At 39.0% G+C, this 60,948-nt stretch overlaps 1 protein-coding gene across 1 annotated transcript; it reads left to right on the top strand.

Moving 5' to 3' along the window:
* The first annotated feature begins 2,009 nt into the window (after positions 1–2,009).
* Positions 2,010–58,859, top strand: LOC129713874 (meiosis inhibitor protein 1-like). Its single transcript, XM_055663230.1, has 33 exons — positions 2,010–2,069; positions 2,899–3,084; positions 4,782–4,905; positions 6,285–6,335; positions 8,836–8,909; positions 9,801–9,906; positions 11,325–11,528; positions 13,591–13,707; positions 17,451–17,482; positions 19,042–19,156; positions 20,610–20,726; positions 21,065–21,164; positions 23,438–23,572; positions 24,295–24,400; positions 25,362–25,453; positions 27,845–27,986; positions 29,974–30,085; positions 30,267–30,327; positions 30,503–30,597; positions 33,569–33,746; positions 36,153–36,300; positions 37,145–37,396; positions 38,847–39,015; positions 39,978–40,082; positions 42,662–42,772; positions 44,685–44,848; positions 46,030–46,108; positions 46,837–47,015; positions 48,061–48,142; positions 49,535–49,641; positions 52,916–53,047; positions 55,795–55,913; positions 58,264–58,859. Exons 2-33 carry the CDS (start codon positions 2,923–2,925, stop codon positions 58,319–58,321), a joined length of 3,828 nt encoding a protein of 1,275 aa, XP_055519205.1. The 5' UTR covers positions 2,010–2,069; positions 2,899–2,922; the 3' UTR covers positions 58,322–58,859.
* Positions 58,860–60,948: the final 2,089 nt, after the last annotated feature.

The following is a 60,948-nucleotide window of genomic DNA, read 5'->3' on the forward strand; positions in this document are numbered from 1 at the left end:
AATAATGGTGATATTAGTTTCCTAAATATTGTGCGGGATACTGTCAGAATAAATGACAAAGTTGAAGACATTTCTGAAAACAAGAGATTGAAGTTGCTGTAATTTTGAGCAAAATAGAGTGCTGAAAACAGAGCAGGTCAGGCAGCATCTGTGCATGCAAATGGACAGATGACGTTTTGGGTCTGGAATCTTCTTCAAGTCTGACACAAAACATTGTTCATTTCCCTCCACACCACCTGCCTGATCTGCTGAGTTCCTCCAGAATTTTGTTTTTCACTCAGGTATTTCTGAAGTATGTTCAAGATAACTTTTGTCAATACATTTCTATCCTAATGAAGCATTGCTGGGCGTGGTTACGTGTTTCACGTTGACTAAGCGTTAGCGGCGGAACGTTTGGGGAAAAATATTAATTGTAGTAACTAATTTAGAGTGGTAATGAAAAAAGCATGGTGTTATTCATATTGGAGGCATGTGATCAATGGTGTGGAGCAGGGATCGGTGCTAAGTCTACAACAATATTAACTATTTGGATGAGAATTCAAAATTGGTAGTATAATGGACAGTGAAGAAGATTATCAAAGATTACAACAGGATCTAGATCAACTGGGAAATTGGGCAAGGATTGGCAAATGGAATTTAACTTAGGCAAGTGTGAAGTTAAACACAGTATAACGTCATATACACAGGAGGATTCTTCATATACACAGAAGGATATACACAAAACAGCAGTGTCCTTGATAATTTCCTTCAGGTCAATGCACTATTTCTGATTCAACAACCCCTGTCCCACTTAGGAAACCTGAACGGAAACCTCTGGTGACTTTGCGCCCCACCCAAGGTTTCCGTGCGGTTCCCAGGGATTGCAGGTGGTTGCCGGAGGTTGCAGGTAGTGGAAGCAGGTAGGGAGACTGACAAAAACCTCCAGGAACCTCACGGAAACCTTGGGTGGGGCGCAAAGTCTCCAGAGGTTTCCGTTCAGGTTTCCTAAGTGGGACAGGGGTTGTTGAAACAGGAATAGTGCTTTGACCCGAAGAAAATTATCAAGGACCCTGCTGTTTACTACTGTATATCCTTCTATGTATATGAAGAATCCTCCTGTGTATACGAAGTTATACTGTGTTTAACTTCACATTTGCCTGAGCTAAATTCCATTTACCAATCCTTGCCCAATTTCCCAAATTTAAAACTGGAAGTGGTGCTGGGAGGATTTAAACCTAAGTGCTTTCCTAAGTGGGACCGGGGCAAAAAAAGATTGTTCCCTTGTTGCAGAGTGGTGCAGGAATATAGAAACATAGAAATTAGGTGCAGGAGTAGGCCATTCGGCCCTTCGAGCCTGCACCGCCATTCAATATGATCATGGCTGATCATCCAACTCAGTATCCTGTACCTGCCTTCTCTCCATACCCCCTGATCCCTTTAGCCACATCTAACTCCCTCTTAAATATAGCCAATGAACTGTGGCCTCAACTACCCTCTGTGGCAGAGAGTTCCAGAGATTCACCACTCTCTGTGTGAAAAAAGTTCTTCTCATCTCGGTTTTAAAGGATTTCCCCCTTATCCTTAAGCTGTGACCCCTTGTCCTGGACTCCCCCAACATCGGGAACAATCTTCCTGCATCTAGCCTGTCCAACCCCTTAAGAGTTTTGTAAGTTTCTATAAGATCCCCTCTCAATCTTCTAAATTCTAGAGAGTATAAACCGAGTCTATCCAGTCTTTACAATATACAATAGTACTTGAGCATTTATTATTAAATATTATCTTGCTGGAATATTAAATGGCATTTTTTTGTTTACCAATGATTTGTAAATGAAGACTTGGGCGCGGCTGGCGTCGTCGTCGTTGCGCGTTCCCGTGGGCGCGTGTCCCCTGCCGCTGCCGGAGACACGCGCTCGGCGCAGGTTGTCCGCTGGCGGGGAAAGAAGGCGCGAAGATCCACTGAGGCCGCCATTTTGCTGCTGCAGCGTGGGTGGCGTCTGCTTTCTCAGCCGTGGGGCTGGGGCTGGATTGGAGATTGCTTGGCCTTTCTGAGGCACGCATTCGACGTGTGTCGGAAGGAACTGCAGATGCCGGTTTGAACCGAAATGCTGGAATTACTCAATTACCCGCCTGAAGTTTGGAGAAGGGTTTCGGCCCGAAACGTTGCCTATTTTTCCTTCGCTCCATAGATGCTGCTGCACCCGCTGAGTTTCTCCAGCATTTTTGTCCACCTGCTGGAATTACTCAGCAGCATCTCTGGAGAGAAGGAATGGGCGACGTTTCGGGTCAAGTCTGCAGAAGGCCCACACCCCAGAGATGCTGCTTCGTCCCACTGAGTTACTCCAGCATTTTGGTCTATCTTCGTACTTTCGACGTGTGCGAACGTGGAAGCTCAGCAGCTGGACAAGCGAGGGTGGTGGGCAAAGATACTAGAGGAGCTCCTCTAGTATATTTGGTGGTGGGTGGGGTGGCAGAGGGCATGAGTTACTGGGTTTTGTTGAGGCCGATTCGGTCAATTATAGAGGGTTGGTGTGAATAATGGATCAGAGATTGAATGACAGCGTTATTTGCGCTATAAAGTGGGTGTGTGAGGAGAGGATTAGGGTACGGATCAGGACCGGGAGAGCTGTAAAACAGATGTGTAAACGGAACTGTAATAACGGAATTGCAGATGCTGATTGATTCATACCAAAGATCGACAGACACCAACTTCTAGAGTAACTCATTGGGTCAGGCAGCATAACTGGAGAAATCGCAAAATGTGGTTATTTATATCCAGGAAAAAATAATTTGGATTGTAAAACATTCATTTGGAATCATGTTAAAATGCGTGTTATCATCTCTAAATCATATTGATGCAGCTGACTATTTAGCAACCCTCTAAATGTTAACCTTGGAATAATTAAATCTTTATGTTTTTAGTTGGGAGGGAAGCCATTGTGCTAAATGGAGGACTTGAGCCCTGGCAATTGTAACGTGGTTTGTGAATGGAGCCATTCCCGCCACGATGGGCATTGGACAGTACAGTTTAGAGACGAAATGCAGGAAAGGGAACAGTTGCTTTGCATTGCCTGCGTGATTGAGATGGTGGAAGAAAACAGTGTATCGGTAAGAAGTGAAAAAGTATATTATAATTAGTGTGTAAAATTAACTGGTCTTTCAATATTGTGCCATTGTTTTTATTGAATCATCAGAAGTTTTTGGTGCAAAACATCACTGTCTATGCTGGCTAAAATAGGATGTTAGCATAATCCCACTTCATAGCTCTTGGTTCATAGCTCAGTAGATTATCACTCTACATGATCATCCTTTTCTATCATGTGTCAGGCACTTGAATGTTTCAATTAGATCATCATTCTCAGTCTGAAGGGTCTGACCCGAAACTTCTATCCAGAGATGCTGCCTGTCCCGCTGAGTACTCCAACATTGTGTGTCTGAGGTGTAAACCAGCATCTGCAGTTCCTTCTTACTCATTTTTATAAATTCCACTGTTATAAGCCAGGTCTGTGTAATCTCTTCTCAAGCGACATCTGCCAAACCAGGAAGCAAATCTGGAAACCTTTACAGTATTTGCTCGATGCCAAGTTTATTATTTCTCCCTATCAGACTATTATTCCAGATACAGCACTTATATAATTGGAGCAAGAAACCTCTGCTCGTCTAGTCAAATCTTTATGTAATAACGGTCAGCGTAGTTTGCCTTCTTAACTGCTCATTGTACCTGTACATTAGCTTTCAATGATTCATGTACAAAGATGCCACAAACGGCTTTCAATTGTTCACCATAAAAAAATACTTTACCTTTCTCTTTTTCTACCACAGGTATGACCTAATTTTACCTATTTATTCCACCTGTCATGTCCTTGCCTATTCACTTGACCTTAGTTACAATCTCACACACAAGAGTTAAGTGTTTAATTATCATATGTACTGATAATGGAACAAAATTCTTACTCTCTGCAGCATAACGGGCATGTGAACACAGTACTCCTAGGACAACAAATAATAAGCATAAAATAAAACAATAACTTAAAAAACCCTATCCTATATGTCTTCTTAGCACCCTATGGCATGCTTTCTTCAGGGATGTGTGTACGTGTTCTTTTAAAACTTTATTTTATTCTGTCATATTTTGTTCATTTCCATACCTTATTTGCCTTCCTAAAATTTATTAACTCATAACTTAATTTCCTGATTGAATTTAATTTGCCTCAAGTATGTGTAGGATAGTGTTGGTGTGCAAGGATCGCTGGTTGGGGTGGACTTGGTGGGCCGAAGGACCTGTTTCCACACTGTATCTCTAAACTAATCTATGTAATGTAAATTCAAAGTAAAACCGCATGTTCCGGTGCAAAGGCTGTTGCTGTGGCTCATGTCGTAGCCCCATGCGACAGCGTTTCTTCTGGTCGCCGCTCCCTCCTCACCAATGGTGTGGCAAAAATTTGGACCAATAGTGGGGAATGAGGAAGTTTTCTGTTGGGACTAACTTCATTTAAATGGAGGTTGAAGATGCCCACCAGGATCCAGCATGTGGGTTTTTATGAAGACGTGTGTAGTGTGTGAATATTTGTACTTTGGAGAATGCTACACACAGACAGAAAGCCATCACAGCCATTACAAGATCTGGGTAATTTAAAGACCTTCCTATTTGCTTTATATAGTTGCATACTAACTTCCTATGATTCATGAATGAGTACATCCATGTTGCTCTCCAAGCCAAAATTAAGTGTTTGCTCTTTTTGTTTAATCAACTGAGTGAAATTTTCTAGTAACTGTTTCCTACTGATGTAAATGTTGCTTTTCAGATTGTTCGCAAAAAATATACGCTTGCTTGCTTCAAGGATGTTCTTGAAAGATTCCCTCACACTGTGGGAGAACTGTTCTCAATGGATGGTCGAGTGTGCATTCACTTTATGACTACTTTGCTGGGTAAGTCTTGTGTGTTCAAAACCAGAGTTCTTGTAATATTTTCTCAATTATATAATGTGAGGAATATTTACTGCAAAGGATTAGAAGTTCCAGGTACCTAAGGATCAGCAAGACCTCTTATTTCAATATAGTATAATTAGATACATTACTCTCCCCCCCCCCCCCCCCCCCCATAATGGTTCTTGCTTTCAACCTCAAAAGCGCATGAAAGAACTATATATGATTTTCGCTGACTGAATAGCAGGCAACAAAAAAAATGTTACTGTAGCTCGGTACACAATACAATAATAAAGTAAACTAAAACTAAGCTAAATTTATTTCGTAAATGCACAACATTTTCTAGAACATTACTTATCATGGTTTCATTCAATGAATATGAATATTTTTTGATTTAGTTCTAATTAAATAAAACTTTGTAATCATGCAAAAAATTGCATTTCACCAAGTGGACCCAGAAATTCCCTGGCAGTTAAAAAAAAGTTCAGCTTGAAATTGGGGGGGGGGGGGGGGGGGGGGGGGGGGGGTTTGCAAATCTATTTTTTGCATGTTTGATCGCCGGTGTCACTGGGGACCTCATTTCACGAAGAACATGCTTTCTGTGAGAATCATTCTTCATCAGTTTGTAGGTGGCTCTTTTGGCCTTCTTGGAGCACTACCAAATCACCCCTATCATATTTCATCCATAGATTCAGTAATAATGCTATCCATCAGGTAATGTTGCATGTGTTTTACTATGTCCTGTTAAGAGCTGGCTATTGAGATCACTTTTGAGGCTAATGTCATAGACTTGCAGTGCCAATTAGAGAACATTGTGCTGAATTTTCAGTTTCAACATCATCTTCAGTCTGTGCCTCAGAAAGGCTGGCAGCATCATTAAAGACCCACATCATCCTGGCCACACACTCATCACCCTGCTACCTTCAGGTAGAAGGTACAGGAGCCTGAAGACTGCAACAACCAGGTTCAGGAATAGCTACTTCCTCACAGTCATCAGGTTATTAAACTTGGCTCGGACAAAACTCTGAACATTAATAACCCATTATATGTTATTTACACTTTATCAGTTTATTTATTCGCGTATGTATATATTTATACAATGGTATATGGACACACTGATCTGTTCTGTAGTAACGCCTACTATGTTCTGTTGTGCTGAAGTAAAACAAGAATTTCAATTGTCCTATCAGGGACACATGACAATAAACTCGCTTGAATCTTGATCCTTGGAATTTGAAGATCTTGCTCTGTTAGTTTTTCAAAGCAGTGTTAAGATAACCCTCGATTGCTGTTTTAGTGTTATTAAGAGGAAGTAAAGGAATGTCTAGTTCAGTATGTTTAAATAGATATGCTTTATATTTTATGCTTCGTGTTAATTGTAGATATGCTGCAATCTGTTGAAGATGATGTCACAATTAATCTGGCGATTGAAGGTAATGTCATTGCTATGAATCATGCTACATTAATATAGTGCCATATGATTCATGCATTTGTGCTACCAGACTTGTTTTCCTGCCTTTTCCCAAACACGAGCATACTTTTGGTTAATTATTTTGAGATTCAACATTTACAAACTCAACCCATGCCAGGGGCTGAACTATATGAGCATGATCTACAAAAAAGTAATGTCCTTCCTTGTATGTGATCAAGATTGATGAAGGCCTACCATATTGTATTTACTAAAATACATACTGTAGATATTGATGTCCCGTCGACGGAATTACATAGACAAGCATGGGAAAATGAATTGGCTCAACGCATAATGAAAGATATATGGGATGAAAGTTTAGAACATATACATCAATGCTCGTTAAATACCAGACACTCTTTAAGACAATTCAAAGTATTACATAGATTGCACTATTTTAAAACAAAATTAAACAGAATTTTTCCAAATATCTCTTCTATCTGTGACAAATGTCAATGATTAGAAGCTAATCTAACTCATTGTAGTTTCAAACACAGGGCAGGCCAAGCAACCCATTTCTTTTTCATTAAGGGCTAACAAATCATTTATTGCAAGTACGTTGCAGACTCACAGTTCAGTTGATTCACAGCTTAGAATGAGAGTCATGGCCTCTCCCTCGCGATCTTGCAGAGTGACTGAGTTATGTCCAGGCATCCAGGGTTTTATAGTCCCTCCCCCCAGAAAGGGGGTTACCTTAATCGCGGTGATTGATAGGCGAGAGGTTCTCAAGGTTGAACTCAGTCAAAGTAGCGAACGTGGTTGTTTCCAACGTGGTATCTTAGCCCACGTGGCTCGAACTAGAGGGGGCCATAGCTTTAAAACATCTGGCGAGGTCTCAGCGAGGCGTAGTTGGGATCCGAATCCGACCTTTGGATCACTCTCGCTCTCTCACTTTCTCTTTCTCACCCTCTCGTCTCTGCATTCCCGGAATAATTTGGCGTTTTGCGGGATGGGCTGCAACGGTGGTTCCTTCCTGTTGGGCGGGGGGGGGAATTCTGGCCCATGGCGGCTCCTGGTCCGTTCCCTCTGCTGGTGCCGCCTGGCCCGCTGAGTTCCTCCAGCACTGTTTTTTCTTTGGAGTTGAAGGTGGACACGGAGCGGCTGGGGTGGCTCAACGGGATGGGTGGCGGATCTGGGGAGTGGGTGGCGTTTCGGGTCGAGACACTTCTGCAGACAATCAAGTACTCTCACCAACGAGAGTTCAGTTCGGTCTGAAGAAGGGTCTTCTCTCCAGTGTCGTTGCCTGTCCCGCTGAGTTACTCCAGCTTTATGTCTAACTTCAATTTCAAGAGTTAAATAAAAAACAGAGTGCTGGAGGAACTCAGCAGGTTAGGCTGCATCTGTGGAGGAAATGGATTAGGAGTTGTTTCGGACCAGGGTTCTTCTTTATTAGGAAGGAACTGCAGATCAAAGATACCTGAGCAGATACTAATATCTTTGCTGCAGATCAGGCATGATCTTCCGATTTTAAAATCGGAATTCCGATTTTAAAATCGGAATTCCGATTTTATTGTTTTCCTATTTGTCAATTTTTTGTGACCGATTATTTGGCGGCCAATCAACCGCTGTCTCTAAGGGGGTTGTGTCCAATCACCGACCAGCTTCCCTTAACATTCCCGTCCAACCATCAAATCGGTCTCCTCCCGTCCAATCAGCCGCTGTCTCCAAGGGCATTGTGTCCAATCACATAATGCGCTGGTCACTTGGCGGTCAATCAGACAGTCTGCGAGGGCCCTTTTGATTTATCACCGATCTGCTTCCCTCACCGAAGCAGACGATGGCTGCAGCCAACAAAGAGAGAGTGAAAGAAATGCAAGAAAGCAGCTATGACATATAATACACAATAAACTATATTATAAATACACAATAAACAAGTCATGCATTCTTGTATTCTTACATGGGTATGACCGCACATAAGCAAAATCCCCTCCCCTCCTTCCCAACTTCAGCCTCAAGAACCTTAGAGTACCCCTAGTTTCTAAAACCCATTTCCATCACTGGATGAACTGTCAGATATTCTGGATTGTTGAATATGACTCTAATTGATATCACAGTCTTTGAATTCACATTATTCAGTCGTCATACAGTGCAGTTGTATAATAAATTTTCTAGTGAACCAGGTAAGGTTCAAGCGATTACTGGAAAAAGGAACCAGGATCCCAGAGAGCTTCAGGCCATGCAGGAATGAGGAGGGGTGACTTCAAAGAGAGTGTGGGAACTAAAGCCCTACCGGTTTGGAGGGATTGTTGGAATTAGTACACCAGTGAGTCAATTGCCAAACCATGAGTTTTAACTGAGGTTAGGGAAAAATAAACGTTATTCTGTTCCTAATTACATTGCTTTTGAAATGCATTTTATTATTCTTGAATTGGCTCACCAAAGTAATTGTTGATGCAGGAATATGAGAACGATTTGTGGGTAGGTTATTTACAGGTCCAACCAACAGAGCTGATGTTTTTTTTCAGTTCTTGTGCTACTCACTGAGGAATTTAAGGCAGATGAGTTTGTATGCTGCGTGCTGGATCAATGCCAAAAACAGGTCAGTTATTCCAAAGATGAGATATATTGCAATATTTTCATAATGGTGATAATTCATCCAGAAATGTATTAAATTAGTAAGCAACATATTCTGTTGAGAAATGTAATTTGTATTTACTTCACTAAGCTTCAGACCATTTAAATGCAAAAAAGGACAGAAAGTAGTGGAAGAACTTAGCATGCCAGGCAGCATCACTGAGAACATAGAAAGGTAATAGGTCGGGTCGAGACCTTTCTTTAGATTGAGATGATATTTTGCGGAATGAGCAGTATTGACTTGGTTTGATTGCTGCAATGAAAGTGCAAATTGCTTTAGCGCACTCAGCTTATTACCGTCATATTCGAAATTTTCATTGCACTGATTGTGCTGGATATTCCAACAGTTTAAAATCTATTCGCCTATATATTTTACAAGAATTGCAGTGGCTTCACAGTCCACAAAAATGCTGCCCTCTTGCCAGAGTTTTTGCTGTTGCTTGTCAGGCAACCAGTCTGCACTCTGCTGCCCTTGTCAACAGCATGCAACTTGCCATCTCAACTCCAAGCTACTTGCAGTTGTTCTTGTATGCCATTTGCAGCCGCTCCCATTGAAATTCAGCAATGTTCACCAAGTCTGCTTACTTTGCATAAAATAACAATCAAAAGAACATCTGGTCGCTCAACTACAGGAAGGATATCATTAAGTTGGAAAGGGTTCAAAATAGATTCTCCATAATGCTACCTAGCCTTGCAAGTTTGAGAATAAAGAGTGAATGTGGAGAGGATGTTTCCATTAGTGGGAGGGTCAAGGACTAGAGATCATAGCCTCAGAATTAAAGGACGTTCCTTTAGAAAGGAGATGAGGAATTTCTTTAGTCGGAGAGTGTTGATATCCTATTTATTCTTTTACCAGTTGTCAGAAAAAAGCAGTATGAGGAAAACTTTACCTGTTTTTACATTGATGGGGAAACTGTTGATCACAATCCCATTCCTTGCAGAGAAGTTGATCCACAAATATCGTGAGTATTTGGAGGAACATAAATATCAAGTTGAGATGTTAGCATGTGGAAAATAACACACTTCCAGCCTACCATATATTGTGCCAGTTCCTAGAGCAGACAGACGACTGGACAGTTTCATTTGTATCAATGTATCATTGTATTTAATGTTTAGCTGGAAAAACAGACTTTCAAAAATGTCTCATCGTTTAGTGTTAATTGGTAAAAAGTTAAGTTTTTTTTAACCAAGATCTATTAAAAAGGTTTGAGATCCTCACAAATAATCTGGAATGGTTAATAACTGAACAAACTTTCACTTACAACACAGTTAGTGACAGACACTAGAGCAAATTTTGAAAGCTGTCTTTTGGAATTCTGATTTTGCATGCACATTAGCATTCAAAACTTGCATATGACTCTCACTTAAATTTGACAGCCGCTTAGGCGTTTCCTGCATTATTTATGCTTTGCTTCATTTCATCTACAGTGTAGCTAAAGATATACCAAATGGAAAACATTACAATTATTTTCCAGTGGTCAAGAAAATCATTTGGGCACCAGTATGTTGTTGCAGTACTGAACACACTGGACCTCCTTTCCTCCCTTTGAGACCTCCAGAATTGGCTGATTAATATTCTCTTAGCAAGGTCGATGCCACTGGTGAAGCAGCTACAACTATATATAAAAATGTCTTTGCTTCTTCATCTAGTATGTAATCTTGTGCCATTCCCTTTACTGTGTTGTGCTTCAGACCATTTCTTGATAATCACATGAAGTGAATCAAATTTATAAAAGACTGGATTCTCTAACATTCAGGATTCTTGGGAAGTCAAAATGGATCATCTATTTCACATTGCTAACTGAAAATATTTGCAGATGCTTCAGCTTTGTTGGCACCTTTTCAGTTGAGCGACAGGTGTCTTCCATGACACATATAGGGACAGTCTGCCAAATAGGCTAATGCAAGAGTCTCCAACTCTCCTTTGCCTGACCTATTCAACATATCCCCGTGTTCCTTACTATTTTCTGGTTTGTAGTCTGCCAGCTATTTGATCTACTACTTTTTCACTGACTTCATGTTCCAATATTTGTCATGAATCTGCTGTGGTAACGTATCAAATGCATTTAGGAAATCCAAATGCATTACATCTACTGTATTCTTTATATGTCCTTTGGTTACATCATTTCCTGCCCTCCCTTCTCAAGATTCCAAAGGGACCAAGAATGGTGAAGCATTTTTAAATATGATTCATCCTTACATGAAAACCCCAAACAATTGCAAATGCCAGGAATCTGAAATTAAAAAGCTTGTAAAGCATAATAGGATTATTTACCTAAAAGTACTTTAAATGTTAAAACCATGTTGAACTAATGAAATGTTATTTCAGTCAGAAACAATCATTTTAAAAAACATTATTGTATTTTTCTTCATATATCAGCAATGCTGCTGGAACATATGAGGCTAGCACTGGTTTACCCTGATGAAGCAGTGAGAGCATCGGTCTGCTATATTTTTTGTGCCATGTACAGTTATCCTCCTGTAGTGGAGAAGCTTTCTATGTACTTCAGTGAGAGACTTTGTAAGCTCATTATTTCAATTATGGAGGCAGCACAGACCAAAGAACTGCAAATAAACACCCTTGGTAAGTTTGAAATATACAATGTTTTATGTGATATTTTAGCTCCACAAAATAGTTTTGTTTATTAGTTTTCATATAACTGTTTTTAGTTGGAAGCTTCTTCTGATCAAAGAGTCATTAAACAAATGCAGCAAAGAAGCAGTGCCATCTGTTTGACCCCCCCTAGGTGGCATACTGGGTTCATCCCATTTGTCTACGTTTGGCCCAAACAGAAAACAAATGCACTCTAAACCTTTTCTATGCAGCTATCTGTGCAAATGGCCTTTAAAAGTCATAAATGTATGAATGTGTACTGTAAAATGTTGTCCTTGTGGTCCCTTAAATCTTTCCCTTTGTCCTCTAGTTTTCGAATCCTCTATCTTGGGGAAAAAGACTATTGTTATCTTTAGTTTCTATATCTCAAAGACTGCATGTAGCAATAGAAGTAGCGGTTAGCACAAAAACAAGAGACGCCTGATAAACCAGTCAATACTTCTCATTGTTTTACCTAGATAGCTGCAATAAATACAGCTATACTCAAATCTTAATAATTTTTATGCCTAGGTTTATTTTGAGATTTTAGTGACCCAACTCAAAATTCAGATTTTTCTGGCAAAATATCAGGCATGTTGATAATGCCAGGTACAAGTGATCCCCAGGTTATAACAAGGTTCTGTTCTTGTGATCAGTTTGTAACCTGAATCATTTGCAAGTTGGAAATGTAACCGTGAACTGAGTTCCCACATGAAAATACCTACAGAAGTGGGTTGTTTTATAGGATTAGATAGTCTGGAGAAAAATGTTAAATCTTTGCTATTCTTAATAATAACGCTGATACCAACAAATTTAGCCCAAACATACCTTGGGCAGCTGAGGTTTTAAATACTATTTTTTTTTAAATACAACTGGTGGCTTGGATGGCATGTCTCTGGATAACATTCACAAAAGGGGAGAAATCAATTCTTCCTGGTTTACAGAATTCCAGCTGGTGCCAAGAACCTGCAGCCCCACAGCAGCCAGCAAACTATCCTGACAATCTCCCAAATGGTCGTTCTTATGTATGGCTGTACGTTAGGAGGATGTGTACTTGGCCACTTGTACATACCTACTATATTCTGTTGTGCTGAAGCAAAGTAAGAATTTCATTGTCCCATCTGGAACGCATGACAATAACCTCTTGAATCTTGAATCTTGGATAAGATACTGCATATAAGATAGTGTGCTATGAGATCCTAATTGGGTGGCACGGTGGCGCAGCATTCGAGTTGCTGCCTGGCAGCGCCAGAGACCCGGGTTCGAACCCAACTATGGGTGTTGTCTGCACGGAGTTCATACGTTCTCCCGTGACCTGCATGGGTTTTCTCTGAGGGATCTTCGGTTTCCTCCCACACTCCAAAGACACAGGTTTGTAGGTTAATTGGCTTGGTATAAATGTAAATTGTCCCTAGTGTGTGTACAATAGTGCTAATGTGCGGGGATCGCTGGTCGGTGAGGACTCGGTGGGATAAAGGGCATGTTTCAGCACTATATCTGGAAACTAAAACTAAACTAAATTGCTGGCTCACAGGAAACTACTGATATAAATTTTTTTTTAAAATGGTGGAAATAGTAGATCAGGCATTATTAGTGGAAAAGCAGAGTTAATTCCCAGTTATTGTTGTCTACCCTTTTAATGCCATTGGGTATCATGGACTGTAGTGGTGAGGTTGAAGATGTCCCTGAAAACTGCAGCTAGTTGGTCTGTGCAGGTTTTAAAAATGCAGCCAGGTATACCATCAATGCAGGATGCTTTCAGAGGGTTCACCCTGAGGAATGATCTTCTGATATTGACCACTGTGCTTGAGTACACAGTATCATCAGAGGATGTGGGGGCTTGTGAAGGTACATTGCTGTTCTCCCTTTCAAAATGAGCGTAGACAGCGTTGAGTTTGTCCGGGAGTTGATGTGTTGCGGCTACTCAGTTTCAAGGTAATCTTGTGTTAATGGTTAAAATCATTGATTTGTCCATAATTTGTTCAAAGTTCATAATTTATTAAAAATCAAAATGAAAATTCCTTCACATTATTTTTTCTACACACTAATATAGGTCTCCTCAAGCACCTTCTGCAGTTTAGACAGTTTGTGACTGTGATGATGAGTTCATATGGAACAGAAGGAGTTAACCCAGAAGATGAAGTAGTTCCGCAGGGTACAGTACCACAAGGTTATTGGATTATTATAGTCTTTTAAAGTGAAATGGTGGGAGGGGGTGAATAACGTGAATGATGGCAGAGCTAAAAGGGCACTTGCTGAGGTAGGCAGACATACGTGACAATGGTGGAAGTTATACTTGATGCATTGCTTGGTAAAATGGAAAGTATGCCTAAATGTTCACAGGTTGTAACCAATGAGTCAGAACAGTCCTTTTTTCACATTTACCTTTAGTTTAATGCTGAAGCAGGAACCCAATTTATCCATTCTGGAAAGGCTGGTTCACTTCAGTCAGCAAATTGGAACTGACATTATGCAGTTTCCATGATTAACATGGTTAATATTTGAAATGCAGTCAATGCATAGAAGGGAAAGTTCTGCACTGTCGGGTTGGTAGCTTCCATTGTACTGCATTCTATAGATTAGTAAATTGCTGTCATGGTGCTTAGGATTCTTTGATTGAAAAGTGCTTGCAGAACATCTCTGGTCAGAAATTTCTCCTTCAACTCCGTTGATGCGAACTGACTAACTGCAAGGCATGTGTCAATGTCTAGTCAAGTATGCGTTCCCATTAAAGCAATGTCGCATTGCTCAGTGGCTCCCTGCTCTCTTTGTGAGAAACAGTTATTAGTCTTGTTTCCCTGTCATTACCACAAATATCAGAAAACCTATTAAAATATTTGTACCGAATCAGAAACATAATTCTACATCAATTATTGATTGTTGATTAAGTTTCTAGCTTTGACTGCACATTTCTGAGCATAATTCTACATCAATTATTTTTGTTCGCTCGTGTGTCAGACAACGTCCTGCCATCACTTTGCCACAGCCAGTGCCACATCTGTGCCTCTGCGGAGATCGTCCGCAGTGCATGCCTCTCCGCGGCAAGTCAGTAGGTGGGCCATTGTCCACGTCTCCACAGTTCCACTTGTCAGAGTTCGAGAGGCCCCACTTCTTCATGTTGAGTCCGCAATGTCCCACTCCAGTGCAGAGGCGGTTTAGGGCTTTCCAGGTGGTATAAGGCAGGTGGTGTCCTGGTGTCATCTGTTTGGTTTTGGTGCCTGGCACGATTGGCTTTAGTTCCATGAAGCTGTTTCAACTCTTCAAGCGTTCCTTGGCATGTTGGTGATTGTGCAAGGGGTGACGGGGGTCTGTGTCCGCATTGAAGCGTTCTTCTGCAGCTGCCCGATGACGTCTTCGAGATGGTTCGTCGATGCCAGCCCGCTCGTAAAGGTGTTCAACCTTTGTCGGCAGCAGACATCCTGTTGTTTTCCTGCAGGCGGTGTTCAATGCAGAGTCCATCTTGTGTGCATGTTTAGAGCAGCTCCAAACAGGGCTTGCATATTCTGCCATTGAGAAACAGAGCACCAGGGCTGCAGTGCGGATTGTTGTTGGATCACTTCCAAATGAGCATTCGCCAATTTTTCTATTACATTGTTCTGGAGTTGACCGTTGCCTTGGTTTTCTCAACATGCTGGCGATATGATAGCGTGCGATTGAGGACCGCACCTGGGTACTTTGGGGCTTTGCAGTGTTCCAACAGGACATCATTCCTTCGCACCTGCAGTTGACGCTTCACATCCCGTTTCCGGAGGTGGAAAGCTGCACTTTGCGTTTTTGTTGGGTTTGGGCGCAGGGAGTTCTGTTGATAGTATGTTGTCATATTCTGCAGAGCAGCCTCTAGTATGGTCTCAATCTGGCTGAAGTCTGAGGATTGCGTTGCGATGCACAAGTCATCAGCATACGGAAAGAACCTAGTTTTCGGGGTGATGGGTTGGTCATTGGTGTATATATTGAACAATTTTGGGGCAAGGACACTGCCCTGTGGTAGACCAATCTTTTGGCGTCTCCAACGGCAGTTCTGACCATTCAGGCATAGGAAGAAGCGGCGGTTCTCCATCATTGTCATGATGAACTGGACAAGAGTCCTGCAGTGTTTGTTGCAGTTTGGCTTTCATGGTACAGTGGTTCACAGTGTCATATGCTATGGAAAAGTCTACAAATACTGCACCTGTGATCAGCTTCCACTCAAAGCCACCTTCAATGTGTTGAGTGAGGTTCAGCAGTGGTCCTGTTTTTGACTTTCCATGGCGGAACCCAGCCTGTTCAGGTATCAAGACATTGTCTACATCCAGCGTGATGCAGATCAGATGCATCCTTCCATCAGTTTGAATGGGTGGCACAGCAAAGTTATAGGCCGGTAGCTGCTGGGAAAATTGGCATCTTGGCCTGGTTTTGGTAAAGCAACAACCTTGGATTTCCGCCAAACTCGTGGGATGGAGTTGGTTGCTACGCAGATGTTAAACATCTGCAGCAGCCATTCTCGTGCTCTGGGACCCAGATTTTGCAGCATCTCAGTTCTGATGTTGTCTAAGCCAGCTGCCTTGTTAGGTTTCATCACATTCGGGGCTTTGTTGAGTTCGTCCATGATGAAAGGTTGGATGTACCATCCGTCGTTTCGGTTGTTGCCATCAACAACCTTTGGGGTGGAGGTTTCTTACCACTACTCTTGCCATTTAACAACAACTGGTGGGCAACCTGGTTAGCAGTCACATTTCCACGTAGTTTACTGCGGGTGGGGTCATTACCGAGACATCTCAGTGTCGCCCATGCCTTCCTGCTGCTGTGTCGTAGGTCTCTTGTTTCTATTAGCTCCTGCCATTATCTGTGTTTGCCTCATTGAGTGCGTCTGTGAGCTGTTTCCCCATCTCAGCTGTTTTGTCTGTGAATGGGTCTTCATCAAAAAGTCCTTCGTACATAGAGAGTAAGTCAGCAGTTTCAGCGTCCACGCCTGCAATGTAGTTAAGCCAGCAGCTCCGCGGAATGGTCTTGCGTGCTGCTGAGTGGATCGCATCAACAAACTGGTTGTAGTTATGTGATGAACTTTCTATATATTACACAAGCTCATCAGTAGCCTTAGCAAAAGCCTCCCAGTCCGCCTTTCTGAAATTGAATCGCCGTTGGAATACGGGAGGGTGTTTTGGGGTCACTGTGGCCGTGATGCGGATCCCAATTGATCGATGTTGAAACCCTGCAATTGGCTGTTCAAGCGTTTTGTGGCAATTAGTGATATTCCTTGTGAAGATCAGGTCAGGATTGTAGCTTTTCTTCCACCTACAGCTGTTGAATGATTTTGGTAGTTTAGCACATGAAATGACGGCGTCAGTCCACCAGTTTCCACCCACAAGCAAGCTGCCTCACCATCTTCATTGTTTTCGTTGTAGCCCCATTGGGTGTGGTGGCAGTTAAAGTCACCAATCCAGATTTGGGGTGCAGCAGTTGATAGATAGATAGATATTACTTTATTAATCCCCTTATTCAGGGGAAATTCAAATGTCCTTGCAGCACACTAATAAAAATACAACATAGCATTCAAGAAGTTTAACATTAAAACATAAAAACACCCCCCCACAGTGGTTCCCACTGTGGGGGAAGGCACAAAGTCCAGTCCCCATCCTCTTGTCCACCCAGAGTCGGGCCTATTGAGGCCTCCACAGTCGCCGTTAAGGGGCCCGATGTTCCCGGCCGTTCTCGCCAGGTGATGGTACTCTGGCGTCGGGACATTCATAATTCATGCAGATGGTAGATTCAGTTGCTTTTGCGGTGGTTTGTATACTGATGTGATGGCCACCGATGTGAAGCTTAATGTGATGGTCTCAATACCATACCTTTAAATCTGAGTGATGTATAATTTTAATTTCACCCAGATTATGTTAATCATTGATAATCATGAATAAAAGAGCACATATTTTTCAGGTGGAAATTCACTGTGGTTACTATTGAAAAAGGTAATGCCCCTTCAGCTTATTTTACGATTTTATTTATATGTCGTATGAATTATTTGAAGGTATTGATCAAAATATAGTTAAGAATCTGTCTTCATAGGCCATTGTTACCAGGCCAGAAATTATCTTGTGGATACAGGGAATTACAGATGCTGCTTTACCAAAAAATAAAAAACACAAAGTGCTGGAGTAATTGAACTGGTCATGCAACATCTGTGGAGTACATGATTAGGTGACGATTCATGTTGCGACCCTTCTTCAGACTCTTTAGAGATGCTACCTGACCTATTGAGTTACTCCAACACTTGGTATCAGAAATGATCTTGTTATTTGATCAAACATTGTCCAGAGTGAAAGTTTCTTCCAATGGTAGGGAGATCAAAACACAATGCAGTAATCTAAATGAGGATTTGCCAAGATTCTAATATTGCAAACCTGGATTGAACTGAATTTCGAGAACGACAAAATGGAATAGTAGTTTTCTTAAATGGTGAAAGATTGTACAATGTTCAGAGATCTTGGTGGCATTTGCACGATATTAAAAGCTCATTTTCAAGCAATTCTCTCCAATACTGATGAAGAAGAGGAATATTTCCTAGTTCACAATTATCTGAGGCCAGGTGATGTGTGTAGAACCCCGAAACAAGAAGTCATTTAGCAATGACACTAAATCTATCTGATGGATACTAAGAGTAAAGGGTGCATTCTGCTGCTGGACATTTAACTAACTATGCAAGTTTGAGATAGCACATTAAATTCCTAAATAGGATTGCAGACTTTAAATAAAATTTACCCAAACTGTTGATGATATTAAAATGAATTTTTCATCATTAACATCTGTAGCAGGAATCCAGTAATCCTGCTGCAGCTATATTTAAACTTCATTTACAGTATGTCAACACCACCAAGAAAACTTACATTTATTTACTGCCGCTTCTTAATTGCAATTGAGGAGGAGATGATGAGCTGACTTCCTGAACTCATGCAGTCAGGTGATAGTCCGAAAATGTTATTGGAAAGGGAGTTCCATGATTTTGACTCAATGACTCGCATGCTTTTGGATGTCTCAACTTTGATCCGATCTTAAAGTTACAGGGTTTAAGAAGGAACTGCAGATGCTGGAGAATCGAAGGTTACACAAAAAAGTTGGAGAAACTCAGCGGGTGCAGCAGCATCTATGGAGCGAAGGAAATAGGCAACGTTTCGGGCCGAAACCCTTCTTCAGACTGATCGGGGGCGGGGATGGGCGGGGACAAGAAAGGAAAAAGGAGGAGGAGCCCGAAGGCTGGGGGATGGGAGGAGACAGCAGGGGGACTGAGGAAGGGGAAGAGACAGCAAGGACTAACAAAATTGGGAGAATTCGATGTTCATGCCCCCAGGATGCAGACTCCCCAAATGGAATATGAGGTGCTGGTTGGAGAATTGCTGGGTGTTAAAGTTACAGCTTCAGTTTAAACAAATTCACTTCTGACTGGTGACTAATATCATTGGTCAGTTGGCACAATTGAAAGTTGTTGGAAGCTAAACCATAATGAATATTACATTTTACTCTTTTCTTGTAGTTGCTGCTCAACAAAGATGAAACACTGCAAATTACAAGTGTACAATGTATGACTTCCATACTTGTCCACTCGCCAGTGCAGTATGCTCCTACACTTGTATATGCAGACATTCCAGGTGATTTTTTATTTACTAATGTTTATTAAAAATGTACAACTTTTTAATAATATATTTTGATGCTGTCTTTGCACGTGGAAGACATAAGACTTGTCTTCGAAGCTTGCCTGCATTTAATTTCAGCAGAATGCCCAAGGAACCTATATCTTGCAGAGTATAAGAAGGGTTTAGAGCATAATAGCGTGGTGTAGTATTGGAAGGTGATAGTTTAATAGCATGGTGTCAAGCCAATCTCCCTCAATGTCAGCAAAACAAAGGAGCTAGCCTGACTTCTGGAAGCACAGTGGAAGTGATGTACACATCCAAATCTATATCAGTGGTGCTGAAGGGGAGGAGGTCAAGAACTTCAAGTTTGTAGGTATAATTATCACCACATTGATGTTATAGCCAAGAAAGCATACCTATGTCTCCTTCCTCAGGATAATGAATTTGGCATGTCTCCAACAACTCACAAATTTCTATAAATTCTCTACAGAAAGCATCTTATCCGGATATAATGCAGCTTGGCACAGTAACTGCTCTGCCAAATACTACAAGAAATTGCAGAGAGTTGTAAATGCCACCTAGTCCAGCATGCAAGACAGCCTTCAGTCCCCATCACCCTCCACTCATCCATCGACTCCACCTATACATCATGCTGCCTTGAGGAAACAGCCAGCATGATAAAGGAGCACTTGTATTCAGTCACTCTCTCTTCTCCCCCTGGGGGAGAATGTACAAATGCTTGAGAGCAGATACCAGCAGATTGAAGAATGGGTTCCTCCTCGTTATCCTCCAGACTCTAGAATAGCCCTCTCAAATGCTAAAGATGAATTCCCAATTTTCCAATCTACCTTTTTGTGGCCTTGCACTTTTTTATATTTGCACTTTCTCTTTCTCTGTGACATTATGTTCTGCACTCTTTTTACCTTCTCTTTTGTATCCAGGCAAATCATAGACTTATATTCATGAATGAAATTATTTGCCAGGACATTAAGTTTTTCATTGTATTTGGTGCACGTGACAATAATGAAATAATATTTATATCAATATTTAGGATACCTGCCCCTCTCACCTGTATTCCTTTTAACTGCCACCAAGAAAATATGGAATTGTAAACTTATGTAACAAAAACGTTCTTTCATAAAGTGCTTGATGTTTGAAGAATCTACTGTAAGGCGCAGACTTGTGTTATAAAATTGGAATCAATGTTAATAGCAGCAGAATTACAATGTTAATAGTAGCAACTGAGAATTACAAGAAGTTGTAGCCAGTTAATTTAGATGAAAGGTCATGGACTGGCATCATAGAATGTAGGGAGCAACATCTTTGATTATCATTCTTCATGTCATCAGATAACAATTGAAGTTCTTGCAGATTACCCTCAAACTCAATTTCCTCTGCATTATAAATCAGTCTTTGTACTGAGATTGCTTGTTGAATGTGAATTTTCTGCCTTTTATTTTCTTCATAGAATTTCTGTTTGAACGACTCTCTAGTACAGATGAGATCTTAGTCTGGTCAATCTACAGTTGTCTTCTTTTGCTAACTGAGGAGAAACTTTTCTTTTCGAAGTGCCACTCCGTTTATGGTAAGTAGAATCCAGGAATGTCATTTTGACTAAGATAACACAGTTGCATTGTCTGAATCAAAATGGTCAGTTTAGCTATTTAGGCTGTGTTAAGCAGGTGAATTTAACTACTTAAAACAAGCACTTAATCACTCCTTATCTAATGAGAGAAGTGAGAAACATTGATATAAATTATAGAATACACATCAATGGATTATAATATTTTGATCTTTATTTCATTTCAGAAGCTAAGGAAAGACATCAGATAATATTTTCAATTATTGTTTAGTGGTGCAATATGGTGTTAGTGATAAATCCTTGATTAAACAGCAGAAATTCACATTTAAAAATATTTACAGGTATAGAATCCTTGGTTCGAAGCTTGAAAGAGACAATGAAGGTGAACAATATTGAAGTACAGAAGCAAGGTCTGCTACTGTTTGGTGAGATTTTAAAAAGGTAAATTGTTTAGACTTGTGATCTACTTTTAATTGCTAGGATAGTTGTACAGTAAAATTCCAATAATTCCATTATTTACAAATTTGGCATTTGCCTCACAAAGCACACATTCCCACACTCCCTTAAAAATCACCAGGTCACATTTCCCATGCTACTGTAAACTTGCCAGTTCACTGAAAACTTTATGACATTATCTGTAACATCTTGGAAAAAAACGAGTAAAAGTGTGTATTAATAGTAATAATATCCAGTAGTGTGGAAATCTATCTGTCTGGCACCACTGAAATTGCCAGAGTACCAGATAAAAATGATGGTGCCATAAGGCTTGGAAACAGGCCCTATATCCTAACTTGGCCATGCTGGCCAAGTTTTATAGCTCAGCTATTCCCATTTGTCTGTCTGACCCATTTTCTCAAATCCTTTCCTATCCGTCACTTTGTCCACCCAACCCCTCCCCTCCCCACCGCTGCCGTCTCCTCCTTTCACCCTGGAGTCACAAAAATCTTTCAAAAGAAAAAAAGCACTAAATGCTGCAGAAATTGTTTCTTCCCATTCTAATTCACAATACCCAAAATGTAAGACACTTCCAATTTTGTACCTTGACACTCATGGAAACGACACATGAATAAAAGATTAGTTGTACCATTTCTTAACAGTTACCATTGAATTGATTTTTCCAAACCTGCTTTTCTTCAGCCTTTTGATTCCCATAAGATTTTGTACATTTAAGCTTTTTTCACATAGGCATCAGTTTGGGTTTCCCAGTGGAAAGTTTGTGACAAAATTGCAGCTGCAAGAAGGGAATCAAATCTAGAGAAACAGTGCAGCTCTGACATTCTAAGAGATGGAAATGTTTCTACATATAGATGTTTGTCTGTTGACAGCTCCATTTCTGAAAGTTGAAGAAGCAGGCTCCTGTTAGAATCACTTTGTATTCTAATCACAGCACGTCATACTTTTAACAGCACAATTTGAAAATCGAATGTCAAGATGATTTTGCAGAGCCTTATTAGCTACACCAAACTTTTTATTGACTCAGCCTCATCGAGGCTGGCAACCATATTTGTACAATGATTATCTAAAGCTTGACTACATCTCAGTAGATGCCGACCTAAGAGGTCTTTCCATGTTATGGAATGTAGGATGAGTCTCGGGCAGCACTGTCTTGAATTCAGCTATTAAACTGTTGATGTACTGGTCTGGTCTTTTCTGCAGCAATATTACTGGATTTAGGATTACCTCTCTCTTCATATGTGCTTTTATCGTTGTAGATCATTAGCTTTGCTGCTTTATCAAAGTCTGCCGAAAGATTTAAATATATTGTGTGTCACCAGCCTTGAGAAATTTCAACCAGCTTTTGTAAAATCTAATTTCTATCCCGTATCTTTAACATTTGTTAATTAGAATTTTCTGGAATCAGTACTAGTGTACTTTATACGTAAATCCAAAACTGCACCTATAACTATGCTAATTACCTCAAAACCCTGGTTATAAATACATTGTAATATTTCTGTCCAAAACCTGATAATTGCCTCTTCATCTATTATAGCTTGGAAAAGTTATTGTTTCAATATACGATACAATAGAACTTTATTTATGCCAGGAGGGATTTATATGACTGCCAACAGTCATAAAACACATAAAACATGAAATTAAAGTGACGAGTGGAAAGTCCAGGATTGGGGATGTGTAAAGATTTGGGGGGGGGGGGGGGGGGGGGGGAGTCAATCTACCCCACAACAGAAGGGGGAGGAGTTGGAAAGGTTGATAGCCACAGGGAAAAGGGATCTCCTGTGGGGTTCTGTGCTGCATCTTGGTGAAACTGGCCTGTTGCTGAAGGTGCTCCTCAGGTTGACCAGTGTGTCATTGAAGGGGTAAGCAGTATTGTCCAAGATGTTCTGCAGTTTGAGGAGCATCCTGACCTCCAAGACCACCTCCAATGTATCAAACTCCATCCCCAGGGCAGAGCCAACCTTCCTGATGAGCTTGTTAGATATGCCCCAGCATCTACTGCATTTTGCTCAGGTCACTTCTTAAGACCAAGCTGGTCTTTTCTAAGTTTGTTGCCTCCAGCGTGGTCTTCAGACTGGAATCATAAATGGATATACTTTAAGATGAAAGTACTATCTTAACAGTTCCTCTTTCAAGAGGAGCATTGACGTTAGAGCAGAATTGTAAATGTGCTGTATTTTACATCTTATACTTCAATGTGTTCACAACGATTTATTTTAAATGTGTAAATACAAATTAAAAGATAAATGTATATTTTACAGACAACCATCAGGAATACAGTTGTTTATGAATGTTGCCATTTGGCATGAAGCTATTGTTGTTTTACAAGAAGCAGTGACCAGTTCCAGTCTTGAAGTTGTGACAGAAGCAGCCAATGCTGTGGCAGCCTTCCTTCGGTGAGTAAAAGCATGTTTGTTATTAGTGATGATCTAATAGCGAGAGGTTTGTTTCAAGTAAAGGAAGACAAGTGGAATTTGTCATCAGGATAGGAATTGTGAATGCAACCTTTTGAACCTGATTTTGGCTGATGTCTTCCTCTTTCCATGCAATCTGCAGCTTCTTCCCCTCTATCAGGCTTCTGTACAGTCCTTCCATAAGACAGGGTGCTATTCTATTCATCTCTACCCCATTATAGACATTGGACTTTATCTCTGGAAATAGTGTGCCTCAATGCTGAAAACTATATTCTGTGCTCTGTATCTATCACTATGCTCTATTATTGTACTGAGCTTGGCATTGATTGCATTTATGTATACATTATAATTTGATTGGATAGGATGCAAAAAAAAGCCTTTCACTGTACCTTGGTACATGTTCCAATAATAAATCTAAACCTAATCTTTAATCCAATTTACCACTTTCCCAATCAATCCGACATTGTGAATGTCAAAAATTTAGCCAAGTGGAAAAATATCTTCATAGTTTAATTGGCTGGAATGATCAAGCAAGTAGGTTAGAGGTGAGCCGAGGAGCAAAATTTACGGGCCCATTTTGATGAACCAGATTCACATTTGATGCTTAGTATTATATTGAATAGTGAATCCATATAGAATGACATGGGTGGAATAAGTGACAAATATGCACCATAGTTTTATTATTATTTTTTTTTAATTCTCAGGAAGGAACATCTGGCAGTACCTGTACAGTACCAGGAATTGCAAAAGCTCATTGAAGCAATGTTAATGCGCTGTGCAGATCTTCCTGACACTATTAGGAGTAAAGAGGTAATGTGAGATTTTTAAATTAATATTTTGCTTACCACAGGTAGTTCTGCTATAATGTGATTGTTGCATTCCTAAGAAACATTGTGTTATAGGGAGGAATGGAAACTGACTTTGTAAATTTGCCATATTCCAATTGGCATACTGGAGTGCCTTCATGTAACATTTCACAATAGAAAGCTATAAATGTTTAATATTCTCCTATTTAGGCTCTTCACGACCAGATCAATTTACATATGAAAAGTTGAGATGCAGTAATATGTATTTTCTTTGTCAGTCAAGCTTTTCAGCTAGTTTTTCCTTAAGAGAGACTGCAAATTACATTTTCTTCAGTTTGCCTAGGCCTGCCAGGTTGCTAACCATTTTAACTCCCCTTCCCATTCCCATGTATTCAGTCATGGGACTTCTCCATTGCCGGAGTGAAGAGTGGATAGATTACAACCTAACGGTATAAACATTAATTTTATATAACAACGCCCTGCACCCCATTCCCCTCTTCCCTACGTCACACCCAGATGTGCAGCCATTTCACCCTCTATCCTGACCATTATTTCCCTTTCCACCACCACCCTTGTCCCCATCCACCTGTATCTCTTCTTCTGGCTTCACAATTCACTCCTTCCGTATCTTACATCCATTTGTCTCCTTTTCATCTCTAGCCTTTGTGCACCCATCTGCAATCAACTCCCCCCCCCCCCCCCCCCCCACCTCTATTCACCTATCACTTGCCAAGCTTTGTCCTGCTTCCATCTCTCTCCCAGCTTCTGCCTGCCCCAGCCCACCATCACCACATTCAGCCTGACGAAGGGTCCCAATCAAAAAACATCACCTACCGTATCCTCCAGAGATGCTGCCCGACCCACTGAGTTACTCAAGCCCTTTATGTAATTTTTACTTTAATGCCGATTGTTATTGTGGTTCCATGTTTCACATTTAATCACCATCTCTTGTTTCCTTATTTCAGAGTCAGTCTATGAGAAAAGAACAAAACAAAAGCTTTTCAAGGCAAGGGCAGTTGCTGTACAGCAATTTAGAAGCATTTCTTAATGCTTGCAGGTACTTCATGTAAACAAAATCAGTTGTGATGAACAAGACCATTTCCATATTATGTTGGGAAATTATCTGACATGATGAGCATTTGATGAATCTTGATTTTTACGTATGAATGATGGTGACAGTTATTATAAAGAGCTATGCAATGACCAGATGACCGACTTACAGTATGTTAGACATCTTGGTATAAAAGCAAGGGCAAAAATAGTCATGTTAAGAACTATGTTTTAGCACAAACTATGTAAATGTCTTTATGTAGTTGTTTTGGCATGGTGTCACATGAATTAATAGGAGAATGGAGGGAGAGAAGGGGAGAGAAATAGTTAAGAATGTGGGAAGAAAATGGGATGAAGAGAAGGAGAGTGAAAAAGGAACAAAGGGAGAAAAGTTTAAAGGGGATAGAGATATGGGGAAGCAAGATTATAGGTGGACTGGAGGGAAAATAAGGAGAGCTGGTGGATGGGAAGGATTGATAGATAGCACTGTGAAGGATATGGGACATGTGGGGTGGTTATGTGTGACATGATCAATGAAATTGCTGCCTGGCACCAAGATCCATATGTTCCAATAATGGCACCTGAAACTGTTAACACACAAAATATTTGCGTTAGATTATATAATTTTTGTTGACATGATAAAAATCCAGCATCCTATCATCAGTGCAAGCACTGCTAAAATTGGGATGTGGGGGCTGCAGGGGAGCTGGGATAAGGAATTGTTGGTGATGCTGATCTGGGGAAAATCTGGAAGTTTTTGAATACAGTAAAACCCTGATCTGCCATCTGATTATATGGAAATCCTGATGGTTTAGCATCTAGCTCACCAAGTACTATTTGCTGCACTCCCTCTCCACTAACTCGGGCCAGGGTTCCCACACTCCCCTTCCTCTCACTGGGAGCCAAATTCCACTGACTGGGGGAATAGTTCCCACATTCGCTTTCCACTGACCAGGCACTGGTTCCCATGCTCTCTTCCATTCACCAGTGCCTTTCAACCTACTTGGTTCATTGGAAATTTATTATCATAGCGGGTAAGATCTTAAAAAAAAATTGGAACTATGCTGTATTGTACATTTACCTGTCATAATACTAATCTTATTTATAAATACAGATTAATCAGCTAATAGTTACCTTGAGAAGATGCTGACTGCTGACATTACTTTCTGTACAAGATTTTATTATATTTACTAGTCGGCCAGTGAATCCATTGGGGTTGGGTCCCCATTAGACGACGCCAGAGATCCCCGATGTGACACGAGTCAAAGTGACGATCTCAAAATGGCGGCGGGTCTGGCAACCCTCCCCCAATTGCGCATAAGAGAGTGTATAAGATGGCGGCGGCCGCGGCCTCTGCAGCGTCTGTCTTTTTTAATTTTGTCCTGTTGAGTATATAGTTTGGTTGTAGCTTATATATTGTTTTTAGCTGTGTATATGCGGGGGGGGGGGGGGGGGACTTTTAAATCTCTACCCTGTACGGGGGACCCGTCCTTTTCCCTGTCGGGTCTCCGTTGTCTTTGGGGCCTAGCACCGTGGAGCGGCCTCCAACCAGAACGACCTGGGTGCTCTAGTCGCGGAGCCTGTGGACTCACCATCGTGGGCTGGCCGGCTTCGGAGCGTGGAGAGCTGTGGTGGCGCGCGGCTGCGACCCGACTGTAGAGCTTCGGAGGCTGCAGCCGCAGGCCCGGTGGAGGGTGACATCGGGAGCTCGCGGTCCCTGGTGGGAGATTGCTTTTCGGAGCTCCCACAACGGCAACTTCTCCCGCCCGAATTGTGGGTTTGAAAACGACCCGAAGCAGGGCCTTACATCGCCCGGCGCAGCTTTAACGGCCACGCGACTTGCCATCGCCCGCCGGGGGCTTTAACATCGGGAGAAGAATGGAAAGCAATGAGGGGAGAGACAATGACTTTGCCTTCCATCACAGTGAGGAGGAGATTCACTGTGATGGATGTTTGTGTAAATTGTGTGTCTTGGTTTTTTTTCTTGTTGTATGACTGCAGAAATCAAATTTAGTTTGAATTTCATTTGAGGTTCAAATGACAATAAACGATATTGTATTGCATGCGCATCTGATGGGTTCCTGCTGTGACGGTCTACATTTGGCAGTCTATTGTCACAACAATGGAAATGGCTACAGACTTGGAATCACAAATGGGAAGAAAAAAGTATAGAGTTACTTTTTGGCAGAGAAACTCCTTCATGCTGAATCATCCATAATAAACAATGGCAAGGAAGACTTTTCAACCTATCCTTGCCTTTCAATTGAGAATTAATCTACCACTGTCCATTTTTCCCAGTTATCTGCTTCCAAGCTTTTCATCTCATTTCCTTTGTTGTGACAATAGACTGCCACTGAAGTTCTGAAAATAACTTCATGCTCAAAGTATTATTTTGTAGGTTAGCAATTGATTGTCAAAAGGATCGCTCATTGCAAGAGAATGCTTTCACATCACCTGGAATTGCAAGTGAGAATGTGCTGGAAAATTTCTCAGAGTTTCTGCTGACAATTTGCGACACTTTGTGCATCCCAATTGTAATGGTAAGAAATATAAACATTTTATTTGTTATAAATAGATTCATTATTTTTAATGCGCTGGATTTCTTGACCAAAGACTTAAAAATTATGAATGGTTATATGAACTCAATACTGAGAAAATATTTCCAGTGGTAGAGGGATGGTGACCAGAAAACACAATATACAAGCCAAAATCAAACTGCTGGAGGAACTCAGTAGGTCAAGCGGCGTCTATGAAGGCAAAATTGACATTTCAAGTTGAGATCCTTCACCTGGACTTAAAGATTAGAGGGATAATACCAGTACAAAGAGATGAGGGGAATGGATTGGGCAAGAGCTGCAATAGAAGAATCCAGGTAAAGGGTTGTATCATACAGAAACAGGCCTTTCGGCCCCTCGTCCATGCAGACTAAGGTACTCCATCTAAGCCAGTCTTATTAGCCTATATTTGGTCCATATCGCTTTAAACCTTTCTTATCCATGTGCTTATTCAATAGAGGCAGTGCATCTCATCTAATGTCACTGCAATAAATGAAAATCTGAAATATATCACTCATCAGTTGTTGCTACCTTGAATGATCTAGAGGATAGGAAGTTCGGGTACTGATTTTTACAGGGTCAGGAATCTGGCAGTTGCACTGCATGTGAAAGGCTTCAGAGCGTTTGAGATCTGAATGTGTGTGCTTGAGCAGATTTCTGGAATCTATGTATCTGGTCTGTATTGGTCCATAAGCATGTCAATTTTGCCTTCAATGCCTGACTTGCAAATGCAGTTTACAACAGCACCCGAAGTAACGCAGAGAAGAAGTTCAAAAGTAGCCATGCATGTCACCTAATGTCACTACAGGAGCTTTCTTATGAGAAAACTGCAGAAGTGTGCGTCGTATGAGTGGCTTCTTAGTCACACATTTAAATGAGTACTTTGTGGAATTTCTATGATTCAGACATTCAGAGACATGGCCTGCAAAGATTGTGACTGAAAGTGCCTGGTTTTATTTAACAAACTACAACTCAAAGCAAAGAACCATGTATTTTCATTTTCTCAAAAAACACATTGATTTTTAATTGCATTGCTTAAAAATATAGCATTGAGTAATTTATTTTTAGCAATGCTTTTTATTATATTGCGGATTTCACCTTGAAAATCCTTCTTGATATCTAGCAATACTAATGATGATGAAAATTGTTTGGTAATCAAGCAGATTTTATGATGCACTTGTTTGTTCTAAAGTGTCCCTTGTACTGAACGGAAAGTGCTGCAGCATCTCAGGAGGTCATGGGTAGGTGACATTTTGGGTCGGAGCCCTTCTGCAGTCTGACCATGACCCCACTATGGTGAGGCCAGGCAGCAGCTTTCAGACACATCCTCATACTCCTCATGCTTTCAAGTCCAGTACCCCCCCCCCCCCCCCCCCCCCCCCCCCCCCTCTATAACTAGGCACAGTTCAGTTTGAAGTTTGTCATGTGAAACAAAAATGCTGAAAATCATTAGAGGGTCACAAGCATCTGTGGCAGCAAGTACATTTTTCATGTTTAAGGTTTTTTTTTTGGTCAATGACTTTTCATCAAAAGTAGAAAAACAATCATTATTCAGGGAAAGAGAGATATAGGGAACAAATGAAATGCTTTTTATTATGGTGGAGACAAATAGATTGAATATCACAAATAGTCACGATGCTGGCTGAGAAATCTTGCCTTTTCAGAGTTCAAATCAAAAGTAATTGACCTGAAACTTTAACTGTCTCTGCAAATATTGAACCCCTCCTGAGTATTTTGGGCATTATTCTTTACCATATCAGATATTCAGCTGTTTGTCGCTCTGTAACAGTGTAAACTCTCCAGATCTACCTCACATTTTATTCAACAATAAATTTGGGAATTAAACAACAATGAACAAATGTGCCCTTAAGAACCCTGCGACAATAACGTTTAGCTTGACTGGCAATTGGTTTGTTCTGTTATATTCATAATTTTATTGGTCAATTTTCTCTTCTGTATTTCCTTCTAACAGAAATATTATGAAAAGGCTCCTAACGCCACAGTGATGGAGGTTTTCTTCTCCATTCTCAGTGTGCAGTACACTATTTTGCCCAACACAGCCAACCTATTTTCTGTTAAGCTAGGTATGGCATTCTACCATTTTTAAGTTCCAATGCAATTGTTTGTCAGTACATTAACACTATTATATTTGTGTTGCTTTTAAAATGAATTATAATATTCCTACCATGATAGTTGCCTACATTTATATTTAAACTCTACCTATAAACCACCACTCAATTCAATATTTGAATTAACTACTTACAGCTTCATCATCTTTTATAAAGTTTACAATGGAACTGAAAAACAGATTATGTACAGGAGGCAGGTAATGCAACCTACATATTCGCATATTTATGTTTTACGGCTAAATTTTGTTGTCATTTTGTTAGTGAATGTACCTTTTTTCTATTTTATTCAGTGACATAAAATTCATTTCCACAGCTCTAGTGCTTGAGCTAGGTGAGAATTCTAAAATATATGATTTTTTGATGTTTTATTAGAAATCCAAAATTGAATCAGGCTTGCTCAGACTTCCTTTGTGCCTTGTGTCGAAACCTATTTTCAGCAACGGAAGATGTTCTGAATTATCAACATGGTATGGATGATATTTATTTTTTTTCTCATTACAATTTCACAAAAAATACTTCCATGAGGCTGCGTGAGACCTGTGGAGTTTTTATAATAAAAACCTGTCACCTTTTCCATTCTCTAGACATTTGCTTCAATTGCTGAATGCCTTGTAAAATGAAATGTTGACATCTATAAAATGGGTAACCAAAGTTTTTCGTCACCATTTTGTGTCACTTCACAGAATGACAATCGTTTCAGCAAAGGAGGCCTTTAGCTTGTGGAGTACAACATTCTAGTCTCATGCCCTCTCCCAATGGACCAGCAAGTTCTTTCTTTTCAGATATTTATCCAGCTTAATTGTTCTCTTTTGCCTGTGTTTCCAGGGATTTACTAGTAATCCCTAAACCAGTGATGAAAGTCCCGCAAAATCTTATTTTGTTGGGAAATGGCCTGGGAAATATTTCCTTCTTGATTTAATTCATATTTTTTCAAATGCCGAAAGTCCCAGAGTAAAATAAAACCTTCAAGAAAAGACTTTCTGCTGATTCCAACATGTTTTTGTACTGCATCCTCATAGTTCCAGGGTCCTGGGTTCAGTCCTGACCTTAGATGCTGTCTGTATGGACTTTGCATGTACTCCAGTTTCCTCTATATTCCAACTAGGTTGATTGGTTGCTCTAAATAAATGACAAAAGAATCTTAAGGGGAATTAATGGGTATGTGATAGGGAATAAGGTGCATGGCCACAGGGAAATAAGAAATGGAAAAGGTCTAATGAGATTTGCTTCACTGGGGTCTAGCATGGATCAAATGGGGTTAAATGGCCTCCTGTGTCATAAGTTTATTGTGAATATAAGACACCAAAAGCGCGAGTTTGGACCGGCATAAGGAAAGATAAGGAATTATTAATTGCAGATATCGTTGGAAACTATAATAAAAAATCCTGTAGTTAGATGAACTGCTGTGAACGGGCAGTATGTTCTTTTTTTAATTGAAGGTCTAGGATGTATTGAAAAGCCTTCCTTATCCAAATTAATAATGAGTGATGCAGCATGAACGTTTTTTTTCTCTCAAGGTGTAATGCTACACTTCTGAATCATATGTAATTTTCTTTGTCATGGCAATATAGTGTCATAGAGACAGCTTTGAAAATATCTGTAAATTTCCCTAAGAGCAGTGAGTTGTGGGATAATCAGGGGGGGATTCAAGGAGAGAATCAGGGAGTAGTTAATAGGCATGTGAGAGAGAATAGGTTGCAGGCATCTCACGCGCATCCGCGCCAGCATCATTGCCGACATCCCTGCCGGCAAGGAACATCACGGGTGGGTGCGTGCGTGGGTGGTAGCTTGGGAACACTGTCTAATCAGAGGACGGTGATGCGGGACTTGCCTGGGGCACAGTTTTAAAGTGTAGGAAGTAGGAAGTGCAGATGCTGGTTTACACTGAATTTAAACACAAAATGCTGGAGTAACTCAACAGGACAGGTAGCAACTCCTCTGGAGAGTAAGAATGCGTGACACTTTAAAAGGCTGCAGCTATTTTAAGCAAGTCGGGGTGATGTACTATGTTCAAAGTTAGTTCGTAAATTACTTACTCTGTTATTGTTCTGGGCAATTGGTGACGAGGTTTAAAACAAAAGAGACATATACGGCTCTTCAAGCTCCTAATCTGTTCTGGCCCATGGCGACAGCGGGACCATCGCCAGAGACTTCTCCGCTTTCCAACAACACCTCCCAGGAACACATTGAGCTTTTACCGATTTTAACACCAACGACAAGACTGGAGGAAGCAGCTGAGCTCTAGATGCTCCGCATGCACTTGGGAGAGCTTCAGCAGAAATATTTTGACACCCTGCTACTACGCAACGAAGCAGGTTTGCCTAACGGGTGCACACATGTGTGGTAGATTGGAAACACCGTCCAATCAGCGGGACTCGGCCGGGACACAGTTTAAAAGGCTGCAACCAATTTATGTAGGTTAGGGTGATGTACTATGTTTGAAGTTAGTTACTAAATTACAGTTAAATTTCTTACTCCGTTGGTATTGTTCCCGGGCAATACATAAGAGTGTGTATTAACTCTACTAAGGCCTTGACATATTACATTTAGTAAAAATCTTTGGTATGCATATTTCCTTACAACAAAGAAACAGGCCATTGTGTTCACTGAGCCAATGCCAGCTCTCAGAGCAATTTCATCAATCCCATACTTCCACATTTCCCTGTAACCAATTCTCTCATGTGCCTATCAAATCCCCCATGATTTATTTAGCACTTACCTAAATTAGGCAAAATCTATAGTAGCCATTAATTTACTGGCATGTCTTTGGGTTGCAGGGAGAAATCAATGTACCCACAAGTCACAAGAAGGTGCAAAATTCACATAAACAGTACCGGAAATTGGGGTTGAATTCAGATTGCTGGATCTGTGAGACAGCAGCTCTTCTTGCTGCGCTACTGTGTTGCGATTATGTTTTAGCTCCATTTTGTTATAATACAGTTTACATAAACTTGGGAGTATGTAAGGAAATAAATAGAGATTGATACATTTATATTTATGTAATTTGTCTTGTTTATTTGCGTTTGTACTTTGCTTCCAATTTTCTCTCCTAATTTCCCAAAGTCACTTCTTCACACTCAACTATGGCTCCACAGATAACAACCCATGAATGCATCAACCATTAGCATTATTCATATTTTAGCTTATTGCATATTGACACAAGCATGAACAAAAGAAGGCATAATTCCAAGTTCCTCGCTTTCCATATCCATGGAAAGCTATCAAAAGGTGCAGTTCTGAGCGAGTATTTTGGTCTTTTATTCAAATGCTTTAATGCAAATATAGCTGCCAAAATATTGCTCCTGCTTGTTGAATTGACTTCCTTAATCCATTGCATAAATTTTTGCACGATTTAATGTTATACAGTTATATAGTGTAAGATTAAAACAATGAGAGATGTCACTGTAATTATCTATGAACAATTTTCTCTGGTCCTAGATCTGGAAGAAGTTTCTGCACTCTTTGCGAAGTGTATTCCACATCTGAACTATACATTTTTAGACATTACATCTGTACTTTTCGAAAGTTTAGACACAATTGGAATAGATGAAGATCTCCAAAACCACCAACATTGTCTGCTATTATTATTATACTTGGCCCATTTGTACGATAACAGGTAACAGCTTATTTAGAAACATTATTTAGTTGTTGATAAAACAAATTGCATACTTGGATCATACAAACTATTGATGGAAGTACATCACATTAATTCTGCTTTAATGCAATTGTTACATTCCTAAGAAACCTTGTGTTATGGAAAATTGCATTATAAAAACAGTTGTGTCATGTTGTGGCAAAGTGGATTAGAGGTTAGAGAAATCAAGACTCGCAATAACAAAGTATTTTTTTCCCAGCAGGTTTTTCAAAATTAAAGATCTTTTAAAAAATGTTATGTTTAGTTTTGTGGCTTGCTGCAAGCTAAAAATACTAAAGGCTCTATGTTACATTGGTTAATGGAGTACCATTGCACAAGTCAATAGAAGTGGTTGCTTGTCAATTTCACCGGTCACCAGCAGTGAAACTGATAGACTGTGTTCTTAAGAGGAAATGCTGTTTGATTACCATGGGAAGGTTAAATAAACATACAGTAATTTTCATTCACTAGCTTGTTTTTTGCAAGTTTTTTTCTGCTTTTCAATTTCCAAAATAGCTTTGAAGTAGATCGCTAGTTCCAAATCAAAATCATGTAGCCACTTAACCCCTCCTGCTGCATATAGTGTTCCCTAATTCATCAATTCCTTTATATCCAATTCATAGTGTGGAAACACGCGTTATTGAGAACTACCTGTAACTCCTGTTTTTCCACCTTTCTCTTCAGCAACAATATTTGATTCTAAAAATGTGATGGATTTGAGAAAAGAAGAAGACCATGGAAAAGGATGAGTTAATATTGCTTAAGTGATGGGTAAATGAGACTAGGCTGAATTAGGACACGAGTAACACAATTTTAACTTTATGGAAGGTAGAATGAGGAAGGGTAGGAATGTATGGAAATACTAGCAATAACAAAAAAAAGAGTTCTGACATGTGCAAACCTGGGTGATATTTGCAGAGCTGGAAATAGATGACCATAATCACGGCATGGATATGAGGCACAAAGCAGTCAAAATGAAGTATAATATTAAGTTGTGAACAATCTTGTTTCAGTTCAGACATTTGTCAGCGAGTGGGTATGAAGTCAGTCTACTTTTATTTTTTTACCTTGGACCGAAGCTGGACCAAATTGAACTTTCATTTCAGTGAAAACATTACAAATTAAAGCATTCACTAAATTGAAAGTCTTTTGATAATATCCTGCTGCCTAAGCCACACTAATATTAAGTTAAGTAATAGTTCTGGCTAAAGTATAATTCAGCAAGGTTCCACATACACAAAGGACGAATTAATGTTTCAATTATGCATGTTAGGGAACCGACATTGCAATGTCAGCATGCTAAATGTGTGTGTTTAGAGGAAAACCTGAGTTTCAGCTGCTCTTAGAAAAAAATTAAATCGGCAATAGTGTGATAATGAAGCTTAAAGTTGTCTTAAGCCTGCAGCTATATATCACAATAGATAGTTTTAATTAATTGAATCAGGGAGTCATATAAGCCAGGAACAGTTCATCCAGCCCAGTTCATCTGCTCGCCATCAAGCGTCTATCCTGCACTTATCCTACTGTATTGTCCTCACAATTCCATCAACTACTTCCATCCCAATCCCATCAAAATTATACTTACATACCCAAGGCAATTGACAGTAGTCAGTTAACCTGCCAAACTGCATGTCTTTGAAATGTATGAGGAAACTGGATCACACAGAGGAAATGCACAGTAACAGAATTTTCAGGCTCCATACTAGCAGTCAGAATTAAATTTGTATTGCTGAAGCTGTGAGGCGGCAGCTCTATTAGCTGTGTTATGGTGCCATATTGAATTTTTATTCTGAAATATGAATGTTTGTATTTACATAATATAAATGTTAGTGCAGCTGTTAAGATGATGAATGTTGACATAAAATCAATATCAAAAGTACCACATTGAATTGAAGGTGTGCTATTATAGATGAGACGCATATACAAAAATAGATAACCCATATACTTACATATGAAAAAATCGAAATTGTTCAGGAGTAATTAAACTAAACTGCTTTTTGACATTTAAACAGTCTATAGATATTTCATGTTTTCCCCATCCTGCTTCAAAAGCTTCACTTCAAAGGAGCTTTGGAATTATAGGCATGGAATATAATTTACTTCTCAATGATCTAACCGCTAATACACCAATGTCAAAACCTTTTATTTGCCCTTTAACACTTAGATCATGAAATTATGCTGTGTAAATATTAGTATATAAATATTTAATGCTATGGTAAAGCAAAATTCTTGCTTTTTTATTAAAGGTCGATTTAAAATAAATGGTTCAATACTAGAATTAGATTATAATGATTATAGCTTTTCATCAGCTCTTTTTCAGGTTATGTACATTTGAAGAGTATACACATGAATATTTTGGAGTACTTCACTCTGTTTTTGTTTCCATAGGTTTTTTTCAGAAGGTCATTTATTCAAAGCTATCAGTAGCTTTTTACACACATGCTTCGATCGAGGACATGCACCTCCGTCCTTTGTACTTAAAGCCGCAATCTATCTATTGTCTATATGCCAAGAAAAGTGCAGTAAACTAGATTTGGTAAACATAGATGTTTTTCTATTGTATACTGAGTAAAATTAGTACTTCTGGTCATTTAATTTTTTTATTACACTTTTTCATGTAACAGAACAGTGATAACAATCCGTGATCAATAATTTGCATCTGATGTAGTTGGACTAAAGTCCTACATTTCTGGAGTATAACAATTTTTGTGTGGCAGAGAATTCTCTCTTGTATATGTAAGCACACACAGACTACAAGAACAAATGTTTTTACAATGTAAAAAGGACATCTAATCGCACGTCACAAAAGCATTTGAGGAAAAAAAAGACATAGGACCAAAGCAGAGTTGTTAGGAAATGTGTTCAACAGGTCTAAAGAAGTGGAATTTAAGGAAGGCTCAAGCAAGTAAAATACCAAAATTTAAAGGAATTATTTTAGAACATTGGATTTAGGCAGAATGTTAACGTTTGCAGTTAAATTTGGGAGTGGGGTGGTTTGGTGGAAGGAGATCCTCATCTTCTATTCTTTATAAGTTTCAGTGGGGAAGCTAGAATCGGGAACTGCTGAAACTTAGAGAATAGAAGAACAGGTTTCAGCAAAGAATGTTTAGCAGTAGTCAAATGAAGATGCTGGAAACAACCATGAGGGATGTTTAGGATATAGGATGTGGTAAGGATGGAGAATTACTTGAGCTTATTTTGTGGTGATAAAAACAATCTAACCATTAATAACCAAATAAGTTAACGATAGAATTAGGTTCAAAGAAGACCAAAATTACCAGATAAAATATGAAACCTAAGGATTAGATGTAGTTTATATTTAAGAAAAGGTTCTTACTATGGTTATTATAATTCTGTTTGTTTTCTCTTTTTTTTTGCAGATATCACTGAACTCCATTTGTAAGCTCTTGGAGAGTATTGCCACTGTTTCTTCTGTGTATACGAGTCATCCTCTAGTTCTGAAGTTTTTCTTCCACTATCCAGAGTTGACAGACAGATTTGGTCACTGCATCTTGAAATGTTGGTTTACACATTTTGATATCAACCATAGTGAGGTTGAAAATATGCAGGGTGATGTAAGTTGCTTGATGAATATTATCCAGGGAAATCCAAATGTCCTCCTGATTCTGCTGGTAAGTAACAATCATTATTGCTTGTTATAAGAAATTTGTTTGCTCTAATCAGCAACAAGTGCTGAAGATGATCTTGCTTTTTATTGATGTCCCAGTTTTTAGCATCAACTGATATCTGGACCGAATTATAATTAGGCTTATTGCTATTTTGTCTAATTTCAGAATCAGACTGGAAATTGCATAGATTTTAAATGTCAGTGGAAGGATTCCTATGTCTCTTTTCCCAATTCACTTTGACCTTTCAATATCTCAGCTACCCAACCTACAGACCTCCATTTGCTACATTTCTCTACCCACTAATATACTTACCCAAATGATTACTACCATTATTGATCTCTAGTTTCTTCTTTCCTGGGGGATATTAAAAGGGGTACAGAAAGGGGGAATACAAGTTGCATATTTCCAATGCTGCATTTAAAGTCCTGGTGAAAATGAGGTAAGTTATCTACTATTTGAAAATATAAAATAATCCTCCTACAGTGGATGGAGATACTTGTGGCACATAACGCTCGGAGTCATCCTGAAGACCTGTATACAGAGCGCAAAAGTTGTTAGGATCAGCAAATGCATCTTCAGATGCCAATAATCACCAACTGCACAGCAAGTCTATGATACTGCATTGTGCACTGCACTCACTAACCAATGATCCCAATCAAGACTTATGATCAATTTAGAATTAGATGCTGTAGCACACCTCCACAACTCCATTCCAAACCTTATATCTGTATTTTGCAGCTTCCATATATTGCCAGCTATTTCAAGACAAATATATGACCCAAGCATATTATGTGATACCGACACACTCCCTCTCACTTGAAGGACAAGGTATACAGCAGCAGGTAATTCATAGGGAGCAGGCTAGATTCCATTACCCAATATATGAGGCAGTAACATCATCATTGAAAGGGTCGTTGTTGACTCCTTATCAGCATTGGTTGTAAAAACTATTAAAAAAATAATGGTATTCTCAGTTTCTAGTTTTCCTTTCCACAATCTGAAGACTAAATGAAGGTCTGAGGGGTACATTAACCTGATTTACAGAAATCTGATTACATTGATTCTCCCGTAGATTTTTAAAGGATTTTAAAGCTAGTAACAATAATAAAATGTGTTATGGTATTCATAATGACTGAATACTGTATATATTCTATTTGTTTAATTATGGTAGTGTTAGAATGGTTATCAAATGAAAGAATTGTAGCAAGTATATGTAGAGCAACATGATGTGTGTTCCTAAAGTAAATGGACATTTCCAACTAGTGGAAAACATAGAACAGTACAGAACAGGAGCAGGCCTTTTCGCCCACAATGTATGTGCTGAACAAGGTGAACAAATCGGCTTACAGACAGTTGTGCGGAAGGAAACCCTTAAAACCCAGAAACTGCCTGTAATGATTATAGTATAGTTTTTCATGATACAACACAAAATAAAATGTGTCTTTTCTTTAAGGATATAGTTCATACTGAAGATATTGAATTAGCTTTCAAGGCTTTGCTGGCTTTGAAATCATTCCTGAGGAAAAATGAAAACGTGGTTCCTGCTTCTGATTTGCTTCGACCTCGATTTCTCCAGATACTACAAAGGTTCACAATAGAAAATAATGCACAGGCTTTCAAAGGTAAGTTAGAACATTGAAGTGCAAGCTATTTAAGAAAATGGTTGATTTTATATTGTAGTAATACTCACCATCGGTTTTTGCCTGTTTGAAGATATTGATTAATTTAGGTTTCTAATCAACAAAATATTGAATGAAAACTAATCTTAAAACATCAATCTGTTTAACATACCAGAACATCTATTTCCGAGAGCTTGAGTTAATAAAATAAATCACAAGAGGGAGCAGTTGAGAAGGTATACAGGAAGTAAAGTTCCTTTAGTTCCCGTATTTGATGGAAAACCTTGAATGTAAGGGGCAAAGATCATATAGCGAGCAAGATAGTCCACTCCTGCCAAATGCAATGGGCTGACGTGTAGTACGCAACAGAGCGGAACGTAGGCCATTTCTTCGTCCATTTCAGTAACCCGACCCAACTTTGGTTATCCCTCTCGTCGTGTAATCAGCGTTGCGTGGGAACAGTTTGCGTGTGTGATATACGGTTAGATTCATATTTCTGTTAAATTTTGTTAAAGATTAATATGTTAACAAATTATGATTACGTTAATTGTCCTTTTTAATGTTTTTCTGTAATGGTGGGATTATCTAAATGAAGTATTTATCAAATACAAATCAGAGGATGTTTCCGTAACCGGCTTCTGTCTCCGCACTAGTATCTTTGCTCCGCTTTGGCGGACAATGATGGCGGAGATGGAAGCCGGTTACGGAAATGGGGCCAAAATTTACCCATGAATCTGCCCGTGACCTTACTACGTCTTTTTCGTCGAGTGGACTATTGTGCTCGTTATAGGATCTTTGGTGAGGGGTATCTCAGAAAGACCATAGAACTGAAGAGGTCAATGAGATGTCAATACCTGCAGAAGGATACTGCCTCTGCCTCTTAAAAGAAGGGGTTAGTGATTCTGCAGATTGTAATTTATAAGTATCATAGATTACTGCTCTAATCAGTTCTTTCTATTATTCAGGAAAGAGGAACCTATCTTTGGTATTGGATCTCCTTTCATTGGTACAGGTAAAAATTCAAGATCCCAAGGAAATGACCAGTACCGATTTCAAGCTCCTGTATCATGGTATAGTGAATAATCTTATACAATCTCAAGAATATTTTTATACATTTCAATTTGATCCATCCTTTTAAATTAGTTTTAAGCACCCAGATGTTCTGAAGAGAAATTGGATTCTGTGGTGTTTTAAATTCAATGTATGTGATGTTTATTAAACAGATACAGGCCTAATTGATAGTGTGTACAGTTGCTGGAAAATGCTCCACAAATGATGACAGGGCCTCGATCAATGTCCATAATAGGCAGAGGTTTTCAATTTTAGACTAAAGGAGATGATACAGTCTTTGTCCAGATTGGTTTGTTTTGCCTCGGGTGGAATTTGATCCTTGATTTAGGACAAGTCTGAGATGGGGAAGCTTGAGGGTCCAGAGGTTCAATCAAAAGTTTTGCCTTACCTTGGCAAAGTGCATTCTGTTCCCTTTGGTGAACTGAATAGAGGATAATACTACAATTTCAAATTTAAAAAAATAGGGGATGTAGTGCCGGTATACTAGATAATATTTATTCCTCATCATCATATTTGCAATCTTACTCACAACAAATAATCGGGCCATTATCACATTGCACAACGATTAAATCAATTTAATCAGCAAAAATTTGTTGCCTTATTTCATACATTGGAATAGTGGCTACAGGAGTTTAAAATTCTTTGGGATGTTCAAAGGTTATGCAAGGAACTATATGAAGGCAAAATGTTGCTTTCATTTAAAATGCCAGGCCTGTTACTTAAATAAAATTAGCTGCCTAATCCCTGTCAGTAGATTTTGTTAAAAGATAAATTAGGCCGACACGGTGGCTCTGCGGTAGAGTTGCTGCCTTGCAGCGCCAGGGACCTGAGTTTGATCCTGACTACGGGTGCTGTCTACGGAGTTTGTACGTTCTCCCCGTGACCTGCGTAGGTTTTCTCTGAGATCTTAGTTTTTCTCCCACACTCCAAACACTTACTGGTTTGTAGGTGAATTGGCTTGGTAAATGTAAACATTGTCCCTGGTATGTGTAGGATAGTGTTAATATGCGGGGATTGCTGTTCGGCGTGGACCCGGTGGGCCGAAGGGCTTGTTTCCGCGCTGTATCTCTAAACTAAAAATGATATTTAATGATTTAAACTTTTTGATGAAGTGAGAGAGCACCAATTAGGGAAATACAACTGAACAGTTGAAGCCCCTGGAATAAAAGGGGCAAGCACATAGGAAAACAAAATGAGAAATAGTAAGGCAGTGTGAGACATCCCCCTGATAGTTTTCATAGTCCTCCATCCGTCCAACTGCAGTTCATCTACATCTAGTTCCTGGACATCAGGACTGTTCTGCCTCAAGCACCTGTTGCTACCTTCTGGCTGCCAGATTATGCAGCGTGTAAAACATGATTATAACATCTCTACTCGTGCTGAGCATATTTTGCAATTAATGAAGGTAGAAGAATCACTTCAGGAGATCAGTAGCATTCTCCAATAGTATTTTTGGCCGCTGAAGTACAATACAATACAATACGGTTTTATTCGTCACATTGCACATAAAGTGCAAGTGAAATGAATTTGCCAGCAGTGGTACAATGATAAAGAACACACAATACACAATAAAAATTTAACACAAACATCAACACAAAGTATTAGGCAGATTTGTAAAAGTTGGAAAGAGATCCAAAAGCATGACCTCAAAGGACGTTATCTCCTCATTACTTAGGTGTCACATGCCAGTGAATATAAAAAATAGAATGATTGTGTGGATGAATGTTTGGCTGGAGTGGTGTAGGAGAGGGACCTCTATATTACTTGGCCATTGCGACCAGTTCCTGATGGATTGTACTTCAATATGGCCCAGACCAATATCCTTACAGAGAGTTTACTTTTGCTGTTTGGGAGGTCATTAAATTAGCTTGTCAACAGCATGGAAAACTGAGTTAAGATTAAAAAAGAATGAAATCCAATCTGGAACGAGAAGCCAAATTTATAAGAAAGTTTGGAAAGTAGAGAAAACATAGGTTATAAAATAGACTTAAAAAAATAAGTTTGGCTGTCCTTAATGGGTACATATATAAATTCATTTTAGTGAATAAAACATAATCTAAAGGCACTGATAGGTAAAATATTCTACTATGTGCTATCATGGAAATATGGCCTAAAGTGGTGCATGGCTAGCAACATGATATCCCTGCCTACAGGATTTCAGACATGGTAGAACAAAAAGGAGTTCATGTAATTTCCAGCTCTTTCAAAGAGACCCAGGTCTTGTACATCAATCACTCCCTAAAATATTTTAAACTATAACATTTAATTGTTTTAACATTGTTTGAAGTGTTGTTCATGCCGAAAAAGACACCTAATAACCACTACAATTCAAAAAGTAATTTATTTTAATAAAAGTTGCACAATAGTTAGTACCTTTACAGTTATGTTGTTGTCATTCATCAGCATCCCTGTTCCTTGTTAATCAAGTTACGTGATCTCAAAATTAAAATAAACATTCTAGCCATTTTAATTTTCAACTATGTTCAGTAATTGTACAATAGGCATGTGATGAAATGCTTATTAAAATATAAAAATAATCATAAACTTAAAAGTAAATGTTTTGTTTGTATTTTTAAAGTAAGTAACTTGGCAGGAAAATGTAAAGACTTGAACACAGATATCTTACAACCTGCTCTTAATTTCTTCTACTGCTGTTTGAAACAAACATCAACCTACAACAGGAGCAGAGGTAATTAAATTTTAAAATTTAATCAGAATAGAAGCTTTGATTTACAATTTTGGATCCAAAGGAACTGGGTTCAATTATAAAATCTATCCAGATATTGATTTCAATCCTTCTTTGCTTTTGTCTTTGATTTCCTCGGTGACCAATATCACTAGGTGACACTGGAACATCTCTGTTCTTCCACTAATGCCACTGTACATTATGTAATTGCAGAGAATTAATTTAAGCATTCTTCCTTACATTGACTTGTATTTTAATGTTCAAGCCACGTTTTGTGAAGACGAAAGGCACCTGTAAAAGACTGCTCTTAGGAATGATATCTCTGTATAACACCATGAGAAATAGTGCCAAATGACTTTGAGCCTGCTCTACATTTTAATAGGATCATGGCTGATCTGACATTCTGCAAAGTTCAATTCCTCACCTTTACTGATCAGACATTTACCTATCTCAGCCTTAAACACAGACTGGGATATATTGCCCCCTCAGCCAACATATTCCAAAGATTTACAACCGCCTGAGAGGATATATTTTTCCCAATTTCAGCTTTCAATGTGTTTTCCTTTTCTGAGACCATGCTTTCTAGTTTTGGACTCTCGTACTAGAGGCCACATCTTCTCAACATTTACCCTGTCTAGTGCCCTGATAAACGTTGTATTATTTCAGTAGGATCATCTCTCATTTTTCTCACTTCAAATGAGTGGTCCCAACTCCTTTAACCTTCCCGATAATCCCTACTACGATCAACCTTTTATGAACCTTCTCTGAACAGCGTCCAATGAAATAATATCTTTCCTTAAAAGAATGTGTCAAAATTGTTCGCAATTCTCAAGATGTGGTCTCACTACTGCCTTCAACAATTGAAGTAAGACTTACCCACTTTAAATTACAAACCCTCTTAAAATAAGGGCTAACAATCCACTATATTGCCCTTTTACCTGCTGCAGTTGTAGGCTAGCTTTATGTACTTCATGCACAAGGACCCCCAAAATATTTTGTTTCAGCATCCTAGTTTTTTTTTTGTCTTTAAGCAAAATTCTACTTTGGCTACTAAGTTAACTCTAAATCTCTCTGCAGACTCTGCATCCTCCTCACATCTCACCATCCCCCTAACGTGTTTCAAAATTTTTGATGCATTATATATTTTAACTGTTATTAATATAGATTGTAAATAGCGTGGGCTTGGTGCTGAACCTTGCAAAACCCAGCTGACAGTCCGCCTGCCAATCTTAAAGTGATCGTAAATTCCTACTCTGCTTCATCCTTTACTAGCCTGTCTGTGGTAATATATCACCCCAACGATATGAACCTTATTTTACATAACAGGCTTTTGTATGGTGCTTTATCATTGCTAAAATCGTGATGTGTTACACCCTCTGAGCTCCCTTATCTACCTTATGATTTATATGCAAAATAAAATCTCTGCTGCATATCTCACTTTCTGTTAGCATGTTGAATTTTATACACTGTATGGAAATGACCAGTTGAAGTACAAATGTTGGTCTCCTGACCAGATATGGTTAACAGTTTACGTGAGTAATTGTAAGCTAAAGTCCCTCCTAAGAAAGACCCAGCAATAGATGCTTAGATTCTTTTGGCTGAGAAACATCTCCAGCCAAGAGCTGCATCCAAAAACACAGGAATTGAATGGATAGAAATAGCTGAAACTGGACCATTTCCTGCATTTACTCCTTGCATTAAGCCTCAACGTTGCTCTTGCCTTTTGCTATCATACAGCTCATATATCCTCCCAACTTTGTTGAGCAGGCCACAAGTTAAGCACTTGTCCATGAACCACCAGGATGGGGTTCTGAAATCTCAGTATTAAGGATTAATTTGGAAAACAATGATACAATAAATCTTCAAATATAGTTGCATATTATATAAACATTTAAATATATTGTTAATTTTGTAGTTGTTTCTGTGTTACTGTCTAATTCCTCCCTGATGGAGTTCCTGGAGAAGATATTAGAGCTGAGCTGGTCTGACCAATTTGAAACTGTCCCTGATGTCCTGGTCTGCTCTGTCTGGTTATTATTAGCCAGTTTAGTCCAAAACCAGACCAACTATAAGTCAGAGGTGAGTATTTCACACTCATCACAGTAGCCAAGAGGTTTCCAAAGAAGTCTTATTTTAAAAATGTCTTGATGCAGTGAATACCTGATAATATATTGCCTCCATATATTTTAAAAATCTTGAGCATGTTTGCAGTTCCATTGTGAAAGTTTTTTAATCATATTTATGTAAACACTTGAAACAAAAAACTCCTGCTTCAATATTCCAAATGGAAATCTACTCGGTTGCATGCAATTCTATAATTATAAATTCTGAAGCAGGTTTCTGAAGTGTCTCAGCTATAGTGCCATCCTTTTTATCTGCTGAGCTAATCCAGCACATTGTGACTAGTCTTGAGTGACTATGCCTAATAGATTTTATTGATCTCTAATCCATTCTTCAGTGCTGCAGCCTGTCCCACATTCACTCTCCAATTCTCCCATGAATGCTGATATCCTCAGGCTACCAAAAACACTTTCAAATATATGGTACATGATTTCATGTATCCACATTCCCCTGACCCCCCCCCACTCCCACCATTCCTACTTGGATTTCTTCCTGCACCATGTCTGCTTTCCACATCCCTATCCCCAATTCCCCCGGCTTTCACTTAACCAAAATTTCTTAATTCTTCCTTGGAAGTATTCTCATTATAATAATGGTCCAATATCTGGGCCACATTGGTTATTGATATTCTGATGCAAGGATTGTACCCTGCTACCTCCATACCCTGGTCTTCTGGAATTTCTGCCTCATTTGAATATCTCAGAAGATGTTGCAAGTTTACACAGGAACCACTTAATTGATGTTTTCTATTGGTTTCTGGAATCAAATGGAGAAATTCTCTTTTTCTTTTTCTCTTTCCATGAGAGAAAAATATAATGAGGTTGTCCACAGAGGGATCAATAAAATAAGTTATTTAATTTAACTCTTGAATTTGCAAAAATACAAACTTGACATGATTTCTGTTGATGGTGTAAATCATTCCAACATGATGACAATTATTTCTGAATGTTGAAGTGAAGTAATGAAGACTACATATTTTAAATTTTATACTAATATGCCTGGAGTTACTAGGATAAATTGCATAACAATATATTTTGAGTGGCTTTCATTTGTTGCTGATTTGTTACTGTTGCTAATTGTTCTTATAGTAAATCATCTGTATATTATTTAATGAACTCTTTGGCATGATTTATATGCAGGTTCATAGAACAGTCGGTGTGAATCTGGATAAGGCTATCCACTGCATCAGCTCCAGAAAGGACAGTTCACTGCTGCACGGTGAGCTCTTCCTTTTGTTTTAATTGCCATATTAGAATTAGCATCTATGGTTCAGATGTTGACACAGTATCTGCAGCCTCCACTGCCTCACTCCCATAATCTCCAGCATTCTGATTTCATTGCCAACAGATTTCCTACTTATTAGAAATTTAGCAGACACTAAGGTACAATTTTAGATGTTTCTTGTCAGTGAAATGACCAAAAGCAAAATACTCAAAATTGGAAATATCAAATATTAAAGGAAAAAGCTGACGATTAAACAACAGTCTAGGGTGTTTCCATGTAACTTCCTACAGTAATTAGACATAATTGTCTCTCATGTCTGTCAGTCTCACTGCAATTAAAATCGGCAAAAATCACTTCTGATTATTCTTTTGCAATGATATATTAAACAAAGTAACATGGACATTTTAGTATCTTGAGGGTTAAAGTAACTAAAATAAACTAAAGCTATTAAAAAGATCTTTATTATTGAAAATTCTTGGGAGGAATAACTGTTATTGCGAGTTTGAAACGCTCTATCCCCCACCCCCTTTTCCCGATTGGTTTGGGCAATTTTCTATATTGAGGTTTCATAGGAATGCATTATTATCGCATTATAAGAGAACAACCTGGTCCAGTATAGTCACTGTTACCTGATGATAAATTATGCGTTTTTATAAATTGTACGTGATGATAATCTGCAGAAAAAAATTGTGGATTGTATTATTGGTTTCCTTTCTTTCCAGTCTGCATTCTTCAGTTTTTGAAGACAGTTCTAAGACATAACTTCATATCTCCGTTGCTTATTATTACTGCTACTAACGCAAAGAATCGACCCCTACCAGATCAGGATGCCTTGTTGTATCCATTCTCTTATCAACAGATCATTTTGTTCTTTTTTCATCTACAGAACTTTCTAGTTCAGGTAAATATATTACTTCCACAGAAAGTATTAAATGCTGAGCATCATCTTTATTTATCTATTTACATAATGTGAACATAATTAGTCGGTATAGAATTGTTGATGCAGCAGACATCAAACTTTAATCCAATTATTTCAGTTATTCAAGGGTCTATCTCGATAGAGTTCCTAAAGGTCGCCCCCGGGTAACAAATGGGCACAGTTTTTATGGATGTCTTTGCCTATTTTATCCATGTTGAAAATACACATTAATCACTCGATTACTACTTTCTTAGAGAGAGACAAGGACAAAGGGACTTTTTGCCTTCCATCACAGTGAGGAGGTGCCTGGTGGACTCACTGTGGTGGATGTTAAACTGTGTTATTGATTGTGTGTTTTGTTATTTATTCTATGTTATGACTGCAGGCTAAACCATTTCATTGCACTGAAAAGTGCAATGACAATAACATTGAATCTGAATCTGAATAGTATTGTAATGAATGGCAACATAAATTTGATTTAAACCAAGAACAATTACTAAAAGTGGAAAGAAAAAGAAAACTACTTATGATGATCATAGGAATGAAAGTGTGTACATCCATTGGAATTTTGAATTCAATAATATTAGGGGAGCTCATTTGCATGTATGGGTTTCCATAAGTCAAGCATTTATAGCCCAGGGACGTCCTGTGTGTTATTTTATATTTTAGGTACTGCCATTGTAAAATTATATACAAACTGTCCTGCCAAGTACAATTGGCCATCCAGAAAATGTTCAAGACCTGGAGAATGTCTCTGGTTCTAAGTCCACTTTGATTTGGCATCTCCCTTCCACCTCTCTGACTTGTTGGGAGTTTTGTTGGTCATCCAAATGATGCTAATGAAACATAATCTTAATGATGAATTAGTTCTGCTGAAGTTAGCTGCAAATGGGAATGAGATATGCGAGGGGTGCTTGCAGCTAAGTAAACATAATTTTCACACCGCTTGTCTCAAATACGTAACATAAAATTACATTAATAGACATATCTGTGCATTTTACAGTTAAATGCTACATTTTAAATACAGGGAGATGACCTTCTTCTCTGTTCTGCAACTGGCTGTTTGGAAATACTGATGGAGTACTTGCACAATAGGGACCAGGCCACAGGTAATACTTAATGTTGAAAATATAAAACAGGAACAGAAGATCTTAGATATGCTCATTAAAATGCTTCTACTTTGTTTGATGCCAAAGGTGTTAACTTTTCCAAAGTGAGTCCAATACCTTACAGAAGCACATTTTTACTATAACTTGCCTAGTATTACACAGTACTCTGAACTAAACACGTCATAGTTTCCTTGGCCATGGAGAGCACAGTTTAGGCAAAAACGTGTCCTTGACAGTCCTTTATGATTTATTGAAAAGCTAGGTTTGACGAGCATTACCTGCTCTTCAGACCTGTAGCTTATTGTCTCTCACCAACTTTTGATTCATTTGCCACTAACCTGCACAAAGGGCTGATACACTGTAAGAAAGAACTGCAGATGCTGGTTTAAATCAAAGGTAGACACAAAATGCTGGAGTAACTCAGCAGGAGAGGCAGCATCCCTGGAGAGAAGGACTCCATTAGCCACCAACATGCCTTTTGGAGATAGGAGGAAACCCGAGCGTATGGAGAAAATCCACACAATCCAGTAAAAATACAATCTGCATATACAGCTAAAATCCAGGGGCAGAATCAAACACAAAATGCTAACAGCTGCACCACCCTGCTTCCCATGTGTCCTCACTAAGATTCTCATAGGTGGGTTTTTTCTGTTTTAATAAATGAATGTCAGATGGGTGCTGCTTCATTCGTCTTTCCTTTATCCTCGACCTCACCTTTTGCAGTGGTTTAATAAGACATGACGCCTCTCCTCTTGAGAAGCGTCTCTAGGTACGATAGGTTATCAACATTTCTTGGTTAATTAGCAAGAAGCAAGTTCAAAATTTCTTGGAAAGGTTTAAAAATAAATGCACTCTGGTTATTTTGCAACAGGAACATTTACTAATCTAATCTCTGAGTTCCTCAAACTTGAGATCTCCTTACTTTCATACGTCTCAGCCAATCTTGGCAATAGCCACACCATATATCTCTAAGACTTGATGTCTAGTAGGCAGTGAGCAAAGAACTAGGATGTCGGGCTTCAATTCCACTGGCCTTCACAGTAAGGATCATAAAGCACAAGTGTATTTAAGGTTACTGACTAGGATGGGAAACTACCAAAAACAATTTATGTGCCAGTCATTGGCATGATAAGATAACCACCCAGCCTTCTAATAAGCACAATGCTAAACATTTAGAACCTGATATTGATGCAGCACATTGTCAAGAAACCTATACAACAGTGCAATCTATGTGATGGCAATATTAGCATTGGGGTTAATTCATCACAAGGTAGTAAAAGGGCCAATCTTCTGAATATATTATAATTAATTTTAATAATGTACAGAATGAAAAATATGTATTATGTTAAAATTTTGCTTTTGAGTGTATTGAACCATATACTGTTTGTTTAGTCTGTCATGTGATGTCACAGCCCTGGAGTCGATTCCTTCTTTTCACATTGGTGAATACTGCAGAGAGCTGCCGTCTCAATTCTGGCTTCCTCAGACTTCTCTCTGTGGTAAGAAACATTAACATAGGTTTAACCAAGTCTCACAAGGGGGCACATCTTGGCTATTACTATTTGTCTTATGAATGCTGTGGGAAGGAACTGCAGATGCTGGTTTACACCAAAGATAGATGCAAAATGCTGGAGTAACTTAGTGGGACAGGCAGCATCCCTGCATAGAAGGAATGGCTGACATTTCGGATCGAGACCTTTTATGAACTCATTCATTTTGTGGCCCATTACTCTGAGACTGGAATCATATATATTCCAGACTGGAGAAGGATGTCAGTTCCTTCTCTAAAGAATATTACTGAACCAGACTGGGTTTTACCCAAAACTGATAGTCATTATTGTCCCTATTTTATTACTGAATTAAATTTCCAGGCTGCTGTGGTAGGATCTGAATTAATTTTGGGGGATTATTTGTGCAGGGTTCTGGTTCACTAATCTCGTAATCAAACTACTAGCCTGCTGTGCCCCTGCACAGTACATATTAAATATTCAAAGGTAGTGAATACCATATCAATTTTATTTTTTATAAAAGAGCGATGTGTCTACATTGCCAGTCAAGGCCAGAAGACAACAGCAAGTTTTAGGTGGAAACAATTGGCATGGGAACGATCCCTTTAGCCCAACGTTCATTCCAACTATCAATCACCCGTTTACACTAGTTCTTTGTCATCACATTTTCTTACCCATTCCTTACACACCAGGGCTAATTTTACAGAGGCCATTTAACCTAAATAAAACTCATATCTTTGGGATGGGGGAAGAAACTGGACCAGGCGGAGGAAACCCATGCAGTCACAGGGAGAATGTACAAACTCCACAGGTCAGGATCAAACCTGCTGTGAGACAGCAGAGCAACCGGGAATTGTTGGTCAATATTTTCAAAAACACATAAATATATAGAACTAGACTAAGTGGGACCCGTTGGGTCCCAGCATCACATGGGAGGGCTGGTCCCCCAACACAATATTCCACATCTCCACCAATTCCAATATTGCTGGCCAGTGGGGGGGGGTTTCTGGAGGACTAGTATGTGTGTTGTGGGTCAAATGAACAGGCTTCCAGAGGGCTAGTATGGACATTGTGGGTTGAATGGATTCTTGGGCTGGCAGCTCAGTCACTCTGGCCAGGCAGCTCAGTCACTCTGGCCGGGCAGCTCAGTCACTCAGGCTGTTGTGCACTGAAGGAACTGGTTTCCAGAGGGCTAGTATGGACATTGTGGACTGAATGGATTTTTGGACTTGCAGTTCACTAAGCCATGGGTGGTGGGCTGACACTTCAGTCATTTACAGCTGGTGGGCTGGCATTTCACTTACTCATGGCTGGTGGGCTGGCAGCCCAGTCACTCACAGCTGGTGGTGGCAGTTCACTCAGTCACCCCTCTTCCCTTCTCTCCCCCACTCTGCTCCATGCCATTCCCCTCCCCCACACGCATTCAGTCCATCTCCCCTCAATCTCCCCCATGCACTCTTAGTGGCTCTCCACACACGCATTCACACAGACACACACACAGATACTCAGACACTCACGCAGACACACACTCAGACACTCATACACAGACACTCACACACTCATCCACAGACACTTACACAGACACAGCAACTCATACATATGCACAGACAGACGACGCGCACACACACTTTAGAAGCAATAGAGATACTATCTGCAAGCATTTTAGAACCAATAGATTTTTTTTGCAAGCTTTAGAACCAATAGACATTTTTGCAAGCTTTAGAACCAATAGACATTTTTTGCAAGCTTTAGAACCAATAGACATTTTTTTGCAAGCTTTAGAACCAATAGACATTTTTTTGCAAGCTTTAGAACCAATAGACATTTTTTTTTTTTGCAAGCATTTTAGAACCAAAAAAGACACATTCCGCAAGCATTGTAGAACCAAAAGAGACACTTTTTGCAAACATTGTAGAACCAAAAAAGACATATTCTGCAAGCATTGTAGAACCAAAAGAGACACTTTTTGCAAAAAATTTAGAACCAATAGACACTTTTTTGCAAGCATTGTAGAACCAATAGACACACTTTTTGCAAACATTTTAGAACCAATAGACACTTTTTGCAAGCATTTAGAACCAATAGACATTTTTTGCAAGCTTTAGAACCAATAGACATTTTTTTGCAAGCATTTTAGAACCAATAGACATTTTTTTGCAAGCATTTTAGAACAATAGACAAGCTTTAGAACCAATAGTCATTTTTTTTTTAGAACCAATAGCTTTAGAACCAATAGACATTTTTTTGCAAGCATTGTAGAACCAAAAGAGACACTTTTTGCAAACATTGTAGAACCAAAAAAAGACACATTCTGCAAGCATTGTAGAACCAAAAGAGACACTTTTTGCAAACATTTTAGAACCAATAGACACTTTTTGCAAACATTTTAGAACCAATAGACACTTTTTGCAAGCATTTTAGAACCAATAGACACGTTTTGCAAGCATTTAGAACCAATAGACTTTTTTTGCAAACATTTTAGAACCAATAGACACTTTTTGCAAGCATTTTAGAACCACTAAGGGCACTCACATTTGAGTAGACATGTGTTCAGTGTTATTCACAGCTCAGAGAAACGTGACCCTCTGCCTTCCTCCATAATTTAAGAGTGAGTGAGGCACACCACTTCCTGGTTTTAAAGTCCCTCCCCCTGCCGCCAGCGGGGGCAGCAGAGAGAATGGGGACTTTTGTAATAACATTAATATGTCTGTCATTTTTCATCAACGGGAAAAATCCTCGGCACACATGCGGCGGAGGGGGGCTCTGAGCAAGATGGCCAAAAATGACGGCCGTAGGTGGCGCCGTTCTCTCGGAAATTGCAGCACAGACGGCCAAAAGCGGTCAAGAACAGAGATTTAGTAATATAGATTATGGTCAATATCTCCAAAATGTCCCCAATTGACACTCCCTCCATTTGATCGGCTACATTCCCCAAGATAAAGTTGTATACTCCCAGCAAACCAACAACACCGGTTGTTTCCAATTTCAACCCATATAGCCTTGTTTAAGGAGCCTTCTCGAATATCTTCCCTCAATCGATTGACTGCAATAACACTCTGTACCCTTCTCCATGAGTCACCCAAGGTTTCTACATTGTTACCTTTCATCAAGTCAATAAAGCAATGGTCTAAACAGTAAATACCCTAAAATTATACAGAACCCAATCCATTAGTTACTACTATTATAATAGTCTCTAGTTATTATTTTACCAGATGACATGAATCATGATTATGGTTTATCGACTGGATATTTTCTGTTTCAACAGTTTCTGAAATATAACAGTAAGAATATTGTTTCTGAATCTGATGTGAAGCGAGTCCTACAGATGGCAGCACAGCTAAAATTGGAAGAATTGAGCAGCGACACAGCTGAGGCTTTGATCAATTTTCTAAAACAGGTGGAGTATATTCCGATGTATTCTCTAATTAATTGGCTTTTGCAAAATCTATATGGTCATTTCTAATAAGTAGGTTTTGCAAAATGATTTTGCTAAGTAAACAAAGATTAACTCTTGGCTGAACCTGTTTTGAATCAGAATTAGATTTAATGCCAAATTTCTAAACACTGTTTTTAAGAGGATGATATAGCTAAAGCCTGAATAGTTATCAATAAGACTGTCGCCTTCAAACAGTACAAATAGAAACAATGGCTTTTTCTTTTTTTTTTCTATTTATATCAAAATTGTAAATAATTGTCATATTTTCAGTTATAAATCGGACAATAAAATAACAATTTTTTGTATTCAATTTTTACACTGAAATCTGGCAGAGCCCACCCACTTATTTATGTAATCAATAACACATTTCAAAAAACAAATATCAAGCTAATTACCATTAAAATCGGCGATTCTTCACTATTATATATCACCTTCAGCCTAATAGACAATAGGTGCAGGAGTAGGCCATTTGGCCCTTCGAGCCAGCACCGCCATTCAATGTGATCATGGCTGATCATCCCCAATCAGTACCTCGTTCCTGCCTTCTCCCCATATCCCCTGACCGCTATTTTTAAGAGCCCTATCGAGCTCTCTCTTGAAAGTATCGAGAACCCGCCTCCACCGCCCTGTGAATTCCACAGACTCCCCACTCTCTGTGAGAAAAAGTGTTTCCTCGTCTCTGTTCTAAATGGCTTACTCCTTATTCTTAAACTGTAGCCCCTGGTTCTGGACTTCCCCCAACATTGGGAACATGTTTCCAGCCTCTAGCGTGTCCAAGCCCTTAACAATGTTATATGTTTCAATGAGATGCCCTCTCATCCTTCTAAACTCCAGAGTGTACAAGCTCAGCTGCTCCATTCTCTCAGCATATGACAGTCCCACCATCCCGGGGATTAACCTTGTAAACCTACGCTGCACTCCCTCAATAGCATGAATGTCCTTCCTCAAATTAAGGATCCAAAACTGCTCCAGGTGTGGTCTCACTAGGGCTCTGTACAACTGCAGAAGGAATCTTAAATATCAGAAAAATTATGTAAATTAATCTTTATCGCTGCTGTCAATTCACCCTTACCCAGAAACAAGGTGCTTACTACTGCTCATTACAGCCGAGTTACAGAGTTGAGATAAAGTGACTGTTTTTGACGATCAAGTCAGCCTTTGATTATGTGTTCAACTCATTAGTCAGTGGAAATGTATTCAGGCGAGATCATGAGAACAAATGCAAAATCCTTTGATATATTTTAAAAGCTATTCCTCTGCTAGGTTTAGTGATTGCTATTGAACACTGCTCACAGGAATCTATCCGTGCACCTACATTTGGCATTTTCAGGTGATATCATGTGCGGTGGGAAACACATTAGCCCCAATTTAAATTCCCCGTGGGGCTTGTGTAACGCATGACCAGGCCAAAGAACAAACTGTTTGGCTGTCTTGACTGTAAAGACTGGAAGATCGTAACTCGGATCTTGGCTGTGAGCCCTCTTTTGGTCTCCTTCCTAGATCCAGTAAAAAAATGTTTGGTAATAAAAACAGAAAATGCTGGTGACACTCAACATCAATAGAGTGAGAAAGAGAGTTAATGTGTCAGATCAATAATTCTTCTCTGGGATGTTGCTGACCTGTCAAATTTGCAGATTTTCAGAATCTATCACTTTTTTTTCAAGAAAGTGTAGTTGGCTAGCAATTGGAGGAAGGATTTGGGCCACAGCTGGAAGCTCAACAGAATGATCCCTGGCATTCGGATTAGTAATAGAAGAGGTGAGGGGTTGATGGTTGCAATTAGGTAGTCAACTCATTCAACTATTCTTGCTCCTCTTGACGGTACCAAGCCTTTAATGGCCTTGCCCATGTTGGTATACAAGCAAAGATATCACATCAGCTTTTCGTATTGCCCTTAGGTTAAAATTTCAGTTATCCCTCAATGATATAATTCAGGAACCAATCTTCATATCTATTGCAGAATGCCAAGTGCAACGTATATCATCTGCCATCAATAAGACAAGTAGGATCAGCATGGATGAGTCTTTGTGATTATTTCCATCACATTCCTGTTTAGTTCCTTCACATTCATATACATTTCCACCATAAAGACAGGGTTAAAGTCTGCCTGCTGTACAGCTGTTTTGATTGATTGAATGTTATAGATTGACTGAGCTTCAAGATCTCAAGTTTGTGGACTGCTGTGTTCTGAGTCAGCCTGTCTTATTTTATATAATACCTTTTGCAGCCCTGAGGTAAACAAAGTATTTTACAGCTTTAATCTAGGAAACACAGTAGCAATAATGTAGTCTAATGATGTTGGCTGAGATATATTGGCCAATACACCATAGGGAGCACCTGTGCTCTTGTTCAAAATTGTGCTGCACAGCCTTTGGCATCCATTTGAGTGGACAGATGGAGCCTTGGTTTAAGTTCTGACCATCACATATGAAGTATGCTATATGAAGTAAGCTGCATTTTAATTTTGTGGCTCTGAAATGAACACAACACAACAGTTCAGAGAAAAATGAGTACATACTAAGGTGCAAACGGCAGTGACACAAACTAACCCTTTGAGCCACAATTTCCACCCAGGTATGTGCGTGGATGTCATTTAAGAATTGTGTCAATTCCATCTATGATGTATATTAAGCCATTCTGACTTGAGATACATAGTGTGAGTAACCCCTATAGGTTTCCAGCTTCAAATGTTTTAATTTACTTTTTAGTTGCATCTACAAAGTGGCAAACTGTTCAATATGGAGCAGAAGGACACGGAGGTTGTCCATTCCTTGTTGGAGGATCTAGAGAACAGAACCTCAACTCAACCTGATGCCATGAAAATTATGTATCCTTTGTTTTCTATATTTTTACATGCCAAATAGAATGGCGCTAGCAGTTTGGAAATTATACAATAACTAATTTTCTGTATGCCATGTTACCATATTAATCTGCTGTCCAGATCACATAGAATAAGAAGATAAATGCAGTCTTGAATAATTGAAAATAAAAAATAAAAATGTAGGTGTTAGAAAGCTGCAGTAAAATTTGGAGTATTGCCTGCTGTTCTAGTTTCATTACAGGAAAAATATGGAGACTTTGGAGTGGATTCAGACAAGGTTTACCCGAATGGGTTAGTCTTTTGGCTAATCCATATCTCATTACAGACTATTTGTATCCTCTCTCGCAACTCCCTCTCCCACCTTTATTTTATCATCAAATACTACACTTATTTTTTTCATCAAAGTCATTAATAGAGGTTGTATATAGTTGTAGGCACAGCATTGATCGATATGGCACACTGCTAATTATTACTTGCCAACTCTAAAATGACCCATTTACTTTGACAGCCTATCCATGCTATTCTCAATGTTGTGACACTTCCCTGAATCATAACTTTTTGCAGAACATCTTATTGAATGTTTTCTGTGAATCCTAATATGCTGCATCTACTGATTTCCTTTTATCCACATTTCTCATTGTATCTTCAAATAATTCAAGTGTATTTGTCAAATATGTTTTCCCATTCATAAGATTATATTGAATCGGCTTATGGGAATCATTTTCTGAATGTCCTGCTACTGCTTTCTTAACAATGATTATCCACTCTTTTCCCAATGACAGATGTCAGGCTAACTGGCGTATAGTTTCTGCTTTCTGTCTCCTTCCTTTCTTGAATAAAGGTGATACATTCCAGATTTCCAAAATCCAATACATTTTAGAAGATCACAATCAATCAATTCAGTATTTTTGCAGATACTTCTTTTAAAATCCTGGGATGGAATACTTTAGCTCCAAGGGTCTCCTTAGGAGCTTTAGTTTCCCTTGTTCCTTTACCTCGATGATAGTGATTGCTCTGACCCACCCCTCCTGATTTTCCACTACTGTTAGGATACTTTTTGTGTTATCTATATTTCCTTATTCACTGTATCAATTCCCACTCATCGTCTTTGGCACCAATATTTATTTACCTCAACTACACTGCTTCTTTATCTACTTATAGTGTATTTTTATTACCAGCTTACTCTTGTAATCCATTTTTAATGGTTTGAAATGTCGGTTGTAGATTTTTATAACTTTTGCAATCTTCCATCTTACACAAGATCAGATTCAGATTCAATTTTAATTGCTATGCAACCATGATACTCATTCAATTTCATTGCAGTGATTTTATTTCTAAATGGAATTTAGATTTGTTGAATTTAATTTAGTTTTGTTGAAAATTGTATCTCCCTTCATTGCTTATTTGGCATTTTTCATTTCAATCTGTTTTCACACTCCAGATTAGCTAATGGGCTTCATGTTTTACAAATTGATTTATTTAAGTTTAATGCATCAGTTTTAGACTTTCAATTTTCCACTCTTAAACTAAATATGAAATTCTATATCACTAATCATCAGGGTCCTTTACTTCATTATGGCTTCATTAATTAATCTTGTCACGTTATTCATGATGAGAACTAAAGAAATCTGTCCTGGTTGGTTCCAGAATTCCTTTCCTGGAGTACACTCAAATAACTCATCCTCAAAATTACACTTCCAAATACTTGCCATGACACATGGGCTTAAATGAATCCTAAAGAGAGGTATGGCAAATGTGGTGCCCATGACTGCAAGAAATTGCCAAGAGTTATGCATGCAAACCAGGTACCCCACTACACAACTTCACCTATATTTCACGATACCTCAGGGAAACGGCACACCTCCAATCTCTTTTTTTTTCCCCTCTCTCCCATTGAGCAGAAGGTGAAAATGCCTGAAAGCAAGTACCACTGGGTTAAAGACCAGCTTCTTCCCTGCTGTTATTGACTCATAAACGGTCCTCTAGTAAAATAAAGCTAAGGCTGATAACCTGATCTTCCAATCTATCTCATTCCGGCCGTTGCAGTTTTTTTAATTGGCACTTTCTCTGCAGCTGTAACACAACATTCTGCTCTCTGTATATTTTCTCTTTTGTACTACCTGATGTACTTGTGTCTGGCATGCTATGCTTGATAGCACACAAAGTTTTTCACTGTCTTAGTACTCATGAAAATAGTTCACCAATACCCAAGGAGTCATACATCATGATGATGCAGCATCATTGAAAAGAAGGTCTGAAGTATATGAGAAAAACAATGTTAATAAACTGTGTGTCACTTTGAACTGATACTTATTTCATTAGTCATTTGGGTATTTTCATTAACCATGCACCACAGATTTATTGGCAAACTAGCAGTCTGTCTGTCTGATGTCTCCAGCTGCCACAGGGAATAGGGAAATCAAATCAAGACTACATTTTCATTGTTATATGGATTAAACCAGCTTCGTCTTCACAAAATACATGTGGCTCTGGGAATTGGTGTAAATAAAATGTGATGAATTAAATGTGATTGGAAGTAATAATTGTACCATGTTTTTGTTTAATTGCATCTATTTGTAATAATGCAAAAAAAGATTCTCCAGGAAAATACGGACTGAAGTATGTAATTACAGTATTTGTAGAATGTATGGAAGAATTTGGTTTATCAGTCACATGCTCCTAATAAAGAATATTGTTAACTGAACTTGGCCACTTTGCATTCTTTATAAAACTGTACTTGCTTAATTAGTTAAGCAGGATGTCATGGTACAAAGATAGATTGGGTGAAATCTTTGGATTTAATCCCTGATCTGTGCTGATCACTGTAGTGGAAATACTAATATTTTCAAGAGAAGTTCTGAACAAAGTAGCATAAAAGAAGCTTGGTCTTAGGTTACAGTCCAGCTCTTAACTGAGGAACAAGAAGAGAAATATCTGCGTGTAAAATAAAGAAATAACATTTCTAAATACAAGTAATGTTAAAAGCTAATGGTTTTAGAAGAACTTGGTGCGTGGGAGCTAAATACACTAGCATTACACAAAGGTTGGATTTCTTTTGTAAAATCACGCAACATTTCAATGCTTCTGGGAAAATGTAAAGCTTTTTGTCTGTTAATACCTTGGAGATTTTATGTAGCAATAAAAAAATGATATAAAGCTGCATCTCTTAGCTATTTAAGAAATTGCAGCAGAATTGGGGGTGAAATGTTCTTGTTTTGCATACTAAATGCACATGAGAGCATCAGGTACTGATTGTATGTATCTGTACATTTGTTTCCATTGAAAGATTTGAGACTAAATATTCAGAGATGAGTACAACTGGTGGCCAGGAATCTGTCATGTGTTTATTACATTTGAAAAATAATGGGTCTCTCCCACTTTTTTTTCAGGATTATCCAAACTGAAATTCTGTCAGGGATGTTCAGAAATATTTCCATTTTTGAAAATTGTTTTCCCAAGAATTTATTTAAGAAGGAACTGCAGATGCTGGAAAATTGAAGGTAGACAAAAGTGCTGGAGAAACTCAGCGGGTGCAGCAGCATCTATGGAGCGAAGGAAATGGGCAACGTTTCGGGCCGAAACCCTTTTTATCGGCTAAATGATTTAAATTGGATAGGATGTTTTGTTGTACAAATCCTTTTTAATTATTTGTATTCAATTATATTTTGCTGCAGGTGTGATTGATAATTTTTAGTCGGAATATTTTGTAAATCCTTAATTGGAATTTACTTGCTAGGGAGCGTCACTCATTGTTCTTTTACAAAGATGCACAATTGCACTGTTCTGTCAATAGCCTTTATGCAAATGTTGAAATGCAGTGTAACAAATTATGTGGATCTCTGCTTATATTCCACACAGATAAACATTTGTCACAATATGCTGTTATAACAATAACAAATTGCATTTCTATGCAGCACTCTTGGCCTGGTAACATTTCTCAGGGCAATTGAAATAATTAAAATTGGGAATGCTGAAGAGCAGAAACAATATGGACGATCACAGTCACAGTATTTAGTTCAGATTTTTAGTCTAGAGAACTAAACCAGACTTATTAAACTTAATCACAGTTATCTCGGAAAATTGTATGGGAGAGGAAGATTATAAAGATTGGAAGGGCCAATGTCTTGGATAGAGTTAAGAACCAGAATGGGTCTTTTAAATGTAACGGTATGAATGCTGAAGAGGAGTTGATGTGATTAGAACCATATAACCATATAACAATTACAGCACGGAAACAGGCCATCTCGACCCTTCTAGTCCGTGCCGAACACATAATCTCCCCTAGTCCCATATACCTGCGCTCAGACCATAACCCTCCATTCCCTTCCCATCCATATTAGATTAGAACAGGCAGAACAGTTTTGAGTAATTTTAAAATAACTATTTTGTTTCCATTCAATTGTCAGCCTTCACCTAATCTTTGCTATAGTATATCTGTTTACAAGTTACAGGCATTGCCAACCTAACATGTATGTTATCTATAAGCTCACAAAGGCAATTTTCTTATTGTAGGAGATGGCAATATCATGATGTATGCCTTGTGAAATGTTTATATCAAAAAAGGAAACATTAATTCCAAGTTGATAAACAGTGCCAATCTTTAATTTGTGAATTAGACATATGAAGAAGATGACAGATTCAAGCTCACCAGCTCTGCCTGATGCTCCTCAACCCCAACTCCTCTGAGCTCATCTGTGTCTCTTCCCACATGGCGATTATGTTGTTACATCTGGGAACATTTAATATTAATGCTTGATTTATTACATTCACACGTGTGTGTGTGGATAACCCCACATTGCCATTTCCATTATCATGTAAATATTTTCCACAAGAGAATGTCGCTTTTTCATCCTCATCGGCAAAATGCTCCCATGCCTCCAGTGACGTATTGGCACTTCAGGAAAAGAAGATGAGAATGGGAGATGGAAAATAAAGGAAACTTGTGATTGAGTGAATCTTTGCACAGGAGAAGTATGTTAGCTGCACAGAACAGTAGAGATTAAAGATTAAAATTAAACATATGTGATGGAACAAGATAAAA

The sequence above is a fragment of the Leucoraja erinacea genome, chromosome 37, assembly GCF_028641065.1.
Source record: "Leucoraja erinacea ecotype New England chromosome 37, Leri_hhj_1, whole genome shotgun sequence".
NCBI lineage: Eukaryota > Metazoa > Chordata > Chondrichthyes > Rajiformes > Rajidae > Leucoraja > Leucoraja erinaceus.

Bases quoted from the DNA above. Each gene is read 5' to 3' on its own strand.
- LOC129713874 (XM_055663230.1), top strand. From the start codon at position 2,923: ATGGAGGACTTGAGCCCTGGCAATTGTAACGTGGTTTGTGAATGGAGC. The intron at 17,483-19,041 runs GTAATGCCCCTT...CTTTTCTTGTAG, and splicing joins TGTGGTTACTATTGAAAAAG to TTGCTGCTCAACAAAGATGA. The intron at 36,301-37,144 runs GTAAACATAGAT...TTTTTTTTGCAG, and splicing joins AGTGCAGTAAACTAGATTTG to ATATCACTGAACTCCATTTG.